At 44.6% G+C, this 70,256-nt stretch overlaps 7 protein-coding genes across 9 annotated transcripts in view; 4 read left to right on the top strand and 3 right to left on the bottom strand.

Annotated features, from left to right (window-relative positions):
* Positions 1-40,109: 40,109 nt before the first annotated feature.
* On the top strand, positions 40,110-40,481 carry LOC147986548 (uncharacterized). Its single transcript, XM_087542053.1, has one exon. The coding sequence runs from the start codon at positions 40,110-40,112 to the stop codon at positions 40,479-40,481; it is 372 nt and encodes a 123-aa protein (XP_087398179.1).
* A 2,441-nt stretch (positions 40,482-42,922) lies between these two features.
* LOC125539596 (ubiquinol oxidase 1b, mitochondrial) lies at positions 42,923-44,323 on the top strand. The gene has a single exon (XM_048703088.2). The coding sequence runs from the start codon at positions 43,076-43,078 to the stop codon at positions 44,066-44,068; it is 993 nt and encodes a 330-aa protein (XP_048559045.1). The 5' UTR covers positions 42,923-43,075; the 3' UTR covers positions 44,069-44,323.
* Positions 44,324-46,057: 1,734 nt separating this feature from the next.
* LOC125533983 (uncharacterized) lies at positions 46,058-50,476 on the top strand. 3 transcript variants are annotated; one of them, XM_087544813.1, is made up of 8 exons: positions 46,058-46,398; positions 47,427-47,492; positions 47,696-47,733; positions 47,810-48,350; positions 48,442-48,604; positions 49,237-49,432; positions 49,504-49,618; positions 50,156-50,476. In XM_087544813.1, the coding sequence occupies exons 2-7, from the start codon at positions 47,474-47,476 to the stop codon at positions 49,609-49,611; spliced, it is 1,065 nt and encodes a 354-aa protein (XP_087400939.1). In that variant the 5' UTR covers positions 46,058-46,398; positions 47,427-47,473; the 3' UTR covers positions 49,612-49,618; positions 50,156-50,476. The 3 variants fall into 3 exon arrangements, with proteins under 3 accessions (XP_087400939.1, XP_087400941.1, XP_048553257.1); XM_087544815.1 differs by lacking the exons at positions 49,504-49,618; positions 50,156-50,476 and adding an exon at positions 48,726-48,757 and having other exon boundaries at positions 49,237-49,363; XM_048697300.2 differs by lacking the exons at positions 49,237-49,432; positions 49,504-49,618; positions 50,156-50,476 and adding an exon at positions 48,726-49,066.
* A 612-nt stretch (positions 50,477-51,088) lies between these two features.
* Positions 51,089-52,913, top strand: LOC147986547 (uncharacterized). The gene is made up of 3 exons (XM_087540081.1): positions 51,089-51,172; positions 51,279-51,425; positions 52,233-52,913. The coding sequence occupies exons 1-3, from the start codon at positions 51,089-51,091 to the stop codon at positions 52,911-52,913; spliced, it is 912 nt and encodes a 303-aa protein (XP_087396207.1).
* A 490-nt stretch (positions 52,914-53,403) lies between these two features.
* Positions 53,404-54,224, bottom strand: LOC147986546 (uncharacterized). The gene is made up of 3 exons (XM_087542052.1): positions 53,945-54,224; positions 53,630-53,844; positions 53,404-53,541 (listed from the first exon to the last, which is right to left on the bottom strand). Exons 1-3 carry the CDS (start codon positions 54,222-54,224, stop codon positions 53,404-53,406), a joined length of 633 nt encoding a protein of 210 aa, XP_087398178.1.
* A 5,616-nt stretch (positions 54,225-59,840) lies between these two features.
* On the bottom strand, positions 59,841-63,487 carry LOC147986545 (uncharacterized). The gene is made up of 5 exons (XM_087542051.1): positions 62,006-63,487; positions 61,718-61,921; positions 60,782-61,498; positions 60,426-60,560; positions 59,841-60,353 (listed from the first exon to the last, which is right to left on the bottom strand). Exons 1-5 carry the CDS (start codon positions 63,485-63,487, stop codon positions 59,841-59,843), a joined length of 3,051 nt encoding a protein of 1,016 aa, XP_087398177.1.
* A 6,130-nt stretch (positions 63,488-69,617) lies between these two features.
* LOC125539597 (uncharacterized) overlaps positions 69,618-70,256 on the bottom strand; it is a 4,916-nt gene continuing 4,277 nt past the window's right edge. Inside the window, exon 12 of the mRNA XM_048703089.2 lies at positions 69,618-70,256. This exon is cut by the window's right edge and continues 408 nt beyond it. The gene's annotated coding sequence lies outside the window, so the exon portion shown is untranslated.

Below are 70,256 nucleotides of genomic sequence, written 5' to 3'. Positions count from 1 at the left end.
CATATTGTTGATCGGAAATAATGTAGAATTTTCTAGAAAGCATAAAGGAGTGTTTGAAAGGAGTTTTTCATAGAAAGACCTTGGTGAAGCTGCTTACATATTGAGCATCAAGATCTATAGAGATAGATCAAGACGCTTGATAAAAATTTTCAATGAGTACATACCTTGACAAGTTTTTGAAGAAGTTCAAAATGGAACAGTCAAAGAAGGAGTTCTTGCCTGTGTTGCAAGGTGTGAAGTTGAGTAAACACTCAAAACCCGACCACGGCAGAAAATAGAAAGAGAATGAAAAGTCATTCCCCATGCCTCAGTCATAGGTTCTATAAAGTATGCTATGTTGTGTACCAGACCTATTGTGTACCTCACCATGAGTATGGCAAGAGGGTACAATAGTGATCCAGGAGTGGATCACTTGACAGCGGTCAAAATTATCCTTAGCGAAATAAGGAAATGTTTCTCAGTTATGGAGGTGACAAAGAGTTCGTCGTAAAGAGTTACATCGATGCAAGCTTTGACACCAATCTGGATGACTCTAAGTATCAATCTAGATACATATTGAAAGTGGGAGCAATTAGCTAGAGTAGCTCCGTGCAGAGTATTATAGACATAGAAATTTGCAAAATACATATGGATCTGAATGTTGCAGACTCGTAGACTAAAATTCCCCTCACAGGCAAAACATGATCATACCTTATTACTCTTGGGCGTTAATCACATAGCGATGTGAACTAGATTATTGACTCTAGTAAACCTTTTTGAGTGTTGACCACATGGCGATGTGAACTATGGGTATGAATCACATAAAGATGTGAACTATTAGTGTTAAATCACATGGCGATGTGAACTAGATTATTGACTCTAGTACAAGTGGGAGACTGAAGTAATATGCCCTAGAGGTAATAATAAAGTTGTTATTTATATTTCCTTATGTCATGATAAATGTTTATTATTCATGCTAGAATTGTATTAACCGGAAACTTAGTACATGTGTGAATAGATAGACAAACAGAGTGTCCCTGGTATGCCTCTACTAGACTAGCTCGTTAATCAAAGATGGTTAAGTTTCCTGACCATAGACATGTATTGTCATTTGATGAACATGATCACATTATAAGAGAATGATGTGATGGACAAGACCCATCCGTTAGCTTAGCATAATGATCGTTTAGTTTTATTGCTATTGTCTTCATCATGACTTATACATGTTCCTCTGTCTATGAGATTATGCAACTCCCGAATACCGGAGGAACACCTTGTGTGCTATCAAACGTCACAACGTAACTGGGTGATTATAAAGATGCTATACAGGTGTCTCCGAAGGTGTTTGTTGGTTTGGCATAGATCGAGATTAGGATTTGTTACTCTGAGTATCGGAGAGGTATCTCTGGGCCCTCTCGGTAATGCACATTACTATAAGCCTCACAAGCAATGTGACTAATGAGTTAGTTATGGGATGATGCATTACGGAACGAGTAAAGAGACTTGTCGGTAACGAGAGTGAACTAGGTATGATGATACCGGCGATCGAATCTTGGGCAAGTAACATACCGATGACAAAGGGAACAATGTATGTTGTTATGCGGTTTGACCGATAAAGATCTTCGTAGAATATGTAGGAGCCAATATGAGCATCCAGGTTCCGCTATTGGTTATTGACCGGAGATGTGTCTCGGTCATGTCTACATAGCTCTCGAACCCGTAGGGTCCGCACGCTTAACGTTCGATGACGATTTGTATTATGAGTTATGTGATTTGATGTATCGAAGTTTGTTCGGAGTCCCGGATGAGATCACGGTCATGACGAGGAGTCTCGAAATGGTCGAGAGGTAAAGATTCATATATTGGAAAGTTGCATTCGGACATCGGAATGGTTCTGAGTGATTCGGGCATTTTTCCGGAGTACCGGGAGGTTACCGGAACCCCCCGTGGAAAGATATGGGCCTTATGGGCCATAGGAGGGAGGCTAACCAGCCCACAAGGGGCTGGTGCGGGCCCCACAAGGGAGGAGGCCGGATTGGACTTGGGAAGGGGGCGCCACCCCACTTTCCTTCTCCTACTCCCTCTCCTTCCCCTTTCCCCCCTCCGGTAGAAGGAAAAAAGGGTGGGGCCGTGATACGTCTCCAACATATCTATAATTTTTTATTTCTCCATGCTATATTATCTTCTGTTTTGGACATTATTGGGCTTTATTATTCACTTTTATATTGTTTTTGGGACTAACCTATTAACCGGAGGACCAGCCCAGAATTGCTATTTTTTTTTGCCTATTTCAGAGTTTCGCAGAAAAAGAATATCAAACGGAGTCCAAATGGAATGAAACCTTCGGGAACATGATTTTCGGAACGAACATGATCCAGGAGACTTGGACCCTATGTCAAGGAAGCTTCCAGGAAGCCACGAGGTAGGGGGGCGCGCCTCCCCCCCCAGGCACGCCCTCCACCCTCGTGGGCCCCATGTTGCTCCACCGACGTACTCCTTCCTCCTATATATACCTACGTACCCCAAAACGATTAGATACGGAGCCAAAAACCTAATTCCACCGCCGCAACCTTCTGTACCCACGAGATCCCATCTTGGGGCCTGTTCCGGAGCTCCGCCGGAAGGGGCATCGATCACGGAGGGCTTCTACATCAACACCATAGCCTCTCCGATGAAGTGCGAGTAGTTTACCTCAGACCTTCGGGTCCATAGTTAGTAGCTAGATGGCTTCTTCTCTCTTTTTGGATCTCAATACAACGTTCTCCCCTCTCTTGTGGAGATCTATTTGATGTAATCTTCTTTTGCGGTGTGTTTGTTGAGACCGATGAATTGTGGGTTTATGATCAAGTTTATCTATGAACAATATTTGAATCTTCTGAATTCTTTTATGTATGATTGGTTATCTTTGCAAGTCTCTTCGAATTATCAGTTTGGTTTGGCCTACTAGATTGATCTTTCTTGCAATGGGAGAAGTGCTTAGCTTTGGTTTCAATCTTGCGGTGTCCTTTCCCAGTGACAGTAGGGGCAGCAAGGCACGTATTGTATTGTTTCCATCGAGGATAACAAGATGGGGTTTTTATCATATTGCATGAATTTATCCCTCTACATCATGTCATCTTGCTTAAGGCGTTACTCTGTTCTTATGAACTTAATACTCTAGATGCATGCTGGATAGCGGTCGATGTGTGGAGTAATAGTAGTAGATGCAGGCAGGAGTCGATCTACTTGTCTCGGACGTGATGCCTATATACATGATCATACCTAGATATTCTCATAACTATGCTCAATTCTATCAATTGCTCAACAGTAATTTGTTCACCCACCGTAAAATACTTATGCTCTTGAGAGAAGCCACTAGTGAAACCTATGGCCCCCGGGTCTATCTTCCATCATATTAATCTTCCAACACTTAGTTATTTCTGTTGCTTTTATTTTACTTTGCATCTTTATCATAAAAATACCAAAAATATTATCTTGTCATATCTATCAGATCTCACTCTCGTAAGTGACTGTGTAGGGATTGACAACCCCTTATCGCGTTGGTTGCGAGGATTTATTTGTTTGTGTAGGTGCGAGGGACTCGCGCGTAGCCTCCTACTGGATTGATACCTTGGTTCTCAAAAACTGAGGGAATACTTACGCTACTTTGCTGCATCACCCTTTCCTCTTCAAGGGAAAACTAATGCAGTGCTCAAGAGGTAGTAAGAAGGATTTCTGGCGCCGTTGCTGGGGAGGCTTACGCAAGGTCAAGTCAAGATTTGGACTCTCAACAACGAGCCATTTCTGGCGCCATTGCCGGGGAGGTCTACGCGAAAGTCAACATACCAGGCACCCATCACAAACCCTTATCTCCCGCATTACATTATTTGCCATTTGCCTCTCGTTTTCCTCTCCCCCACTTCACCCTTGCCATTCTATTCGCCCTCTGTTTTCCATCTGCCTCCATCTTTCTTTTTGCTCCTCGCACTTTCTGCCGTTATGTCTGAAATTGGGGAAACTATTGTCAATATGGACAATAGTAATAACATGGAAAATTCTGATGCTCCTGCTGAAGAACCCGCTATCTTACATACAAAAAAATCCGAATTGGTAGTGGTAATATTATTGGAAAAGGGGTTATTCAAGATTTCTTTACTTGTGCCGGTGTTTTGCCTTCTATGGGCAGTTCCATTCTTCATAGAAATAGTAGTCTTGCGGACGCTATTGCCATGCTTATAGTTGAACTTGAAAGGCAATTTATGCACTTGCACCCTTGCATACAAAGGATTTTCTTAGAATTTTCTAATATAGAGCACTCTTCTGTTAAGCGTGCCGCTACTATCTTTTTGGCTCATGAGTCCAGATTTATAATAAAAGAGGCCAAAGAAATCTTTGCGCATTATAGGGTGGATGCTGGCCGTCCTCCCATAGAGGCTATCCTCTTTGATCAAGAAGAAATAATGCGTTTTCAATCTCTAGACTATGTTGCTTTCAATGAAAACCTTAGAAAAAAGGTCCCTACCAATGTTCTAGTTGATAGAATTTCTGAACTTAATGATGCTTTGGCTATTCAAAATAATGAGCTAGGATATCCCTCGAGTATAGGCTCACAAAGTTCTTTCAAAAGAATGCTTATAATGATGAATTGGTTGTGCAATACGAAGGGCCGAAAGAGGAACCTATGCCTCCTAAAATTGATCTTGGGGACTTTTGTCCCATTAAATTTAGCCCTTTTTATTACTTTTGCTTGCCTCAAAGGAAACTTGCTGCTGAACGTAGAGAATATGAAATGAGTTTTAATGATCTATCCTATTACTATGGCAATACCTAGATCTATCCTTGCTTTTATGCCTAGCTAGGGGCGTTAAACGATAGCGCTTGTTGGGAGGCAACCCAATTTTATTTTTAGTTTTTTGCTTTTTGCTTTTGATTAGGAATAAATATTTGTTCTAGCCTCTGGTTAGATGTGATTTTATGTTTTAATTAGTATTTGTGCCAAGTTAAACCTATAGGATCGTCTTGGATGATAGTTATTTGATCTTGCAGAAAATTCCAGAAACTTTCTGTTCATGAAAATAATTTTTAAAAATCACCAGAACATGATAAAATATTGATTCCAATTGCTGTTGATCAATAAACGAATTGTCTAGGTCATCCTATTTTGGCTGATTTTTTGGAGTTCCAGAAGTTTGCGCAAGTTCTGCGTCGGTAACTTCATCATCACCATCACCACGCCGTCGTGCTGACGAAACTCTCCCTCGGCCTCAGCTGGATCAAGATTATGAGGGACGTCACCGAGCTGAACGTGTGCAGATCATGGAGGTGCCATGAGTTCGGTACTTGATTGGTTGGATCGCGAAGATGTTCGACTACATCAACCGCGTTACTAAACGCTTCGGCTTTCGGTCTACGAGGGTACGTGGACACACTCTCCCCGCTTGTTGTTATGCTTCTCCTAGATAGATCTTGCATGATCGTAGGCAAATTTTTTGAAATACTACGTGCCCCAACATGCACCACATCCTTGTACTATCCGACGAGGGATGGTGCCATATTTAGGTATAGATGGAGCATTTAAATTCAAAATGTCAAAACAAATCATATTTGTTTTGGGGATATGTTTATTTTATGGGAGAGGTTACAGGTCAGTTGATACGTCTCCGTCGTATCTACTTTTCCAAACAGTTTTGCCCTTGTTTTGGACTCTAACTTGCATGATTTGAATGGAACTAACCCGGACTGACGCTATTTTTAGCAGAATTGCCATGGTGTTATCTTTGTGTAGAAACAAAAGTTCTCAGAATGACCTGCAACTTCACGGAGATTATTTTTGGAAATAATAAAAATACTGGCGAAAGAATCAAGGCCAGGGGGCCCACACCCTTTCCACGAGGGTGGGAGGCGCGCCCCCCTGCCTCGTGGGCCCCCTGGAGCTCCATCGACCTCAACTCCAACTCCATATATTCGTGTTTGGGGAGAAAAAAAATCAGAGAGAAAGATTCATCGCGTTTTACGATACGGAGCCGCCGCCAAGCCCTAAACTCTCTCGGGAGGGCTGATCTGGAGTCCGTTCATCAATCATCCTCCATCACCAATTTCATGATGCTCACCGCCGTGCGTGGGTAATTCCATCGTAGGCTTGCTGGACGGTGATGGGTTGGATGAGATTTATCATGTAATCGAGTTAGTTTTGTTAGGGTTTGATCCCTAGTATCCACTATGTTCTGAGATTGATGTTGTTATGACTTTGCTATGCTTAATGCTTGTCACTAGGGCCTGAGTGCCATATTTCAGATCTAAACCTATTATGTTTTCATGAATATATGTGAGTTCTTGATCCTATCTTGCAAGTCTATAGTCACCTACTATGTGTTATGATCCGGCAACCCCGAAGTGACAATAATCGGGACCACTCCCGGTGATGACCGTAGTTTGAGGAGTTCATGTATTCACTATGTGTTAATGCTTTGGTCTGGTACTCTATTAAAAGGAGGCCTTAATATCCCTTAGTTTCCGTTAGGACCCCTCTGCCACGAGAGGGTAGGACAAAAGATGTCATGCAAGTTCTTTTCCATAAGCACGTATGACTATATTCAGAATACATGCCTACAATACATTGATGAATTGGAGCTAGTTCTGTGTCACCCTATGTTATGACTGTTAGATGATGAACCGCATCTGGCATAATTCTCCATCACCGATCCAATGCCTACGAGCTTTTCACATATTGTTCTCCGCTTATTTACTTTTCCTTTGCTACTATTACAATCACTACAAAACCCAAAAATATTACTTTTGCTACCGTTACCATTACTATTATACTACTTTGCTACTAAATACTTTGCTGCAGATATTAAGTTATCCAGGTGTGGTTGAATTGACAACTCAACTGCTAATACTTGAGAATATTCTTTGGCTCCCCTTGTGTCGAATCAATAAATTTGGGTTGAATACTCTACCCTCGAAAATTGTTGCGATCCCCTATACTCTTGGGTTATCAAGACTATTTTTTGGCGCCATTGCCAGGGAGCATATGTCTATTCTGTGAGTCACTTGGGATTTATATCTTATGTTCACTATGAAGAACTTGAAAGACGTGAAAACAAAAATTTATCCCTCAACTACGAGGGGAGGTAAGGAATTTCCATCTAGCTCTGCACTTGATTCACCTTCTGTTTTGAGTAAGCTTGCGACACCTAAGCCTGCTTCTGCTATTAATTCTGATATGTCGCATGTTATTGATGATGCCACTTTTGCTATGCATGATACTTATGATGAAACTACTTCTATGCTTGATACTAATGTGCCACTTGGTGAATTTCTTGAGGAACAACTTGCTAGGGCTAGAGAGAATGAAATTATTGAAACTGATAATATTGATGAAAGTGATGATGAAGATTCTCCCCCTAGATATGAATTGCCTGTTGTGCCTGAGGGCTATGTTATGGATGAAGAAACTGCTAGAGACTTTCTTGCTTACAATGATAGAAGTGATCTTAAGAAATTATTAGCTAAGCTTAAACAAAAAACTCGGAATGCTAGAATGAAATATGATCCTGCTTATGCTACTTCACCTATCTTTGTTACTGATAAGGATTATGAATTCTCTGTTGATCCTGATATAATTACTTTGGTTGAATCTAATCCTTTCTATGGGTATGAATCTGAAACTGTTGTGGCACATCTTACTAAATTAAATGATATAGCCACCCTATTCACTAATGATGAGAAAACTCGCTAATATTATATCGTTAAAATATTTCCGTTCTAATTCAAGGGTGATGCTAAGATATGGTTTAATTCTCTTGATCCTGGTTGTGTGCGTAGTCCCCAGGATATGATTTATTACTTCTCTGCTAAATATTTCCCTGCTCATAAGAAACAAGCGGCTTTAAGGGAAATATATAATTTTGCAAATTGAAGAAGAGAGTCTCCCACAAGCTTGGGGGAGGCTTCTCCAATTACTTAATGCTTTGCCTGATCATCCTCTTAAGAAAAATGAAATACTTGATATCTTTCATAATGGACTAACCGATGCTTCCAAAGACCACGTGGATAGTTATGCTGGTTGTATTTTCAGGGAAAGAACACCAAATGGAGCTGAAATTTTATTAAATAATATATTGACCAATGAAAATAATTGGACACTTCCTGAACCAACTCCTAAGCCAACTCCGAAGAAAAGGGGTGTTCTATTCCTCAGTCCTGAAGATATGCAAGAGGCAAAGAAATCTATGAAAGAAAAAGGTATTAAAGCTAAAGATGTTAAGAATTTACCTCCTATTGAAGAAATACATGGTCTTAATTTACCGCCTGTTGAAGAAACACATGGTCTTGATAACCCGACATAGGTAGTAAAGGTAAATTCTCTCTATAGATATGTTAAAGGTGAAATCCCTCCTACTAAGTTTGCTAGCCAATGTTTGGATGAGTTTGATAATTTTATGGTTAAGCAAGAAAACTTCAATGCTTATTTTGGTAGAGAATTAAAACACAATGCTTATATGATTGAACACTTGAGTGATTATATGTCTAGAGTTAAAGGTGAACTTAAACTCATTAGTAAATATGCTTCTATGGTTACTACTCAAGTAGAACAAGTACTTAAAGCTCATAATGATTTGCTCAATGAATTAAATAGTAAGAATAATGATTTTTCTATTAGAGTGGCTACTAGAACTGGTAAAATGACTCCGGAACCTTTGTATCCTGAAGGCCATCCTAAGAGAATTGAGCAGGATTCTCAGAGAAATAATATTGATGCACCTAGTCCTTCTAAGAAGAGGAAAAAAATGATAGGACTTTGCATGCTTCTAGTGAACCTGTTGTTGACACACCTGAGAATCCCAATGATATTTCTATTTCTGATGCTGAAACACAATCTGGTGATGAACATGAACCTAGTGATAATGTTAATTACAATGTTCATGTTGATGCTCAACCTAGCAATGATAATGATGTAGAAATTGAACCTGCTGTTGATCTTGATAACCCACAATCAAAGATCAGCATTATGATAAGAGAGACTTTGTTGCTAGGAAACACGGTAAAGAAAGGGAGCCATGGGTTCAGAAACCCATGCCTTTTTGCGCTTTGCTAAAAAAAGGATGATACGGTAAAAAAAGGATGATGAGGATTTTGAGCGCTTTGCTAAAATAATTAGACCTATCTTTTTGCGTATGTGTTTGACTGATACGCTCAAAACGAATCCTTATGCTAAGTATATGAAAGAAATTGTTACTAACAAAAGGAAGATACCGGAAGCTGAAATTTCCACCATGCTTGCTAATTACACTTTCAAGGGTGGAATACCTAAGAAACTAGGAGATCCATGAGTACCAACTATACCATGCTCCATTAAAAGAAACTATGTTAAAACTGGTATATGTGATCTTGGAGCTGGTGTTAGTGTTATGCCTCTCTCTTTATATTGTAGACTTGATTTGAATAAGTTGACACCTACTGAAATATCTTTGCAAATGGCTGATAAATCAACTGCTATACCTGTAGGCATTTGTGAGGATGTGCCTGTTGTGGTTGCAAATGTTACTATTTTAACAAACTTTGTTATTCTTGATATTCCCGAGGATGATAGTATGTCTATTATTCTTGGAAGACCCTTCTTGAATACTGCAGGGGCTGTTATTGATTGCAACAAAGGCAATGTAACTTTTCATTTTAATGGCAATGAGCATACGGTACACTTTCCGAGGAAACAACCTCAAGTTCATAGTATCAACTCTATTGGAAAAATTCCATCGATTATTTTTTGGAGGTTTTGAATTTCCTCTACCTACTGTCAAGAAGAAATATGATATTCTTATTATTGGGGACGTGCATATCCCCATTGAGGTAACATAGTGTTATCCGAAATTTCTCTGGTTCCATGTTATTCGGAATGAGTTTGTTAACAAGACCTGATCAACCTTGTTAGTGGATTCCTTTTGATGAGCATGAGATGGATGAAGTTAGAAAGCACAACCATATGTACCCTCCTTTTACTTTCTGTTTTTTAGAATAAATAAAGCAAAAATAGTATTTTCTGCCAGTTTTCTGAATTATCCGTGCAATAAAAAATACCTCGAAAATTAAAGTTATCCAAATGCCCCGAAAATGAAATATGATTTTTTCAAGAATATTTGAGAATATCTAGAACTAAGAACACATCAGGGGGAGCAAGCACCTGGCCACGAGGGTCCAGGGCGCGCCCACCCCCTGGGCGTGCCCCCTACCTCGTGGGCCCATGGTGGCTCCCCTCCACTTATTCCTGCACCCACACACTCCTTCTTCCTCCCAAAAAATCACCAACCAGCTCAAGCACGAGTTCTAACTCATTTTGCTGCGATTTTTGATCTCCTTGCTCAAAGCACCTCTCACAAAACTGCTTTGGTGGATTGTTCCTTGGTATGTGACTCCTCCAATGGTCCAATTAGTTTTTGTTCTAGTGCTTTATTCATTGCAAATTTGTGCTGCCTAGGTGACCATGTTCTTGAGCTTGCATGTCAAATTTATATGGTTCCAAGTAGTTCTAATGCATGATATAGTCTCTAGGCACTTGTGGGAGTAGTTGCTATCAATTTTGTTGAGCTTGGTTCACTTTTATTTGAATACTAAAATTTTCAGAAATTTTTCAGAGGAAGAAATATGTTTAGGAAAATGTACCAAGGTGGCCCTTCAAGGAAGCAAGAACCCAGGCTCGCAATGCGCGATGCCGCGATGAACCACCAAGGGATGCTCAAGTGTGGGCTTGTGAATGGCCTTCAGAGGACTTCATGGATCGAGCAGGAATCAAGGAAGAATTTAACGCATATGTGCGTAACGCTGATCTTGTGAGCTTCGAGGCAGATAAGTGCCATCAGTACCACTATCTCACTGATTCCTTTGTGAGGAGGTTTGAATTTTCATCGTAACGCAATTCTCAAACTGTCCTGTTTGATCTTTATGAAAATTCCTATACTATGGGTTTAGAGGATTTTAATACTACTTGCAAACTTCCACAATGGGGTAGTCCTAGTGAACCCCGCAAATCTGAATTTAGAGATTTTCTTGCTAGTATAACTATGGGGGAATCTAGAGACATAGCACAAGCTACCATAGGGAGCATTCATTTTCCTGCTATACATTATTTTGCTCTCTTCATAGGTAGGTGCATAAATGATAAGGATGAAGCATGTCACATGTGTGTCCCCGACCTCAGTGTTCTCAGGAGTGCTGTATTAGGAGATAAACATTATAATTTGGGAGCCATTATTGCACGTAGGTTGCGTAATAATAGATATAATGGAGATTTCTTTGGTGGAATTTATGCAACCCGTTTAGCTAATTTTCTTAATATACCCATACGTGAGTATGATATTGAGTTGTCTCCTGTTCATTTAGATTATGAGTCTATGGTTCGTCATCGTTTTTTTGAGAGGAATGATCAGTTCCTCCAGTACCAACTAATCTTTGACAGATGACGCACCTATCACATCGCTCTCCCTACTCCTACTTTCTTTGACTTTTAGGCGAAGGGGAGATATTTCATAACCATGGAGGAGGCGAATGAGTACGAGAGGAGGGATGAGATAGCTCGCCTCCAAGCTGCAGCCCATGATGCAATAACTGCTGCATCTTAGTACGATCCCAACTATAACTTTGGATATCCGCCAGGCCAGCCGTGGCAATAGACCAACTTAGGCCAAAAGCCTAAGCTTGGGGGAGTACGTATCTCTCACCAACATTACATTCATGTTCACACACTCATTGCTAGTTGTCGGTGCTCATGCTTTTTCATTGTAATATCCATGCTAGTTTATTTCCCTTTTTATGCTTTCTTCTTGTGTGTTTGAAAAACCTTAAGAAAACCAAAAAAATTAGTAGTAGCTTTTAGTTAGTTAGTTTCCTTGTCTGTAGTAGTAATAATTAAAAGAAAACCCAAAAATATTTCCTGTTCTTCTTTTGCTCGTTGGGAGCTTTCCCGTGTATATAGTTTTATTTCTTTTCTTTTCTTTGGGGGTCGATAGGAGAAGACCATAATAAAAGTGTTGAAGTGGCTCTTATATGCATTATTGTTGATTTAACCAAGAGCCCATATTGCCTTGTCTTCTCCTGTTTATTGAATGCTCGCAGATTCCATCTTAGTTCAATGCACGTGCACTATTATTATTATTCACATCATTCGGTCGTGCAAGTGAAAGGCAATTATGACGATATATGTGTTGGAAATATGCCCTAGAGGCAATAATAAATTGGTTATTATTATATTTCCTTGTTCATGATAATCGTTTATTATCCATGCTAGAATTGTATTGATAGGAAACTCAGATACATGTGTGGATACATAGACAACACCATGTCCCTAGTAAGCCTCTAGTTAACTAGCTCGTTGATCAATAGATGGTTACGGTTTCCTGACCATGGACATTGGATGTCATTGATAACGGGATCACATCATTAGGAGAATGATGTGATGGACAAGACCCAATCCTAAGCCTAGCACAAGATCATGTAGTTCATATGCTAAAGCTTTTCTAATGTCAAGTATCATTTCCTTAGACCATGAGATTGTGCAACTCCCGGATACCGTAGGAGTGCTTTGGGTGTGCCAAACGTCACAACGTAGCTGGGTGGCTATAAAGGTACACTACAAGTATCTCCGAAAGTGTCTGTTGGGTTGGCACGAATCGAGACTGGGATTTGTCACTCCGTGTAAACGGAGAGGTATCTCTGGGCCCACTCGATAGGACATCATCATAATGTGCACAATGTGATCAAGGAGTTGATCACGGGATGATGTGTTACGAAACGAGTAAAGAGACTTGCCGGTTATGAGATTGAACAAGGTATCGGGATACCGACGATCGAATCTCGGGGAAGTATCGTACCGCTAGACAAAGGGAATTGTATACGGGATTGATTAAGTCCATGACATCGTGGTTCATCCGATGAGATCATCGTGGAACATGTGGGAGCCAACATGGGTATCCAGATCCCGCTGTTGGTTATTGACTGGAGAACGTCTCGGTCATGTCTGCATGGTTCCCGAACCCGTAGGGTCTACACACTTAAGGTTCGATGACGCTAGGGTTATAAAGGAAGTTTGTGTGTGGTTACCGAATGTTGTTCGGAGTCCCGGATGAGATCCCGGACGTCACGAGGAGTTCCGGAATGGTCCGGAGGTAAAGATTTATATATGGGAAGTCCTGTTTTGGTCGCCGGAAAAGTTTCGGGGTTTATCGGTAACGTACCGGGACCACCGGGAGGGTCCCGGGGGTCCACCAAGTGGGGCCACAAGCCCCGGAGGGCTACATGGGCCAAGTGTGGGAGGGGACCAGCCCCAGGTGGGCTGGTGCGCTTCCCCACAAGGGCCCAAGGCGCCTCCAAGAGGGAAAGGGGGCAAACCCTAGGGCAGATGGGCCCTAAGGCCCACCCCAGGTGCGCCTCCCCCTTCTCCCCTGTGGCCGCCACCCATAGATGGGTTTGGGGCTGCCGCACCCCTTGGGGTGGAAACCGTAAAGGGGGCGCACCCCCTCCCTCTCCCCTATATATACTTGAGGTCTAGAGGCTGCCCAACACACGATTTGATCTCTCCCTGTTGGTGCAGCCCTGCCTCTCTCTTCCTCCTCTCCCGCGGTGCTTGGCGAAGCCCTGCAGGATTGCCACGCTCCTCCACCACCACCACGCCGTTGTGCTGCTGCTGGATGGAGTCTTCCTCAACCTCTCCCTCTCTCCTTGCTGGATCAAGTCATGGGAGACGTCACCGGGCTGTACGTGTGTTGAATGCGGAGGTGCCGTCCGTTCGGCACTAGGATCATCGGTGATTTGGATCAGACGAGTATGACTCCATCAACCCCGTTCTCTTGAACACTTCCGCTTAGCGATCTACAAGGGTATGTAGATGCACTCTCCTTCCCCTCGTTGCTGGTTTCTCCATAGATAGATCTTGGTGACACGTAGGAAAATTTTGAATTTCTGCTACGTTCCCCAACAGTGGCATCATGAGCTAGGTCTATTGCGTAGATTCTATGCACGAGTAGAACACAAAGTAGTTGTGGGCGTTGATTTTGTTCAATATGCTTACCCTTACTAGTCCAATCTTGATTCAGCGGCATTGTGGGATGAAGCGGCCCGGACCAACCTTACACGTACGCTTATGTGAGACCGGTTCCACCGACTGACATGCACTAGTTGCATAAGGTGGCTGGCGGGTGTCTGTCTCTCCCACTTTAGTCGGATCGGATTCGATGAAAAGGGTCCTTATGAAGGGTAAATAGCAATTGGCATATCACGTTGTGGTTTTTGCGTAGGTAAGAAACGTTCTTGCTAGAAACCCATAGCAGCCGTGTAAAACATGCAAACAACAATTAGAGGACGTCTAACTTGTTTTTGCAGGGTATGCTATGTGATGTGATATGGCCAAGAAGAATGTGATGAATGATATGTGATGTTTGAGATTGATCATGTTCTTGTAATAGGAATCACGACTTGCATGTCGATGAGTATGACAACCGGCAGGAGCCATAGGAGTTGTCTTTATTTATTTATGACCTGCGTGTCAATATAAACATCATGTAATTACTTTACTTTATTGCTAACCGTTAGCTATAGTAGTAGAAGTAATAGTTGGCGAGACAACTTCATGAAGACATGATGATGGAGATCGTGATGATGGAGATCATGGTGTCATGCCGGTGACGATGATGATCATGGAGCCCCGAAGATGGAGATCAAAAGGAGCAAAGTGATGATGGCCATATCATGTCACCTTTTGATTGCATGTGATGTTTATCATGTTTTTGCATCTTATTTGCTTAGAACGACGGTAGTAAATAAGATGATCCCTCATTAAAATTTCAAGAAAGTGTTTCCCCTAACTGTGCACCGTTGCGAAAGTTCGTCGTTTCGAAGCACCACGTGATGATCGGGTGTGATAGATTCTTACGATTCAAATACAACGGGTGTTGACGAGCCTAGCATGTACAGACATGGCCTCGGAACACATGCAAAACACTTAGGTTGACTTGACGAGCCTAGCATGTACAGACATGGCCTCGGAACACAAGAGACCGAAAGGTCGAGCATGAGTCGTATGGTAGATACGATCAACATGAAGATGTTCACCGATGTTGACTAGTCTGTCTCACGTGATGATCGGACACGGCCTAGTTGACTCGGATCATGTAATCACTTAGATGACTAGAGGGATGTCTATCTGAGTGGGAGTTAAAAGGTCTTCGCAAATTATGTCGTAGCTCGCGCTTCAGTTCTATTGTTTAGATATGTTCCTAGAGAAAATTTAGTTGAAAGTTGATAGTAGCAATTATGCGGACTAGGTCCGTAAACTGAAGATTGTCCTCATTGCTTCATAGAAGGCTTATGTCTTTAATGCACCGCTCAGTGTGCTGAACCTCGAACGTTGTCTGTGGATGTTGCGAACATCTGACATACAAAATTTTGATAACTACGTGATAGTTCAGTTAAATGGTTTAGAGTTGAGGCACCGAAGACGTTTTAAAACATCGCGAAACATATGAGATGTTTCGAGGGCTGAAATTGGGATTTCAGGCTCGTGCCCACGTCAAGAGGTATAAGACCTCCGACGATTTTCTTAGCCTGCAAACTAAGGGAGAAAAGCTCAATTGTTGAGCTTGTGCTCAGATTGTCTGAGTACAACAATCATTTGAATCGAGTGGGAGTTGATCTTCCAGATGAGATAGTGATGTTTCTCCGAAGTCATTACCACCAAGCTGCTAGAGCTTTGTGATGAACTATAATATATCAGGGACATGTATGATGATCCTTGAGATATTCGTGATGTTTGACACCACAAAGTAGAAATCAAGAAGGAGCATCAATTGTTGATGGTTGGGAAACCACTAGTTTCAAGAAGGGCAAGGGCAAGAAGGGATACTTCATGAAACGGCAAATCAGCTGCTGCTCTAGTGAAGAAACCCAAGGTTGAACCCAAACCCGAGACTAAGTGCTTCTGTAATAAGGGGAACAGCCACTGGAGCAGAATTACCCTAGATACTTGGTAGATTAGAAGGCTGGCAAGGTTGATAGAAGTATATTGGATATACATTGTGTTGATGTGTACTTTACTAGTACTCCTAGTAGCACCAGGGTATTAGATACCGGTTCGGTTGCTAAGTGTTAGTAACTCGAAATAAAAGCTACGGAGTAAACGGAGACTAGCTAAAGGTGAGCTGGCAATATGTGTTGGAAGTTTTTTCAAGCTTGATGTGATCAAGCATCGCACGCTCCCTCTACCATCGAGATTGGTGTTTGCGTTGAGCATAGACATGATTGGATTATGTCTATCGCAATACGGTTATTCATTTAAGGAGAATAATGGTTACTCTATTTATTTGAATAATACCTTCAATGGTCTTGCACCTAAAATGAATGGTTTATTGAATCTCGATCGTAGTGATACACATGTTCATGCCAAAAGATATAAGATAGTAATGATAGTACCACCTACTTGTGGCACTACCGCGTAAGTCATATCGGTATAAAACGCATGAAGAAGCTCCATGTTGATGGATCTTTGGGCTCACTCATTTTTTGAAAAGTTTGAGACATGCGAACCATGTCTATTGGTGTATATGCATGAAGAAACTCCATGCAAATGGACCGTTTGGACTCACTTGATTTTGAATCACTTGAGACATGCAAATCATACCACATGGGCAAGATGACTGAAAGCCTCGTTTTCAGTAAAATGGAACCAGAAAGCAACTTGTTGGAAGTAATACATTTTGATGTGTGCAGTCCAATGAGTGCTGAGGCGTGTAGTGGATATCGTTATGTTCTTACTTCACAGATGATTTGAGTAGATGTTGAGTATATTTACTTGATGAATCACGAGTCTGAATTATTGAAAGGTTCAAGTAATTTCAGGGTGAAGTTGAAAGATCGTCGTGACAAGAGGATAAAAGATCTATGATATGATCATAGAGATGAATATCTTAATTACGAGTTTGGCACAGAATTAAGACATTGTGGAAATTGTTTCACAACTAAGACAGCCTGGAACACCATAGTGTGATGGTGTGTCCGAACATCATAACTGCACCCTATTGGATATAATGCATACCATGATGTCTCTTATCGAATTACCACGATAGTTTATGGGTTAGGCATTAGAGACAACCACATTCACTTTAAATAGGGCACCACGTAATTCCGATGAGATGACACCGTATGAACTATGGTTTAGAGAAACCTAAGCTGTCATTTCTTAAAAGTTTGGGGCTGTGACACTTATGTGAAAAGTTTCAGGCTGATAAGCTCGAACCCAAAGAGGATAAATGCATCTTCATAGGACACCCAAAACAGTTGGGTATACCTCCTGTCTCAGATTCGAAAGCAATAAGGGATTGTTTCTAGAATCGGGTCCTTTCTCGAGGAAAGGTTTCTCTCGAAAGAATTGAGTGGGAGGATGGTGGAGACTTGATGAGGTTATTGAACCGTCTCTTCAACTAGTGTGTGGCAGGGCACAGGGAGTTGTTCCTATGGCACCTACACCAATTGAAGTGGAAGCTTATGATAGTGATCATGAAACTTCAGATCAAGTCACTACGAAACCTCGTGGGATGACAAGGATGCGTACTACTTCAGAGTGGTACGTAATCCTGTCTTGGAAGTCATGTTGCTAGACAACAATGAACCTACGAGCTATGGAGAAGTGATGGTGGGCCCGGATTCCGATAAATGGCTCGAGGCCATAAAATCTGAGAGAGGATCCATGTATGATAACAAAGTGTAGACTTTGGCAGAACAGCTCGATGGTCGTAAGGATGTTGAGTACAGATGGATTTTAAAAGGAAGACAAACAATGATGGTAAATGTCACCATTAAGAAAGCTTGACTTGTCGTTAAGAAGTTTGCCGACAAGTTCAAGGAGTTGACTACGGTGAGATTTTCTCACTCGTAGCGATGCTAAGAGTCTGTTGGAATTATATTAGCGATTACTACATTATTTATGAAATCTTGCAGATAGGATGTCAAAACATTGTTTCCTCGACGATTTTCTTGAGGAAAGGTTGTATGTGATACAACCGGAAGGTTTTGTCAATCCTGAAAGATGCTAATAAGTATGCAAAGCTCCAGCAATCCTTCTAAGGACTGGAGTGAGCATCTCGGAGTTGGAATGTATGCTTTGATGATGATCAATGAATTTTGGGTTTATACAAAGTTTATGAGAAACTTGTATTTCCAAAGAAGTGAGTGGGAGCACTATAGAATTTCTGATGAATATATGTTGTTGACATATTGTTGATCAGAAATGACATAGAATTTCTGGAAAGTATATAGGGTTATTTGGAAAGTGTTTTTCAATGGAAAGCCTATATTAAGCTGCTTGAACATTGAGCATCAAGATCTATAAGGATAGATCAAAACGCTTAATGGTACTTTCAAATGAGCACATACCTTGACATGATCTTGAAGGTGTTCAAGATGGATCAGTCAAAGAAGGAGTTCTTGCCTGAGTTGTAAGGTATGAAGTTAAGACTTAAAGCTCAACCACGGCAGAATAGAGAGAAAGGACGAAGGTCGTCCCCTATGCTTAAGACATAGGCTCTATAGTATGCTATGCTGTGTGCCGCACCTGAAGTGTGCCTTGCCATGAGTCAGTCAAGGGGTACAAGAGTGATCCAAGAATGGATCACAGGACAGCGAACTAGTGGACTAAGGAAATTTCTCGATTATGGAGGTGGTAAAAGAGTTCGTCGTAAAGGGTTACGCTGATGCAAACTTTGACACTAATCCAGATTATTCTGAGTGGTAAACTGGATTCGTATAGTAGAACAATTATTTGGAATAGCTCCAAATAGAACGTGGTAGCTGCATCTAGGAGATGACATAGAGATTTGTAAATCACACACGGATCTAAAATATTCAGCCCGTTGACTATAACCTCTCTCACAAGCATAACATAATCAAACCCAGAACTCTTTGGGTGTTAGTCACATGGGGATGTGACCATGAGTGTTTATCACATATCGATGTGAACTGGATTATTGACTCTAGTGCAAGTGGGAGACTGTTGGAAATATGCCCTAGAGGCAATAATAAATTGGTTATTATTATATTTCCTTTTTCATGATAATCGTTTATTATCCATGCTAGAATTGTATTGATAGGAAACTCAGATACATGTGTGGATACATAGACAACACCATGTCCCTAGTAAGCCTCTAGTTGACTAGCTCGTTGATCAATAGATGGTTACGGTTTCCTGACCATGGACATTGGATGTCATTGATAACGGGATCACATCATTAGGAGAATGATGTGATGGACAAGACCCAATCCTAAGCCTAGCACAAGATCATGTAGTTCGTATGCTAAAGCTTTTCTAATGTCAAGTATCATTTCCTTAGACCATGAGATTGTGCAACTCCCAGATACCGTAGGAGTGCTTTGGGTGTGCCAAACGTCACAACGTAACTGGGTGGCTATAAAGGTACACTACAAGTATCTCCGAAAGTGTCTGTTGGGTTGGCACGAATCGAGACTGGGATTTGTCACTCCGTGTAAACGGAGAGGTATCTCTGGGCCCACTCGGTAGGACATCATCATAATGTGCACAATGTGATCAAGGAGTTGATCACGGGATGATGTGTTACGGAACGAGTAAAGAGACTTGCCGGTTATGAGATTGAACAAGGTATCGGGATACCGACGATCGAATCTCGGGGAAGTATCGTACCGCTAGACAATGGGAATTGTATACGGGATTGATTAAGTCCATGACATCGTGGTTCATCCGATGAGATCATCGTGGAACATGTGGGAGCCAACATGGGTATCCAGATCCCGCTGTTGGTTATTGACTGGAGAACGTCTCGGTCATGTCTGCATGGTTCCCGAACCCGTAGGGTCTACACACTTAAGGTTCGATGACGCTAGGGTTATAAAGGAAGTTTGTGTGTGGTTACCAAATGTTGTTCGGAGTCCCGGATAAGATCCCGGACGTCATGAGGAGTTCCGGAATGGTCCGGAGGTAAAGATTTATATATGGGAAGTCCTGTTTTGGTCGCCGAAAAAGTTTCGGGGTTTATCGGTAATGTACCGGGAACACCGGGAGGGTCCCGGGGGTCCACCAAGTGGGGCCACAAGCCCCGGAGGGCTACATGGGCCAAGTGTGGAAGGGGACCAGCCCCAGGTGGGCTGGTGCGCTTCCCCACAAGGGCCCAAGGCGCCTCCAAGAGGGAAAGGGGGCAAACCCTAGGGCAGATGGGCCCTAAGGCCCACCCCAGGTGCGCCTCCCCCTTCTCCCCTGTGGCCGCCACCCATAGATGGGTTTGGGGCTGCCGCACCCCTTGGGGTGGAAACCCTAAAGGGGGCGCACCCCCTCCCTCTCCCCTATATATACTTGAGGCCTAGAGGCTGCCCAACACACGATTTGATCTCTCCCTGTTTGTGCAGCCCTGCCTCTCTCTTCCTCCTCTCCCGCGGTGCTTGGCGAAGCCCTGCAGGATTGCCACGCTCCTCCACCACCACCACGCCGTTGTGCTGCTGCTGGATGGAGTCTTCCTCAACCTCTCCCTCTCTCCTTGCTGGATCAAGTCATGGGAGACGTCACCGGGCTGTACGTGTGTTGAACGCGGAGGTGCCGTCCGTTCGGCACTAGGATCATCGGTGATTTGGATCAGACGAGTACGACTCCATCAACCCCGTTCTCTTGAACGCTTCCGCTTAGCGATCTACAAGGGTATGTAGATGCACTCTCCTTCCCCTCGTTGCTGGTTTCTCCATAGATAGATCTTGGTGACACGTAGGAAAATTTTGAATTTCTGCTACGTTCCCCAACAATATGATGGACTGATTGAGATGAGAGAAGCTGGTATGAACTTGACCTCTCTTGTTTTTGTAAATATGATTAGTTCATCGTTCTTGATTCAGCCTATTATGAATAAACATGTTTACAATGACAATTAGAGATTATAGTTGCTTATGCCATGCTTAATTAGCTAGGAGTTTATAATGGTTTACCTTGCGTGCCAACATGCTATTAAAATGGTTGTGATGTGGAATGATGGGGTGGTATCCTCCTTTGAATGATTCGAGTGACTTGACTTGGCACGTGTTCACACATGTAGTTGAAACAAATCAACATAGCCTTCACGATATTTATGTTCATGGTGGATTATATCCTACTCATGCTTGCACTCAATGTTCATTAATTTTCATGCATGTTCATGACTGTTGTCGCTCTCTAGTTGGTCGCTTCCCAGTCTTTTGCTAGCCTTCACTTGTACTAAGCGGGAATACTGCTTGTGCTTCCAATCCCTTAAACCCCAAAGTTATTCCACATGAGTCCATTATACCTTCCTATATGCGGTATCTACCTGTCGTCCCAAGTAAATTTGTATGTGCCAAACTCCAAACCTTCAAATGAAATTCTGTTTTGTATGCTCGAATAGCTCATGTATCAACTAGGGCTGTCCGTATCTTCCATGTTAGGCGGGTTATTCTCAAGAGGACTGGACTCCTCTCCTCACTCACGAGAAAATGGCTGGTCACCGGGATGCCCAGTCCCATGCTTTATGCAAATCAAATCAAAATAATTGCAAACAAAACTCCCCCGGGACTCTTGTTAGTTGGAGGCACTCGTTGTTTCGAGCAAGCCATGGATTGATGCTTGTTGGTGGAGGGGGAGTAAAAACTTTACCATTCTATTTGGGAACCGCCTATAATGTGTGTAGCATGGAAGATATCGCCATCTCTTGGTTGTTATGTTGACAATGAAAGTATACCGCTCAAAATATTATTTATCTCTTCTTTAAAACCGAGCTCAGGCACCTCTACAAATCCCTGCTTCCCTCTGCGAAGGGCCTATCTATTTACTTTTAAGTTGAGTCATCACCCTCTTATTAAAAAGCACCAGCTAGAGAGCACTGCTGTCATTTGCATCCATTACTGTTAATTTATATTGGGTATGACTATGACTGGATCTCTTTTACCATGAATTATAACGTCTAATCAGTCCTTGATCTTTAAAGTTGCTCTGCATTTATGTTTTGCGGTCTCAGAAAGGGCTAGCGAGATACCATCTTGTTATATCATATCATGATTGTCTTGAGAAAGTGTTGTCATCTGAGATTTATTATTATTGCTCGCTAGTTGATTATGCCATTGATATGAGTAAACATGAGACCTAAGAGTTATTGTGAATTTGGTTAGTTCATAATCTTTGCTGAAAACTTGAATGCTGGCTTTACATATTTACAACAATAAGAGCAAACAGAGTTTGTAAAAGTTTTTCTTTATCACTTTCAGTTTGTCAACTGAATTTCTTGAGGACAAGCAAAGGTTTAAGCTTGGGGGAGTTGATATGTCTCCGTCGTATCTACTTTTCCAAACACTTTTGCCCTTGTTTTGGACTCTAACTTGCATGATTTGAATGGAACTAACCCAGACTGACGCTGTTTTCAGCAGAACTACCACGGTGTTATCTTTGTGCAGAAACAAAAGTTCTCAGAATGACCTAAAACTTCATGGAGATTATTTTTGGAAATAATAAAAAATACTGGCGAAAGAATCAAGGCCAGGGGCCCACACCCTTTCCACGAGGGTGGGGGGCGCGCCCCCTGCCTCATGGGCCCCCTGGAGCTCCACCGACCTCAAATCCAACTCCATATATTCGTGTTTAGGGAGAAAAAAATCAGAGAGAAAGGTTCATCAGGTTTTACGATACGGAGCCGCCGCCAAGCACTAAACTCTCTCGGGAGGGCTGATCTGGAGTCCGTTCGCGGCTCCGGAGAGGGGAATCCGTCGCCATCGTCATCATCAACCATCCTCCATCACCAATTTCATGATGCTCACCGCCGTGTGTGAGTAATTCCATCGTAGGCTTGCTGGACGGTGATGGGTTGGATGAGATTTATCATGTAATCGAGTTAGTTTTGTTAGGGTTTGATCCCTAGTATCCACTATGTTCTGAGATTGATCTTGCTATAACTTTGCAATGCTTAATGCTTGTCACTAGGGCCCGAGTGCCATGATTTCAGATCTGAACCTATTATGTTTTCATGAATATATGTGAGTTCTTGATCCTATCTTGCAAGTCTATAGTCACCTGATATGTCTCCAACGTATCTATAATTTTTGATTGCTCCATGCTATATTATCTATTGTTTTGGACATTATTGGGCTTTATTATTCACTTTTATATTATTTTTGGGGCTAACCTATTAACCGGAGGCCCAGCCCAGAATTACTGTTTTTTTGCCTATTTCAGAGTTTCGTAGAAAAAGAATATCAAACGGAGTCCAAACGGAATGAAACCTTTGGGAACGTGATTTTTTGAACGAACGTGATCCAGGAGACTTGGACCCTACGTCAAGCAACCAACAGGGAAGCCACGAGGTAGGGGGCGCGCCCTCCACCCTCGTGGGCCCCCTGTTGCTCCACCGACGTACTTCTTCCTCCTATATATACCTACGTACACTATCAGATATGGAGCCAAAAAACCTAATTCCACCGCCGCAACCTTCTGTACCCACGAGATCCCATCTTGGGGCCTGTTCCGGAGCTCTGCCGAAAGGGGCAGCAATCACGAAGGGCTTCTACATCAACACCATATCCTCTCCGATGAAGTGTGAGTAGTTTACCTCAGACCTTCGGGTCCATAGTTATTAGCTAGATGGCTTCTTCTCTCTTTTTGGATCTCAATACAATGTTCTCCCCCTCTCTCGTGGAGATCTATTCGATGTAATCTTCTTTTGTGGTGTGTTTGTTGAGACCGATGAATTGTGGGTTTATGATCAAGATTATCTATGAACAATATTTGAATCTTCTCTGAATTATTTTATGTATGATTGGTTATCTTTGCAAGTCTCTTCGAATTATCAGTTTGGTTTGGCCTACTAGATTGATCTTTCTTGCAATGGGAGAAGTGCTTAGCTTTGGGTTCAATCTTGCGGTGTCCTTTCCCAATGACAGTAGGGGCAACAAGGCACGTATTGTATTGTTGCCATCGAGGATAACAAGATGGGGTTTTTATCATATTGCATGAATTTATCCCTCTACATCATGTCATCTTGCTTAAGGCGTTACTCTGTTCTTATGAACTTAATACTCTAGATGCATGCTGGATAGCGGTCGATGTGTGGAGTAATAGTAGTAGATGCAGGCAGGAGTCAGTCTACTTGTCTCGGACGTGATGCCTATATACATGATCATACCTAGATATTCTCATAACAATGCTCAATTCTGTCAATTGCTCAACAATAATTTGTTCACCCACCGTAAAATACTTATGCTCTTGAGAGAAGCCACTAGTGAAACCTATGGCCCGGGGTCTATCTTCATCATATTAATCTTCCAACACTTAGTTATTTCCATTTTTTTACTTTGCTTTTATTTTACTTTGCATCTTTATCATAAAAATACCAAAAATATTATCCTATCATATCTATCAGATCTCACTCTCGTAAGTGACCGTGTAGGGATTGACAACCCCTTATCGCGTTGGTTGCGTGGATTTATTTGTTTTGTGTAGGTGCGAGGGACTCGCGCGTAGCCTCCTACTGGATTGATACCTTGGTTCTCAAAAACTGAGGGAAATACTTACGCTACTTTGCTGCATCACCCTTTCCTCTTTAAGGGAAAACCAACACAGTGCTCAAGAGGTAGCATCATGTACTATGTGTTATGATCCGGCTGAAGGAAATATGCCCTATAGGCAATAATAAAGTTATTATTTATTTCCTTATATCATGATAAATGTTTATTATTCATGCTAGAATTGTATTAACCGGAAAAATAATACATGTGTGAATACATAGACAAACAGAGTGTCACTAGTATGCCTCTACTTGACTATCTCGTTAATCGAAGATGGTTATGTTTCCTAACCATAGACATGAGTTGTCATTTGATTAACGGGATCACATCATTAGGAGAATGATGTGATTGACTTGACCCATTCCGTTAGCTTAGCACTCAATCGTTTAGTATGTTGCTATTTCTTTCTTCATGACTTACATGTTCCTATGACTATGAGATTATGCAACTCCCGTTTACCGGAGGAACACTTTGTGTGCTACCAAACGTCACAACTTAACTGGGTGATTATAAAGGTGCTCTGTAGGTGTCTCTGAAGGTACTTGTTGGGTTGGCGTATTTCGAGATTAGGATTTGTCACTCCGATTGTCGGAGAGGTATCTCTGGGCCCACTCGGTAATGCACATCATTTAAGCCTTGCAAGCATTGCAACTAATGAGTTAGTTGTGAGATGATGTATTACAGAACGAGTAAAGAGACTTGCCGATAACGAGATTGAACTAGGTATTGAGATACCGACGATCGAATCTCGGGCAAGTAACATACCGATGACAAAGGGAACAACGTATGTTGTTATGCGGTTTGACCGATAAAGATCTTCATAGAATATGTGGGAGCCAATATGAGCATCCAGGTTCCGCTATTGGTTATTGACCGGAGACGTGTCTCGGTCATGTCTACATAGTTCTCGAACCCGTAGGGTCCGCATGCTTAAAGTTTCGATGACGGTTATATTATGAGTTTATGAGTTTTGATGTACCGAAGGTAGTTCGGAGTCCCAGATGAGATCGGGGACATGACAAGGAGTCTCGAAATGGTCGAGACGTAAAGATCGATATATTGGACGACTATATTCGGACATCGGAAAGGTTTCGAGTGATTCGGGTATTTTTCGGAGTACCGGGGAGTTACGGGAATAAGGGAAAGAAGTATTGGGCCTAAATGGGTCTTAGTGGGAAGGAGAGGCAGCAGCCAGGAGGTGGCGCGCGCCCCTCCCAAGCCCAGTCCGAATTGGACAAAGGGCTTGGGGCGCGCCCCCTCTCTCCCTTTCTTCTCCTCTTCCCCCTTTCCCCCCTTTTCCTAGTTGGACTAGGAAAGGAGGAAACCTACTCCAACTAGGAGTAGGAATCCTACCCCCTTGGCGCGCCCTCCTTGGCCAGCTGCCTCTCCCCTTATATACGGGGGCAGGGGGCACCCTAGAGACATATCAATTGATCTGTTTGATCTTTTAGCCGTGTGCGGTGCCCCCCTCCACCATAGTCCACCTCGATAATACTGTAGCAGTGCTTAGGCGAAGCCCTGCGTCGGTAGAACATCAACATCGTCACCACGCCGTCGTGCTGATGAAACTCTCCCTCAACACTCGGCTGGATCAGAGTTCGAGGGACGTCATTGAGCTGAACGTGTGCTGAACTCGGAGGTGTCGTGCGTTCGGTACTTGATCAGTCGGATCGTGAAGACGTACGACTACATCAACCGCGTTGTGCTAACGCTTACGCTTTTGGTCTACGAGGGTATGTGGACAACACTCTCCCCTCTCGTTACTATGCATCACCATGATCTTGCGTGTGCGTAGGAAAATTTTAAAATTACTACGTTCCCCAACAGTGGCATCCGAGCCTGGTTTTATGCGTTGATGTTATATGCACGAGTAGAACACAAGTGAGTTGTGGGCGATATAAGTCATATTGCTTACCAACATGTCATACTTTGGTTCGGCGGTATTGTTGGATGAAGCGGCCCGAACCGACATTACGCGTACGCTTACGCGAGACTGGTTCTACCGACGTGCTTTGCACATATGTGGCTGGCGGGTGTCAGTTTCTCCAACTTTAGTTGAACCGAGTGTGGCTATGCTCGGTCCTTGCGAAGGTTAGAACAGCACCAACTTGAGAAACTATCATTGTGGTTTTGATGCGTAGGTAAGAACGGTTCTTGCTAAGCCCGTAGCAGCCACGTAAAACTTGCAACAACAAAGTAGAGGACGTCTAACTTGTTTTTGTAGGGCATGTTGTGATGTGATATGGTCAAGACATGATGCTAAATTTTATTGTATGAGATGATCATGTTTTGTAACCAAGTTATCGGCAACTGGCAGGAGCCATATGGTTGTCGCTTTATTGTTTGCAATGCAATCGCCCTGTAATGCTTTACTTTATCACTAAGCGGTAGCGATAGTCATAGAAGCATAAGATTGGCGAGACGACAATGATGCTACAATGGAGATCAAGGTGTCGCGCCGGTGACGATGGTGATCATGACGGTGCTTCGGAGATGGAGATCACAAGCACAAGATGATGATGGCCATATCATATCACTTATATTGATTGCATGTGATGTTTATCTTTTATGCATCTTATCTTGCTTTGATTGACGGTAGCATTATAAGATGATCTCTCACTAAATTTCAAGATGAAAGTGTTCTCCCTGAGTATGCACCGTTGCCAAAGTTCGTCGTGCCCAGACACCACGTGATGACCGGGTGTGATAAGCTCTACGTCCATCTACAATGGGTGCAAGCCAGTTTTGCACACGCGGAATACTCAGGTTAAAATTGACGAGCCTAGCATATGCAGATATGGCCTCGGAACACTGAGACCGAAAGGTCGAGTGTGAATCATATAGTAGATATGATCAACATAGAGATGTTCACCATTGAAAACTACTCCATTTCACGTGATGATCGGTTATGGTTTAGTTGATTTGGATCACGTGATCACTTAGAAGATTAGAGGGATGTCTTTCTAAGTGGGAGTTCTTAAGTAATATGATTAATTGAACTTAAATTTATCATGAACTTAGTCCTGGTAGTATTAGCATATCTATGTTGTAGATCAATAGCTCGCGTTTAGCTCCCCTGTTTTATTTTTGATATGTTCCTAGAGAAAAACTGTATTGAAAGATGTTAGTAGCAATGATACGGATTGGATCCGTGATCTGAGGATTATCCTCATTGCTGCACAGAAGAATTATGTCCTTGATGCACCGCTAGGTGACAGACCTATTGCAGGAGCATATGCAAACATTATGAATGTTTGACAAAAGCTCGGTATGATAAGTACTTGATAGTTAAGTGCACCATGCTTTACGGCTTAGAATCAGGACTTCAAAGATGTTTTGAACGTCATGGACCATATGAGATGTTCCAGGAGTTGAAGTTAATATTTCAAGAAAATACCCGAGTTGAGAGATATGAAGTCTCCAACAAGTTCTATAGCTAAAAGATGGTGGAGAATAGCTCAAGCAGTGAGCATGAGCTCAGACTGACTGGGTACTACGATCGCTTGAATCAAGTGGGAGTTAATATTCCAGATAAAATAGTGATTGACAGAATTCTCTAGTCACCATCACCAAGTTAGTAGAACTTCGTGATGAACTATAATATGCAAGGGATGACGAAAACAATTCCCAAGCTCTTCGCGATGTTAAAATCGGCGAAGGTAGAAATCAAGAAAAACATCAAGTGTTGATGGTTGACAAGACCACTAGTTTCAAGAGAAAGGGCAAAGGGAAGAAGGGGAACTTCAAGAAGAACGGCAAGCAAGTTGCTGCTCAAGTGAAGAAGCCCAAGTCTGGACCTAAGCCTGAGACTAAGTGCTTCTACTGCAAAAGGACTGGTCACTAGAAGCGGAACCACCCCAAGTATTTGGCGGATAAGAAGGATGGCAAAGTGAACAAGCTATATTTGATATACATGTTATTGATGTGTACCTTACTAGTGTGTATAGTAGCCCCTAGGTATTTGATACTTGTTCAGTTGCTATATAACTCAAAACAGGAGTTACGGAATAAACAGAGACTAGTTGAGGGTGAGGTGATGATGTGTGTTGGAAGTAGTTCCAAGATTGATATGATCATCATCGCACACTCCCTATACTTTTGGGATTAGTGTTGAAGCTAAATAAGTGTTATTTGGTGTTTGCGTTGAGCATGAATATGATTTGATCATGTTTATTGCAATACGGTTATTCATGTAAGTTAGAGAATAATTGTTGTTCTGTTTACATGAATAAAACCTTGTATGGTCATACACCCAATGAAAATGGTTTGTTGGATCTCGATCGTGTGATACACATATTCATAATATTGATGCCAAAAGATGCAAAGTTAATAATGATAGTGCAACATATTTGTGGCACTGCCGTTTAGGTCATATTGGTGTAAAGCGCATGAAGAAACTCCATACTGATGGACTTTTGGAACCACTTGATTATGAATCACTTGGTACTTGCGGACCGTGCCTTATGGGCAAGATGACTAAAACACCGTTCTCCGGAACAATGGAGCGAGCAACTGACTTATTGAAATAATACATACTAATGTATGCGGTCCGATGAGTGTTTAGGCTCGCGGAAAGTATCATTATTTTCTGACCTTCACAGGTGATTTGAGCAGATATGGGTATATCTACGTGATGAAACACAAGTCTGAAACATTTGAAAAGTTCAAAGAATTTCAAAGTGAAGTGGAGAATTATCGTAACAAGAAAATAAAAGTTTCTACGATATGATCGCAGAGGTAAAATATTTGAGTTAGCGAGTTTGGCCTTCAGTAAAAACAATGTGAAATAGTTTCACGCCACCTGGAACACCACAGTGTAATGGTGTGTCCGAACGTCGTAACCGTACTTTATTAGATATGGTGTGATCTATGATGTCTCTTACCGATCTACCACTATCATTTTGGGGTTATGCATTAGAGACAGCTACATTCACGTTAAATAGGGCACCATCAAAATCCGTTGAAACAACGCCTTATGAACTGTGGTTTGGCAAGAAACCAAAGTTGTCGTTTCTTAAAGTTTGGACCTACGATGCTTATGTGAAAAAGTGTCATCCTGATAAGCTCAAACCCAAATCGGAGAAATGTGTCTTCATAGGATACCCAAAGGAGACAGTTGGGTACACCTTCTATCACAGATCCGAAAGGCAAGACATTCGTTGCTAAGAATGGATCCTTTCTGGAGATGGAGTTTCTCTCGAAAGAAGTGAGTGGGAGGAAAGTATAACTTGATGAGGTAACCGTACCTGCTCCCTTATTGGAAAGTAGTTCATCACAGAAACCGGTTCATGTGACATCTATACCAATTAGTGAGGAAGTTAATGATGATGATCATGAAACTTCAGATCAAGTTGTTACTGAACCTCGTAGGTCAACCAGAGTAAGATCCGCACCAGGGTAGTACGGTAGTCCTGTTCTGGAAGTCATGTTACTAGACCATGACGAACCTGCGAACTATGAGGAAGCGATGATGAGCCCAGATTCCACAAAATGGCTTGAGGCCATGAAATCTGAGATGGGATCCATGTATGAGAACAAAGTGTGGACTTTGGTTGACTTGCCCGATGATCGGCAAGCCATAGAAAATAAATGGATTTTCAAGAGGAAGACGAACGCTGTTAGTAGTGTTACTATCTACAAAGCTAGACTTGTCGAAAAAGGTTTTTGACAAAGTTCAAGGTGTTGACTGACGATGAGATTTTCTCACTCGTAGCGATGCTTTGAAGTCTGTCTGAATCATGTTAGCAAATTGCCACATTTTATGAAATTTGGCAAATGGATGTAAAGACTGCATTCCTGAATGGATTTCTGGAATAAGAATTGTATATGATGCAACCTGAAGGTTTTATCGATCCAAAGGATGCTAACAAAGTGTGCAAGCTCCAGCGATCCATCTATGGACTGGTGCAAGCATCTCGGAGTTGGAATATACGATTTGATGAGTTGATCAAAGCATATGTTTTATACAGACTTGCGGTGAAGCCTGTATTTACAAGAAAGTGAGTGGGAGCACTACAACATTTCTGATAAGTATATGTGAATGACATATTGTTGATCAGAAATAATGTAGAATTATTCTGCAAAGCATAAAGGAGTGTTTGAAAGGAGTTTTTCAAAGAAAGACCTCGGTGAAGCTGCTTACATATTGAGCATCAAGATCTATAGAGATAGATCAAAATGCTTGATAAGTTTTTTCAATGAGTACATACCTTGACAAGATTTTGAAGTAGTTCAAAATGGAACAGTCAAAGAAAGAGTTCTTGCCTGTGTTACAAGGTGTGAAATTGAGTAAGACTCAAAGCCCGACCACGGCAGAAGATAGAAAGAGAATGAAAGTCATTCCCTATGCCTCAGCCATATGTTCTATAAAGTATGGCATGCTATGTACTAGATCTATTGTATACCCAACACTGATTTTGGCAAGGGAGTACAATAGTGATCTAGGAGTAGATCACTGGACAGCTGTCAAAATTATCCTTAGTGGAATAAGGATATGTTTCTCGATTATGGAGGTGACAAAAGGTTCGCCGTAAAAGAGTTACGTCGATGCAAGTTTTGACACTAATCTAGATGACTCTAAGTCTCGGTCTAGGTACATATTGAAAGTGGGAGCAATTAGCTAGAGTAGCTCCATGTAGAGCATTGTAGACATAGAAATTTGCAAAATACTTACGTATCTGAATGTGACAGACCCGTTGACTAAAATTATCTCACAATCACACCTTAGTACTCTTTGGGTGTTAATCACATAGCGATGTGAACTAGATTACTGACTCTAGTAAACCCTTTGGGTGTTGGTCACATGCCGATGTGAACTATGGGTGTTAACCACATAAAGATGTGAACTATTGATGTTAAATCACATGGCAATGTGAACTAGATTATTGACTCTAGTGCAAGTGGGAGACTGAAGGAAATATGCCCTAGAGGCAATAATAAAGTTATTATTTATTTTCTTATATCATGATAAATGTTTATTATTCATGCTAGAATATTATTAACCGGAAACATAATACATGTGTGAATACATAGACAAACAGAGTGTCACTAGTATGCCTCTACTTGACTAGCTCGTTAATCGAAGATGGTTATGTTTCCTAACCATAGACATGAGTTGTCATTTGATTAACGGGATCACATCATTAGGAGAATGATGTGATTGACTTGACCCATTCCGTTAGCTTAACACTCGATAGTTTAGTATGTTGCTATTGCTTTCTTCATGACTTATACATGTTCCTGTGACTATGAGATTATGCAACTCCCGTTTATCGGAGGAACACTTTGTGTGCTACCAAACGTCACAACTTAACTGGGTGATTATAAAGGTGCTCTACAGGTGTCTCTGAAGATACTTGTTGGGTTGGCGTATTTCGAGATTAGGATTTGTCACTCCGATTGTCGGAGAGGTATCTCTGGGCCCACTCGGTAATGCACATCATTTAAGCCTTGCAAGCATTGCAACTAATGAGTTAGTTGCGAGATGATGTATTATGGAACGAGTAAAGAGACTTGCCGGTAACGAGATTGAACTAGGTATTGAGATACCGACGATCGAATCTCGGGCAAGTAACATACCGATGACAAAGGGAACAACGTATGTTGTTATGCGGTTTGACCGATAAAGATCTTCATAGAATATGTGGGAGCCAATATGAGCATCCAGGTTCCTCTATTGGTTATTGACCGGAGACGTGTCTCGGTCATGTCTACATAGTTCTCGAACCCGTAGGGTCCGCACGCTTAAAGTTTCGATGACGGTTATATTATGAGTTTATGAGTTTTGATGTACCGAAGGTAGTTCGGAGTCCCATATGATATCGGGGACATGACGAGGAGTCTCAAAATGGTCGAGACGTAAAGATCGATATATTGGACGATTATATTCGGACATCAGAAAGGTTCCGAGTGATTCGGGTATTTTTCGGAGTACCGGGGAGTTACGGGAATACAGGAAAGAAGTATTGGGCCTTAATGGGCCTTAGTTGGAAGGAGAGGCAGCAGCCAGGAGGTGGCGCGCGCCCCTCCCAAGCCCAGTCCGAATTGGACAAAAGGTTTGGGGCGCGGCCCCTCTCTCCCTTCCTTCTCCTCTTCCCCCTTCCCCCCTTCTCCTAGTTGGACTAGGAAAGGAGGAAACCTACTCCAACTAGGAGTAGGAATCCTACCCCCTTGGCGCGCCCTCCTTGGCCGGCCGCCTCTCCCCCCTTGCTCCTTTATATACGGGGGTAGGGGCACCCTAGAGACACATCAATTGATCTGTTTGATCTTTTAGCCGTGTGCGGTGCCCCCCTCCACCATAGTCCACCTCGATAATACTGTAGCAGTGCTTAGGCGAAGCCCTGCGTCAGTAGAACATCAACATCGTCACCACACCGTCGTGTTGACGAAACTCTCCCTCAACACTCGGCTGGATCGGAGTTCGAGGGACGTCATTGGGCTGAACGTGTGCTGAACTCGGAGGTGTCGTGCGTTCAGTACTTGATCGGTCAGATCGTGAAGACGTACGACTACATCAACCGCGTTGTGCTAACGCTTCCGCTTTCGGTCTATGAGGGTACGTGGACAACACTCTCCCCTCTCGTTACTATGCATCACCATGATCTTGCGTGTGCATAGGAAAATTTTGAAATTACTATGTTCCCCAACACCGGCAGCCCCAAAGTGACAATAATCGGGACCACTCCCGGTGATGACTGTAGTTTGACGAGTTCATGTATTCACTATGTGTTATTGCTTTGGTCCGGTACTCTATTAAAAGGAGGCCTTAATATCCCTTAGTTTCCGTTAGGACCCCGCTGCCACAGGAGGGTAGGACAACAGATGTCATGCAAGTTTTTTTCCATAAGCATGTATGACTATATTCGGAATACATGCCTACATTACATTGATGAATTGGAGCTAGTTCTGTGTCACCCTATGTTATGACTGTTATATGATGAACCGCATCCTGCATAATTCTCCATCACCTATCCAATACCTACGAGCTTTTCACATATTGTTCTTTGCTTATTTACTTTTCTGTTGCTACTGTTACAATCACTACAAAACCCAAAAATATTACTTTTGCTACCGTTACCGTTACTATCATACTACTTTGCTACTAAATACTTTGCTGCAGATATTAAGTTATCCATGTGTGGTTGAATTGACAACTCAACTGCTAATACTTGAGAATATTCTTTGGCTCCCCTTGTGTCGAATCAATAAATTTGGGTTGAATATTCTACCCTCGAAAACTGTTGCGATCCCCTATACTTGTGGGTTATCATCAGTCGACTGAACCCCATAGTCATTTCAGTCGAGCAGCGAGGAGTGGAATGCACCGTTTACATTTCTCCAATGATTGACGTGTTTGACGAAACACAAGCCCAGCCAGCTTGCTCGGCTCTTACCTATACATCCCGGTCAGCTATGCCACATGCAACCTAACCACAAGCATCATAGCATGCAATGCACAGTGATGGGCAGTGGAAGGAAACCAACAACACATGCACACTCCTTGTGAATTAGTAAAGAATACTTCAATAGAAAACCGCTATACAGATGGTAACATACATAGTTCCAAGACTGCAAATTAATCAGAGTGATGAAGCTTAATCAGATGGTGATTTCCCGAGCTGCATGGATTTAGTTATAGTGAGTTGTGAACCTGATAACCAAAATGAGAAAAAGGTCGTTTTCCGGAAACACTAATACTCGTGGTGGTGCCACCTTAAAAAATACATGAACAAAAATAAAAAGAAAAAAGAAATTCTCCATTAAATAGGAATGTATTAGTGAAAATACCAATGAATTAGGAGTTCTCGAAGAATGGACGAATGGATTAGCAACAGTCGTATTACCCTTAAAAGAAAGAAAATATAAAAAACAAATCAAATAATAACATTTTGCACACAATTTCATGGAAATTGTGCTTTTTAAAATATGTAAGAATAAGCATATAATGGTGAAAGTTTTACAAAAAAAATCTAAAAAGGAATGAATTAGCGACATTGTTATTATATACCCTTAAAGAAGAAAGAAAATGTGTGTTCAAAAAATTGAAATGAAAGTTACAAAAAAAATCAAAATAATGAACTTCTACAAGGAATAATGAATTATTGACATTGTTATTACCCTTTAGAAGAAATAAAATGAAACAAAACTAAGAAAAAATCAAAATAATGAAATTTTGCACGGAATAATGAATTAATAGCATTGTTGTTACCCTTAAAGAAGAAAAAAGATGAAATAAACGCTAAAACAAAATCAAAATAATGAAATTTTACAAGGAGTAATGAATTAGTGACATTGGTAATAACACAAAATCAAAATAATTAAGTATTATAAGGAGGAATAAATTAGTGACATTGGTATTACCCTTTAAGAAGAAACAAAATGAAATAGAAACTAAAAAATGAAAATAATTAAGTTTTCTAAGAAAAAAATGAGTTAATGGTAATACCAAATTATTAGTTTCTGAGAAGGAATGAATTAGTTGTGTTGATATTACACTTAAAAATAAATAAAATATAAAAAATAAATCAAATAATTACACAATTTACACAAAATTGTGATTTAGAAAAATACAAGAGTAAGTCTACAATTGTGAAAGTTTCGCAAAACACATGTTTCTAAGATGAAACTAATTAGTGGCATTGTTATTACCCTTAAAGAAGAAAGAAAACGGGAAAAAGTTAAAAAATCAAACTAATGAAGTTTACAAGGAGGTGAATTAGTGGCATTGGTATTATAAAAGAAGGATGAATTAGTGGCATTGGCATTACGCTGAAAGTAGAAAGAAAAATGAAAAAGAAACTAAAACAAAATCAAAAGAATGAAGTTTTATAAGGAAAAATAAATAAGTGCATTGGTATTACCCTTTAAGAAGAAAGAAAATGAAATAAAAACTACAACAAATCAAATTAATGAAGTTTTCTAAGAAGGAATGAATTATTGACATTTGTATTACCCTTTAAGATGAAGCAAATTTTTTTAAAAAGAAATGAAACAGATAATGGCAAAAAAATGGCAGAAAATTTACACATTATTTTTGCTTTTTCATTATGTGCAAGAATAAACATATAATAGTGGAACTTTCGCAAAACATAAGTTTTCTAAGAAAGAATGAATTAGTGGCAATGGTATTACCCTTTAATAATAAAAGGAGTAAAAAAATGACAAAAATTGCACATTCTCGTAATATGCAACAATGAGCATATAATAGTGTAATTTTCGCAAATAAGAAGTTTCGTAAGAAGGAACAAGTTAGCGGCATCGGTATTTTTCCCTTAAAGAAGTAATAAATTAAAATAGAAAATAAAATTTTAAAATAATAAAGTTTCTAAGGAAGAATAAACTAGTGGTATTGGTACTACTCTTTAAGAAGAAAATCAAAATAGCTTGCACTCAACTTTGCACTAAAATTGCACCTTTTAAATATGCAATGAATAAACGTAGAATAGAGTATTTTTCACACTCTAGTGTGATTTACACACATGCTCTATGGTATTTGCGTGTATATATTTTCACTCATCCAATATGTAAAAAGTACCCATGCAAAAAAAGACATGCTAAAAAATAAAAAATAAAAGCAAAAGCAAAAAATGCTTTAAAAAAATAACGGGCTTCACACAAAGAAAATTGATTTACCCCAAACAGGAGCAAGTCAAAAAATTCAGCATAAGAAAAAAATCGACTTACCGCAAATAGGGGCAAGTAAAAAAATTCAGCCTATGAAAAAATATTGACTTACCCAAAACAGCAAGTAAAAAATCAGTCTGAACACACATACGAGAAACCTTTTTTTTAGGAGTCAAGGCGGTACGCGGGTCCACCACGTCTTTCTCTAAGGGGCGATCGAGAGGCGATTGCTAAGGCGATCGGAAGGCGGCGCCTAGGGTTAGGGTTTTGCACGTGGGTGGCGGTGATCTTCAGGGTGGCTGGGGCGTAGCGACGGCGCTGCATCCCTGGCTTGGTCCTGCGTTTGGCTACCCTACTGGATGAGGTGCTCATGGCATCTTCTCCGAGTAGGGGGGAGGACTCCTCCGCCGGCGGCGACTCTGAGGAACCAAACTCCGGTGAAGGCGGGGGAGACAGGGGATACGACAAACAGAAGAGCCTCAGAGTCCCCGGCAGATGGCAAGACCTTGGAGGAAGCAGCGTCCCTGTCGGCGAAGATGGGGGGGGCTGGCATTGACGGAGAAGGAAGCATCTGGTTTTGTGTTTGAGGATCCAGATCCAAGGACGAAGATTGACATGAAGTGGGCTGTCATTGGGAAATCTTTCTCTCCACGCCCACTCGTCAAGCATGCGTTTGAGAGAGCGATGCAGCGGGCATGGGGTTTGCACAGAGAGGCCCAGTTCAAGATGCTTGGCAGAAACATGTTTATGATCAGGTTTGGCAGTGAAGGGGACAGGAAGCACGTGCTGAACAACGGCCCATGGCAGTTTGATTTTAATGTTGTAGCTCTGAAGGATTATGATGGAGTAACCAGGCCGTCTGAGACGATTTTTGACTCGATTGAGACATGGATTAGGGTTGATGATTTGCCTCTGGATAAAAGATCAAAAGCTTTTGGAGAGGCGCTTGGAAATTGGCTCGGAACAGTAGTTAAAGTAGACGGGGGAGAGGATGGTTTTGCCAGAGGAACCCAGCTTAGAGTGCGGGCGAGGATTGCTCTGTATGAGCCACTTGTTCGTGGTTTCTATTTAAAGAAGAAGCCTGATGATAAAGAACAAACGTGGTTCGATTTCACGTATGAGAAAATCCCTCACTTCTGCTTTGACTGCGGCAGACTTGTGCACGTGGATGGGGTTTGTGACCCACCTGTGGATCCACTTTCACAGTGGGGTGAATGGTTGCGTGCTTCACCTGGAAGAGCAGTGTCGAGCCATCAGGAGAAGAAACAATGGAGAGGGACTTCCAGTAAAAATGATAGTAGGGATAGTTCTATGTCAAGTGGTGGGGAAAACGCAACGAGAGGATATGCGCATGTTCGTGACCTCCCAACCCGTAGATCCCTCTACAGAGAATACACATACTCGGCTGACTCCCACACTGGTGGGACAACGCAGAAGGAGAAGGAGCAGCAAGAGGTTCAAAGCCCGCAGAAGAAGCACACTGGTGCAGCGGGGGCAAAGGAGAAGGACCTACGGCAAGGTTTGGAGGAGAAGAGGGAAAAGGAGCTTAGGAAAGAATTGCATCAGAAGGTGAGGGAGGGAGTAATATCCCCGAGGAAGAAGTAGGATTATGGAGAGGGACAATTCAGAAGGGCAGAAAAGGCACCGAGGGAGTACTATAGAAAGCCTGGATACTACGTCAGAAAGCCAAGACGTGATGTGGGGTCGTTCCGACAGCGGGAGGACCACCACGGCTATGAAGCTAGAGAGAAGAAGAGGCCATCTAGGCAGATGTGGGTGCCGATAGGAGACGGTTCTCGGAAGGAAGGTGTTGATGCTCTTGTTGGCGAAAAGCGACAGAAAGTGTCGTCTGTCTTTGAGCGCATTGGTGATCATGGAGCTAGATCGGCGGACCCCGATATGGGGGGCCGCCGGGAGCAATGAATTTTCTCGTCTGAAACTGTCGGGGCTTGGGGTTGGACCCGACAGTAGGAGAACTAAGGGATCTGATTAGATCATACAACCCAGCGGTGGTGTTCTTGAGCGAGACTAAGAAGAAGGCGCGAGCGATGGAGAAGATCAAGTGGAGTTTGGGGTTTCGGCAGGGTGTTGCTGTGGACTGTGAGGGCAGGAGTGGCGGTTTGGCTTTACTTTGGAGGGATCACATTTCCGTCACAGTCAGACCATGGTGCCAGTACTACATCGATGCGGAGATCTCCTCCGAGGGAAGAACCGTTAGATTCACTGGAATCTACGGTGAACCAAGAACGGAACTTAGATGGAAAACTTGGGATGCATTGCGATATTTGAAGAGACAGGACAATTTCCTTGGCTTTGTGCGGGAGATTTCAACGAGATCCTCTTCCGAACAGAGCAGAGGGGGGGGGGGAAACCCTAGAAACTTCAACCAAATGGAGGACTTCCGGGAGTGTCTTGGTGACTGTGGGCTAGCTGATTTGGGGTTCACTGGATACCCTTTTACGTGGGATAATAAGCAAGATGGAGGAGCAAACATTCAGGTCCGGCTGGATAGAACCACATGCAACGATGATTTTTTGAGCATATTTCCGGATACGGTGGTTGAGCATATACTTACGGAGGAATCTAACCATGCGGCGCTGGTCATTCGGGCAGTGGCATCACTGGATGCTGCGAGGCCAAAGAAGCTTTTGGGGTTTAAGTTCGAAGAAGCTTGGACCAGGCATGAGGATTACGAGCAGATGATTTTGAGAGCCTGGGATCAGGCCAAAAGGCTGCATGGCGAGTCGGCGGGGCTGTGTACCAAACTGGGCACGTTGTCCAAGGCCATGCAGACGTGGAGCCGTGATGTGTTCGGCTCTCTACGTAGGCAAATTAGCAAGCTAAAAACGCAGCTACATGACGCGAAGGTGAGGTCGCTGGCGACGGGTTTTTTTCAGGAGGTCAAGGACATAGAGAGCCAACTTCATGATCTGTACGAGAAAGAAGAGATCTACTACAAACAGCGCTCGCGCATTGATTGGCTACAGTCGGGCGACCAAAATACAAAGTACTTCCAGAATCGGGCTTCTCACCGGGGGAGGAAAAACACGATAAAAGCGCTACGGAGGGAGGACGGTACAGTTTGCACATCGGATGATGACATGCGAGAGCTGGCGGCAAACTTCTACGCCTCTTTGTCTCGCTCGGAGGGTTCGAGAGCTGCAGCCAATGTTCTCCAACATATTGAGACTGTTGTCACGGAGGAGATGAATGAGAAGCTTACGGTGGGGGTCTCCGATGCGGAAATAGAGACGGCTCTGTTTCAAATGGGACCTACGAAAGCCCCGGGGCCGGACGGCTTCCCGGCGCTATTCTATCAACGACACTGGTCGTTAGTAAAAGAAGACGTTTGCAGGTCAGTGAAGGAGTTTTTGAATGGCAATGCAACGCCAGATGGGTTCAATGACACGATAATTGTGATGATACCAAAAATCAATTCACCGGAGTTGATGTCTTAGTTCAGACCGATCAGTTTGTGTAATGTTCTTTACAAAATCGCTACAAAGGTTCTTGCAAATAGGCTCAAAGGAATCCTTCCTATTTTGATCTCAGAGGAGCAAAGTGCCTTTGTATCGGGCCGGCTGATCACGGATAATGTTCTGATAGCATATGAGTGTGTGCATGCTATTAGAATGAGGAGAAGGAGGAAGCCGTTATGCGTGGTCAAGTTAGACATGATGAAGGCCTATGATAGAGTGGAGTGGATTTTTCTGCAGCAGGTGTTGGAGAAGTTTGGGTTTCATGATACATGGACTCAAATGGTGATGAAATGTGTGACGTCGGCAAGGTTCGCGGTGAAGCTCAATGGTGGGATTTCTGATTCTTTTCTGCCGACTAGGGGACTAAGGCAAGGTGATCCTCTATCGCCGTATTTATTCTTGTTCTGTGTAGAGGGTTTCTCGGCTCTGCTTTAGAATGCACAAAGTTCCGGCGAGTTGAAGGGGGTGTCTTTTGGGAGCACTGGCCCCATGGTCACCCATCTCCTCTTTGCAGATGATAGCATTGTGTTTCTTGAAGGCTCTGACAGTAATCTTCTTGCCCTCAAGACAATCCTAGGGGAATATGAGATGGCATCGGGACAGAAGGTAAACTTGCAGAAATCGTCCATCTTCTTTGGCAGGGGATGCACAGAAGAGTCGAAAGTTCATCTGAAAGCAGTAATTGGGATTTCGTCCGAGGCCCTAAGCGAGAAATATTTGGGACTGCCCACGGCCATAGGAAAATCCAAGGAGGGAACTTTTAAATATGCGCGGGAAAGTGCTAAAGGCAAGGTCACGGGGTGGAAGGGGCAAGGATTATCGAAGAAGGCGTGGGAGGTTTTGGTCAAATCGGGGCTCTAGTCTACCCCAACGTTCACTATGAGTTGCTTCCAACTCACCAAAAAATTGTGCGGGAACCTGACATCTATCTCTTCTAACTTTTGGTGGGGTGAAGCTAATGGTGAAAAAAAGGTTCATTGGATTGCCTGGAAGAAAATGTGTGTCAGTAAGCAAGAGGGGGGTATGGGGTTTCGTGACATGGAAGCTTTCAACCAGGCTTTACTGGCCAAGCAGGCTTAGAGACTACTTCAGGCCCCAGGTTCACTTTGTGCTCGAGTTCTCAAAGCGCGTTACTATGACCATGGCTCCATCCTTAATGCGACATGCCCCGCTGGTGCGTCATATACTTTCAAGAGCATCCTGCATGGCAGAAACTTGCTGTTGGATGGTCTGATCTGGCGGGTGGGGGATGGGTCCTCAATCCGGATTCATCATGATAATTGGATCCCTCGGAGGGGCAGCCTAAGGCCACTGGGCCAGGTGTTTGTACCCGGGATGACGAGGGTGAGTGACTTGCTAAATGATGATGCCTCAGGATGGGATCGACACAAGCTCGACGCTATGTTTACAGAGGGAGATGTTCATGATATTATGCAGATTTGCGTGGGAGGAATAGGTACTGATGACATGCTAGCTTGGAATTTTACGAAGAACGGTGTTTTTTCAGTTAAGTCAGCTTATCACTTATGCATGGAGAAGAAGAGGACGATTACTGGACAGCCAAGTTCGTCATCTAATGCAGTGAACCACCAGAGTTGGCTGGCGTTATGGGGTACAAACGCACCGGGGAAGGTGTTAATTCATGTCTGGCGGCTGATCAAGAACGGCTTGGCGGTGGGCTCTGAACTGCTGCGAAGAAAGATCAAGCCTGGTGTTTTTTGCCCTGCTTGTGGACGTGAAGAAACGGTGTATCACAGATTCTGGGAATGCTATCATTCCATGCTGTTTTGGAAGGAACTGAGCTCGGTATTGGGTGCGAGGGTGGCGATCCCACCTCGTTCGATGAGCACCCAGAGCTTAGTTGCATCATGGTTGCTTAACTGGCTATCAGACGCCTCGGAGGATGATAGGGCAGCAATGGTGCAGGGATTATATGCCATATGGTTGGCGAGGAATGAAACGAGGGAAGGGAAGCGAATTGAGGAGGCCAACTTGGTGGCTAGGAGAGTTGCTGCACTCATGGAGGAGTGGAAGAACGCGAAGGGGAGGCCACAGCGATCGAGCCCATCTACGCAACGGGCAACCTGGGAACCACCGGCGGCGGGCTGGTTAAAGGCCAACGTGGATGGTGCAATGGCTCGGTCAAGTCAGGGAGGAAGGTGTGGCGTGGTGTTCAGAGATGAGGTGGGAGCTTTCCGAAGAGCTGATGCGGTGTTTCTTCCTGGGGTCACATCTGCCGAAGCAGCTGAGTTGCAAGCGTGCAAGCGAGCGGTGGTTTTAGCTATGCAACGGGCTGTGCCTAAGCTCCATCTGGAGACCGACTGCCAGAACGTGGCTAGAATGTTGAATGAGCAAGAGCGCAACCTGTCATCGGTGGGAATCATGGTGAAAGAAATCAAGGGGATGGCCAAAAGCTTGGGGGAGTTTAAAGCTACCTAGGTGAAGAGGGAGGCAAATAAAGCGGCCCATGAGATTGCCCGATTCGGTTTTTGTAATAGAATTTCTGTTTCGTGGGAGGTTTCTCCTCCAGACTGTATTCTTAGTATAGTCTCAGATGAACTTCCTGGTTTAGTTTAATAAAGTGGGGGAGCAAATTTCAAAAAAAAAAGAAACCTTTTTTTTAGCGACTTACATATAGCTAAAGTGCTATTTTATGAGGGAGGAGCCAGAAACGTTTTTTCCTTTGAAATTTTCAGCCGGGCCATGGTCAGCGTCTAGAGATAGTCGAGCTGATGGAATCTTTCATGGAATATATCCTCGTGAAGAAGACGGCGAACGGTCAACCCGCCTTATCGGTTGACCTCCAAAGGAGAAGACTAGTACTGAGTAGTATGCATGCACAGCAGTCCCGTGGCATCTACGCACAGGCACGGCAAGTCAAACTCGCCGGGCGTTCGTGTCCGGATCGCACAGCGCAACCTGATGGCAACATACACTGCGCCGGTCAACCGAGACGTCTTGCGAACTCCCCCGGAAGCCGGCGACGACGTCCCCGTCACGAGCGTTCATGTTGGTCCGTTTACAAAAACTTATCTAGCTAGCTAGACAACCAGACAGACACTTGCACGGCAAGGAATTAGTTGGATTATTCGGCACCAGCGCGCCGCCGCGCCACGGCTGTGCTGCACTGTCCAAGAAGCAAGAATAAACGGAAAAAATTTGGAACGTCGCAGTCGCGGCTGTAGCTGGTGGACGAGTGCGCACATGTCTTCTTTTTCTAGGGAGAGTGTCCACATGTTGTCTGGTGACATTCCCGGAAGCACCGTGCCGGCCGAGCCCCCTCCCTATAAAACCATCTCCGGCGAGACGTCGTCAAGCCATCGGTCAGTTACCAGATCAACACCAACAGTAAACAGAAATCATTTCCTAGCCCGCCAACAAAAACAGACTTCCCATTCGATCCGCTCACAAGCTTTTCGATCGCTTTAGTTGTTCAACAATCAACAGCCAACACCATGAGCTCCCGGATGGCCGGAGCCACGCTTCTGCGCCACCTGGGCCCCCGCCTCTTCGCCGCCGCCGAGCCAGCCTCCGGGCTCGCCGCGAGCGCGAGGGGCATCATGCCCGCCGCCGCGAGGATCTTCCCCGCGCGGATGGCCAGCACCGAGGCCGCCGCCCCGCATGCCAAACAAGAAGATGATGCCGCGAGCCCCCAGGCGGCCGCGACTCCAGAGCAGCAGAACAAGAAGCCCGTGGTGAGCTACTGGGGCATCGAGCCTCGGAAGCTCGTCAAGGATGACGGCACGGAGTGGCCATGGTTCTGCTTCAGGCCGTGGGACACGTACCGGCCGGACACGTCCATCGACGTGGCCAAGCACCACGAGCCCAAGGCCCTGGCGGACAAGGTGGCCTACTTCGTGGTTCGGTCGCTGCGCGTGCCCCGGGACCTCTTCTTCCAGCGCCGGCACGCCAGCCATGCTCTGCTACTGGAAACGGTGGCGGCGGTGCCTCCCATGGTGGGCGGCGTGCTGCTGCACCTGCGCTCGCTCCGCCGCTTCGAGCACAGCGGCGGCTGGATCCGGGCGCTCATGGAGGAGGCCGAGAACGAGCGCATGCACCTCATGACCTTCATGGAGGTGACGCAGCCGCGGTGGTGGGAGCGCGCGCTCGTGCTCGCCGCGCAGGGCGTCTTCTTCAACGCCTACTTCGTCGGGTACCTCATTTCCCCCAAGTTCGCGCACCGCTTCGTCGGGTACCTCGAGGAGGAGGCCGTGGAGTCTTATACTGAGTATCTCAAGGACCTTGAGGCCGGATTGATCGAGAACACGCCCGCGCCGGCCATCGCCATCGACTACTGGCGCCTCCCCGCCGACGCCAGGCTCAAGGACGTCGTCACCGCCGTGCGCGCCGACGAGGCGCATCACCGCGACGCCAACCACTACGCATCGGACGTCCATTACCAGGGAATGACGCTGAATCAATCGCCTGCGCCGCTCGGGTACCACTGATCAGCTCAATGGACCATAGATCGATGCCTGCTCAGTCCATACCGTTGGTGCGTACTACACTACTACTACCACTGTCGCCGATGTTAATTTGGGATGGATTGTTGCGCGCGTAGTATGTTTGGTGTAAACGACTTTCGGAGATGCTCATAGAGGGTAGGGTGTGCGTGTGTGCGTTTATAGAGATGAGTGTATGCGCGTGTATATGAGTGCTTGTGTCTGTACTGATGTTCAAAAAGATATGTTTATTTGTATCCATAGATATGTTTATGGGGCGTGGCTATATGACCGTCATCTGATTTTCTTTTTGTGGCTAGTCGATTTGGTTTAGGCCGTTAGATGCAAAATGGATGGCCAAATCACCTTCTTCAACCTCCAGCCCCTCCTCTCTTCCTTCGAACCGCCGCGCCGCCGCCGACTTTCGTCACCCGAAGCCTCGGAAACATGAAATCGACTTAGCTAGTTTAATTATGCTCCAAGTGTTGATGATGCGGTATGGGCTTGCGGAGGGGCGAGGTCCCAGCCTGCAAGCCTGTCTCGATGTGGCGGGGTGAGGAGCTTGGCTTGACAAAGTAACGACATAGCATGTGAAGCCCCAATCCAGCTGGCGTGACAAAGCGTGTGTGTGTGTGGGGGGGGGGGGGGGGGGGGGGCGGGTGTGACGCCGGAACCCCAGGAGAAGTCTGCTCAGATGCGTCCGCCACGCCAGTCCTACTCCAAATCCCTCCAAATTGACCGAGTTCACAAAATCTACCGCCTCCGAGCCGTCACCATCCTCCACCCTTGCTTCGCTTCCATGCCGCCGTCCTTGCCCACCGTCCTAGATGCTTGACGCCCACTACCCATCTTCCACGGCCATGGACGAGGGATCGGCGGAGTCCGTGGAGGTCAGGATTGCCGTGAGCAAGGGGGAGACCATTGCTAGAAGGAAGTGGCGCCCCCGCGAAGCTACGGAGAAGGAGGTCGTCGTCACGGATTTAGCCACATCCGCTCCGTCTGCCCCGCTTGCAAGAAGCTACCCGCCTTCGGCCGCGTCCGACGCCGTTCGTCCCGGATGGCTTTGTGGAAGAAGATGGGTTTGCATTATTGCATATGATCTACCGATCATACTTATGTTTGGTTTATTTTCTCAAGAACGTGGTATGTGGTTCACCTACCAATTGTACTTATGTTTGGTTTATTTTTCAGTGAATGTAATTTTACATGTTCACGTCCAAAGGGAGGGAGGGGAGGCAACGTGGAGCATAATTGGACATTTCCGTGCTTGAAATTCAAAGTGGGTGAGGATGAGGGTGGAAGGGGGATTGTAAGTTGGATACTCCATCGACAGATGTGACGAGCTTCGATTGGGATATGTAGATAGCGACTGGGGGAAGAATATGTACGTGCCAGATATGATTTGTGTTAAACCACCAAAATATATATGCCCCCATAACAACGCATAGGTAATTAACTAGTTTATTAATAATACATTCATATCGTTATTCAAAAAATGTTTATCATGTATTGAAAATGTCAATCATGCATTTAAAAAATGCTCATAGAGTTAAAATAATTTCCCGCAAAAAAAATTCTGTATTCTTTAAGAATTGTACATGCATTTTTAAATAGTGTTCCCATAATATATATTTTTTAAAATCATGTCATATTCAAAAAATAGAAACCCCAAAATAGAACATAGAAAAGAAGAAAAACACAAAAAAATTGAAAGACAAAGACAATATGACAATAGACCAGATAAAAAAATCCAACGAAGACCCGGACTAGAAAAACGAAACAGAAAACCAGGATAACCCAGGAACCCGGCCAATTAGGAGCGCATGTAAAAAACCCGGTCTACTTCAAGCCGAATGGAGGCGCTTAATGGGCTGCGGCCCACGAACTGACGTGCGTAGGCGATCGCTAGTACCTCTCAAAGTCGCGCAATAGGCGAGGTATTGATTTTGGACTCGAAAAAAAGGCGAGGTATTGGCCTTACGATCCGAACCCCCCAAAATTCCCCGCAAACCCTCCTTTCCCCGTCCGCGACACGAGACGCGAGGGAGCGACCATTCTCTCTTCTCCGACGGCGACGGTGCCTGCCTCCTCCTCACTCCGCCCACCGCCCCCGCCCCAGCAGCCGCGCCGTCCGCCGCTGGTTCTTCCTCGCCGCCTGGACCTGTTCGTCGAAGCCGTACCAGCCGAGCCGGTCACTCCTCCTCCGACCCCGACGCCGGCTCATCCCCTGCCGCCGCCGTCGACGCCGCCTCATCCCCTGCCGCCGCCGTAGACGCCGCCTCAGCTCCTGGTGCCTCTGACCCACAGGCCCTCCCGGCAACCTGCCCTTATTTACGGTAAGAATCGCTTCCACCCCTCCCCTCCCCTCCCCTCCTGGGGTTTCGCTAGTCTTACCTTTTCGGCTAGACGAGCTGTTATGTGATCTACGCTTGTTGCTGTGTACACTGCCTGCTACGGGTGGTAGTTGTTTCTTGATGCTCAGTTATTCATGTTCCCAAACTACTGTCTACTAATACTTTGATATAGTGGGATACTACTTGATGATTAGTTTATACAAATGATGAGGGATAAAGTGGGTTAGCAGTTGAGTGGGATAACTTGGTCATAGACGCGTTGTCTATTTTGTTTTGGACATAAGGACATGCATGCTCGTTGCTATTTCTGGTTACCTATCGGAGCTAAAACATGTTTACATTTTGGTTAGTATTACCAATCTTTGCATTTCTGTCGCTCCTCTTGTTTGCTTGGGAGTACACGGAACAGTCTAGTATCTTCCCTTTTGTAGCCAATCATTGGTTAGACTATTGGAATCGGATCACAGATTCTTTCAACCTGAAAAATTCAGTGTTGCAATTTCCCAAGGCTGATGTCTTCACAGTGCTGCATATGATTGTCAGTGCTCAGTGATATATGCATCACTTTTGATCAGCATGTGTTGCTGAGTGCCATTTCTTGATAATGGCTGGGAGCTTCATTGCACTTTCTATCTCTGATGTTGCTATTAGTTTTGGTTTAGATCATTACCCTTGTGTGGTTTGGATTAGAGCCTAAGCAAACAAGAGCCTAAAAATATCATTACCCTAGATTATAGCCTAAATAAATCTTGACACTGGGGTAATCATACTGTTGCTTCTACATTGTTGTTATTTTTCCATGTTAAAAATGCTCATAGCAGCTTGTATGCTTGACGGGCAAAGTGGAGAATTCAGTGATAATAAAACTTGATAAAGTAACAGGTGGCTGGTGATGCATTTTTTTGCATTGGGATAAAATAATGGCTTGTTTAATAATCCGTACAGGATCGTTGTTTTGAAAACAAGATTTCAGGGCACTTTATAATCAAGAATGCATCTCTTTTTTGCAGTTTCTTGTCAGAAAGACAGCGGGTAAAAATCCGTGATATACGTTGTGATGGCACCAAATCCATCAGGTATTATCTTCGTTTTGTGTACTGCATTATTTTTTTGGACATGTCCTTTGTGTACTTTAGCATCTTATCCAGTAACAATCAGTGACAAGCTGAGGCTCTTCTTGTGTCACATAGAATGCGTCAAAGAGAGTTCAGTAAAATGTCTGCCTCTATAAGTTTGTGTTATATTAACACCTGCAATCGTTCTTCTAATTTTACTCCAGGTCAGTCCCAAGAAAAGAAGAAAACAAAAGAGAAACAGGTAGAGAGTACGTTTTTAAAATCTGTAGCATCTTTTCACTGGATATTTTTCTCAAATAGACTTTATGAATTTGCAGCCTATGAAGATACACTATGACCTGTTAAACCTAAGGATGAACCAGGCTGAACAGAAAGTGACTTGTGAGCTTATGATGCCAGCAAAGTTACCAGATTTCTACAACCCTCCCCTTGGTGCTGATCCGGTTGTCCTCCATGTGAAACATCCAACCCAAGACAAGCATTCTGTTACTTTAATGAGGGATTGCTTACATAAGAACCTTCTGCATGCAAAACTTGTCAGTGACAAAGATCCATATCTGCTAGTCTTTACTGACCGATACACAGGAATGTTAACAGCATACTTCAAGTCCACCGAACCATTTGTAGCTAAGTATGCCGAACCGGGCCGGATACCATTCCCGTCCGCTAAGCTTCAAAGTGTTGTGAGTCAAATGCTTGATGGTTTGAAGGGACTGTGGCTCTATGACAAGTACCATGGAAACTTGAGATTGGACAACACATACTACTATAAGACAAAAGATGGTGATGTCGTTGTGAAGTTGGCAAGTTTTAAATGTCAAGGTACTAAACTTAAAGACCCTGCAAAAAAGGGAAAAGGTACTAAATTTAAACATTCAGTTGGTTGAAAACTATTTTAATCTTTCTGGACATAATGCAATAAATGCATACTTTGTTAATATAATTTCAGATAAAACAGAGACTGTTGCACATTACCAGGCGAAAGATTTACAAGCAATGGGCACTGCGCTGGAAGAAATATCTCAAATGGCTAGTGATTTGAGTGAGAAAGGCTATCTGTTGAATTGCAGACAGATTGACCACCTTGCCGAAAGACTAAAAGAAGTGTCCAAGTAAGTTAACAACAGTATGCTGATCCATGTCATTATGGATTAACACAAAGTTTGTTTCCTAGTGTAAATACCACCTTGCCGAAAGATGTTGTTTTGGACTAATACAAAGCTTGTTTTGTAGGGGAGAGATGGGAAGTGCATAGATGAACCCGGGTACATATGAACTCACTTTAAAAAACACATTTCTAAATGCCAAAAAAATCTAAAAAAGTTTGCACGGATACATCTTCATGTTCTATGTGCATGCATAAAGTTTTACGAAAAAATAACTTTCTTTGAGCCCTGTGCAAAAAAGACAAAAAATTGTGTCGTGAAACGCTATTTAGAAGCACTGAAATTTGTCTTTTTACGAAGGCAAACCAGAAAGACATTTTTTCACAAAACTTTATGCCGTGTGCACACACATTTGCGAACATGTATGCATACAATTTTCTGTTATTTTTTTAACATTTCAAAACATGCTTAAAATACAGTTTTTTAAAAGTGGGTGCAGATGCCCATGCGTTCAGATAGTGCCCACTCGGGGAGAGATGCATTATATCATGGATGAGATTAGAACTTGTCCCTTTTTTTGGACTCGAGTTGAGCGAAAAGATTTTTTTTGTTTCTGAAGTCCCCTTGGCTATGCTCAGCCACTCCAACAGAGCAAAAATTGATGCAGAACAGGACGTGTGTACTTTGCCTTGGAACAATGATGACTACGATGGTTTCCTTGACCTGATGATTAAGTACCAAGAGAGGAATAACCTCGGTGCATATGATTTTAACAGCAGGGTCTGTTATGTGCAGTTTATTAGTGGTATTTATACTCATGAGGTGGAGTTGAAGGTACTAATTGTATCCGTTTATTCGATGTTTGCAATATGCAACAAGGGCAAATCTGACATTTATTATTACAGAATCCAACTGCTTCAGTGGATGTGACTGTCATTTCAAGGAATCATGGTGTTTTTCTGGTACTATACTCTTTACTGCCACGACCTCCAAGACCCGTTAACCAGGGGTGATGTTAAGGTAAACTTTCTGTTCAGAAAAATTGTTTTCTTAATGTTCTGGTTAAGCTTATTTTCAATTCCGGTGCTCTAATTTTTTTTAAATTATGTACTAGCATATTTAATAATGCTAGGGTATACTCGGTGTTAGTAACATGCTGAATTTCTATAGTGATGATATGCAAAAATGGCAGCTGAGCCTGGGCTCAGAAGTGGATTACCGAATTATTATCAACTATAGTTATTTCTCTCGAATTCCCAGTAAAAGTTTTATGTCTCAGCAACCTGGCTCCCAGTGCCTGTATGCATAATAGTGTATTTAAATCCAACTGATCAAAAGAGAATTTTAATAAAGCCTTCTGTTTGAGTGAGAGGGAATTTTTATAAATCCAATGGTTACAACTCAAAAGATGACCTGCTGCTGCATTTGGACTTAGTTATAGAATGTAGATTGCCCCGTTCTTAGCCATTTTGGTTGCTGTTGCATGCATTTGAAAAGAACATTTGCTATATGCTTTTGTTTTCTCGGCAAACCTTAAGGTGCGGCAATATGTTTCAGATGGTAAAGCATGCAAGACCAGAGATGCCAGTGACAGTTAGCAGTTCGAGGACCGTGGCTGCCGTAACAAGGCTTAAAGTAACTGCAGTATGATGAGTCGTTTTGCTAGTTTCGACTCCTCCAGGACTTACTGATGAGTGATGGCTCTATTGATTCCTCCAGGACAGCTTCTTCTGCTAGTTTATGTGAATCTAAAGATTACATGTTGCCACAGAATCATTGGTGAAATTGTTACCATCTGTAGGTGTTGTTATGTGGCACCGTTGAGACGTGTTGTTGTTCATGGTCATCTATTTTGAGATGCTGGCATGGTGGTAAATACCAGACTTTTGATGTACCAGTGCACGACATTGCATTGGTTTGCCTTGGCATACTGCCAGTAAACTCTAGTTGGCATCTTGGGGGGGTCTTTTTCTTTTGGGCTGCTCATGAAACATGGAAATTCGGCTGTTTAAGCAGGGCGCTAGCTGTTGATGCTTATTGGGGGAAAGACAGCCGCCTGGATATGGATATTGGTGCTTCTTGCAGTCATCGCCGGGTGCGCCCCGGACGAAAGCGGCAAGCCACGCGCTAGACTGCAGCCTGTTGAGTTAATTACACGATAGTACCACATTTAGGGCGGTGGTGACGAATTGATATCACTTCTGAAAATTTTTACGTGTCAGTACCACGTTTGAGTCGAACCGTTGCGAATCGGGCTAAACCTCGTATTTCTATGTATTGACGCTGGAACTGACCGCCCGGGCCCGCGCGTCAGTTGCCACGCTGGCGAACCGGTACCCGCCCGCTCGCTCGATAGGTGCGGTCTGGCTCGAACCGGACCGGCCCGTGCTCTGTCTCTCTTCCTCCTCGCTCGTGCCTCTCTGCTCGCTCCTCTCTCGCCGCCCTCGTCGGCGCCCGCAGTGTTGCCGGATCGGACCGCCGCCGCCCGCCATGGTTTTCGAAGACGAAAGCAGTGACGACACTTCCAGCCTGCCGTACATGCACTCGACCTCATCCATGGACGGGCTGAGCCAGGTGATTTTCCTTGAGCTAAGTTTAGGGTTACAGATTTGGGGTTTTTTGATTTGATTGATTTCGCTGGGTTTTGATTTGGGCATTTTGTTTGTACGAGCTTTGGCAGGTCCCTTTCAGCGTTGAAGATCCAGATTACCACGGGCTTGAGCTGGAAACGATGTCGGTATGTGAGAAGCACGGGAAGGCATCTGAGAGGCTTGTCGCATTTGAAGGAACAAACACAGCGAGAAGGTTCTTAGCATGTGCAGAGCCGGTATGAACTGTAGGCTGATAGTGGGATATTATATGTCATATTATTCCTCATGCGCACATCCCTCATGTTCCAAGCTAACATGCATAACCTTATCACTTTTACATGAGTTTACAAGAAAAAGTGATAAAGGGAGACTTACATGTCACAAGGATAACTGATCTGCTATATAGTATGTTCACATTAGTAAAAGGGCTGATTATTAGGGCATATTTAACTTGGCAGTGGAATCTTTACTGTCATTTTGTTAGGGCTGATTATTCACTTTTGCAACAGCAGTAGCTTGTGTAGTTTAATGACAGTGGTACTGTTATTTTGCAGTGGGATTGTTTTTGCCCACATGTGAAATATTCAGTTTGAGACTTCTACAGGTTTTAAGTTGTTATTGTGGCATTTTTATGTAGTTGAATGACAGTGGTACTGTTAATTATGTTGCTGTTACTTTTGCTCCTGTTTGTAACTAAATATTGATTGAACTGTTAGTTTTATGTTGGGATGCACCTGCTGTTATGTATGTAAATGCTACAAATATTCAGTTGAATGGATAGTATGTACTGCAAATGCTTTGGCAGTTCACCAAGTTTGCAGTTTGAGATTGCTTTTGTAGGTGATTAGCAAAAACTAGTTTAAATCTGTAGCTGACTAGTGTTGTAATTTGTCATGTTGTTATTTAGTGGGTAGGTACATCTCAATTACCAGCGTAGCTTAGTGTTGTTATTATTACCAATGTAGAAAGGACAAAACAGTGTTATTTCTTTGCACTAGTTATGCACTAACTTGTTTATTTTTTATCTTTTTTTCTTTTTGCAGGAAGGGCAGAATTGTGGGTTTGTTGAATGGGTTGATCACCAGTGGCCCCCAACAATGCAAAATGCATTGTTGAAGCTGTGCGCAATGGTTGAAGATAGCAAGAGTGCTAGGGTGAATGATAATCTTGAAAGTTCTTTCACTATCCACCATCTGACAGAAGAGAAGAACAACCTGAAGGCCAACTATGACAAGCTAGTCCAAGATGTGCATCAGCTTATGAGCTTCCAGGAGGATAGGGTGGTGGATTTCAGACATCTGCAGTCTGCCATTACATATCAGCATGAATGCAGAAGTGAGCTGGTGGCTGATATGAATGCACAGATGGCAAAGAGAGATGCAGAGTTTGAGAAGTTTAAGCAGAATTATGATGTGCTACTGAACCTGACAAGAGCTCAAGCTACAGTCATCCAGAACCTGAAGTTGAAGCATATTACTGATAAGCAATTGCTTACTGAAGCTAAGATGAACTTGGAGTTGAAGAATGCAGAGCTCACAAAGTCTGAGGAGAAGCTCACCCAAGATAAGCTAGAGTTGAAGTTTCAGGTTACTGATTTGCTCAAGAGAAAGGAAAAGCATGGTGAAGAGAAGGGGCAGCTAGAGCTTCAGATTGCTGAGCTGATTAAGGCAGAGGAGAAGCTGAAGGAGAAGATCAAGGGGATCCAGGCCATCTTAGAGAAGTGAAGAAAATGAATATGAGAGTAGTGGGCAATGCTGACCTTTTGGGCATGATGGTTGTGTAGTGCATGGCTCTACTAAATGTGAACTTCTCTAAGATGAACTATGGCTGTGTATGTATGTAGTAGATATGATTTTCATCCTTTTGTAAGAAAAGGATGAACTATGCATCTAAACTCCACTATGTATTGTGAACAATGGTTGTGTACTTTATAATATGTTGAACTGTAGTAAGTATTGTGTGTTATGATTGCTGGATCAGATATTCTGTGTTATGTTTGCTAGACTTCAGATTATGATTTCTCATGCACTAGGTTTTGATGATTATGTTAGCATTGGAAGACTATTTGATGGTTATGTTAGCACTGGATTATTAGATGGTTATGTTATATCATGCATGGAAGCCTATGTTTAGGTGGCTTCGTCGACCCCGAGTCACCATAAACCCTAATGGTTAGGTTTAGGTGGCTCCGTCGACCCCGAGTCACCGTAAACCCTAATGGTTAGGTTTATCCATGCACTTCTTAAGGTCTTCCCCCCTAAAGCCAGCATTTTGGAAGTTTGCATATATGTGTCTTAAGCAGAATCTTTGATTACTGTTACGAAAAACTTTACTCACTGCATACAGTAGCCCCTGGTGCACACAATTTAAACAGCTAAGCTACTGTGTAATACACATGTCAACACATATTTAGCAGGCAATGCAAGGTGGATAGACATACCTTCTGTCTGTCTGACATTATAGTATATGGACCATACTGTCCAACTTCTCCTCCAAGACAAATCTTCAGTTGGTGTAGAAACCAGCACCAGTTTGCTTTGTCCTCTTGTCCAACAATGCCAAATGCCAGTGGGTATATGTTGTTATTGCCATCTCTACCAGTGGCAGCAAGGATTTGTGCACCAGTGGTCAGCTTGATAAAACATCCATCAACACCTAAAACAGGATGTAAACATAACATGTTAAATGCATTTATATGTGCAAGCTATTGAAACTAAAAAAAATCAAAGTAGTGCACAAGCTAAAATGAACTAACCAATGAATGGTCTACACCCCTGTAGAAATCCCTCCCTTGCTCCATTGATGCAGTAAAACATTGCATGGAATCTGGATCCTGGATGTGGGATTTTTTGAGTGGGTGCTGGAGTTACAGTGGTGACTAAAACCCTACTCCCAGGGTTTGTATCCATGACAGTCTGAGCATAGTCTCTCAGCCTTGGGTATTGCTTCCTATGATCTCCCAACACAGCCTCAACAGCTAGGTTTTTTGTCCTATATGCCATTGCCTTGGGCACATCCACACCATACTTTTCCATGCAGGCATCAATAAGTGTATGTATGCTAGTACTGACATCAGATCTGAATAGTGGCTCATATTGCTTTGCAAGCCACTTGGCACTTACCCTGCTTGTTTCAGTAGAACTAGGGCAAGTGTGTTGTAATCTCATCTTCTTAATTGCAAAAGTGTTTCCCCTTTTATAACAGCTGCCACAATGCAGAACTTGCATTGTGAATTCTTGCAATGCACAATGATCCTCTGATCTGAGTTCCTGTGATACTTGAAGTCTCTGCACTGAGTGATGTGCAGGCTCAACAATGCATCTCTGAATTGATGTTGATCTCTGAAACACATTTGCAGTTGTAGTTGTTGGTGTGGTTGCTCCAAATCCTCATTGTACCATACTCTAGGTGGCCTCTTCTTTACCCTGCTCTTCCTTTTTTCAGGTAGCACAAATGCTAGTGGCTGAAACCCATCATCTTCATTGTCCTTAAGTAAACTATTATCTTCTTCATCTGATGATGGTTTCCAATCAGGTTGCACTTCTTCTAAAACACTAGAATGTGACCTTGTTGTTGGTCCCCTCCTTACTTGCATCTTCTGCTTCTTCTTTGCCGGCACAGATATTTTTTCTTCCTCTTCTTGAACAATAGGCTCATCATCCTCCAACTCAAATAATTCCTCTACCTCTGTGTCACCCTCATAATGCACTGGTTCTTCCTCCTCTGTTTCTTCTTCTGATTCTTCTTCCTCTGTTTCTTCCTCATGTTGTTCTTGTACTTCTTCCTCTTCCTCTTCTGGTTCTCTCTGTCTATTTCCCTCTTCCATCTCCATGTCTTCAGCATCATTCATTTCCTCATTATAGTTAGGCCTTAAATCCCCCATATAATAAGGGTTAGTGTCACTGTCATATTGCCCTTCGGATGAAGATGCATAACTGGCATCATAGCCATCTTGTTCTTCTTCCACAACTTCTTTTAACTTTGGATTTACAACACTCCTGCTCTCTTGTGTTAAAACAGCAGGGCCTACAGGTGCAATAGAGCAGCTACTCTGACGTTCATAAGCAACACCTTGCTGATCAACAGCATAAACAGGAGGATCAGCCAGATCATAAACCACAGGCTCAGAATAAACAATAGGATCTAAATTTTGCTTCTCTGCAAAACCCTTCTGTGCTACACTAACAGCTGGTGGACAAGCCCTAAATAACAAATTAAGCACCAAACTCTCCTCATTCTGCCTCTTGATCAACTGTAGTTTAACATTACTATCAACCAATTCCAAACCCTGCTCTCCTAGGGTCTCCATGTAAAACAGCAGTGAATCATCAATACTAAAGCCTTGTGTTTCCATCAAAGCAACCATATTCAGATATGTCACATCTGAACAGCTTAACTTCCTCTCTAACAGATCATTATTGTCAAAATGGATCCTAACATTCCATATGTCCTCATATAAACTACAATTCACATGCATTTTGCCTAATCAGTACACTATAACCCTAATTGCAAATTAAATGAGAAGAAAAAAAGAGAGAAAACTTACAGGACGCCGCCGAAGCCGTGGGTCAGCTCGTGGCTACAGCTAGGGTTCGCCACCCATTGCTGTGCCAGCCGTACCCGCTGCTCCATGGACAGTGCGGGCTCCATGAACTCGTCGTCGTCGCTGGAATACAAGTCAGAGCTCGAGTAGCCGTCGCCGCCCTCGATTGGAGATCTCCCGTCGATTCCTCCTGCCGCGCAGCTGCCGAAGAGGGGATTGTTTGCGCCGCCGCCATCGCCGTTGCCGCCACCGCCGCTGCCGCCACCACCGCCCGGGGTTGCCGCCGCCATCGCCGTACAGACGTGCGGTGGAGCTAGGGTTCGTCGACGAAAAGAGGAAGAGAGGAAAGGAGAGAGAGACAGAGCACGGGCCGGTCCGGTTCGAGCCGGACCGCGCCTATCGAGCGAGCGGGCGAGTATCGATTCGCCAGCATGGCAGCTGACGTGCGGGCCCGGGCGGTCAGTTCCAGCGTCAATACGTAGAAATACGAGGTTTAGCCCGATTCGCAACGGTTTGACTCAAACGTGGTACTGACACGTAAATTTTTTCAAAAGTGGTATCAATTCGCCACCATCGTTTCAAATATGGTACTATCGTGTAATTAACTCCGGCCTGTTTGATGCCTCCTTCCGGCGCGGCGCGGCGCGGCGCGGGTGTAGTTTAGCAAGTTTACATAATATTAGTGTAGAAGATGGTTGGGTTTTCTGCATGGTGGAAGTTTGTTCGGTACCTCGCGCGACTTGCACGCCCAACTAGCGGACGACCGGCGGATCATCGCCGCGTATGATGCTTATGTCCAACCGGCAGGAACGACATGCCAATGGTTCTTCTGCTGCACGTCTCGGCCATGACTTGGTCTCCAGTTCGTGCAGTACTGTAGACGACAAGACACCACGTCACTACGAAGCACTGGTATCACTTTCGTGGCTTCTGTTCCGAAAAAAGAAAACACTACTGCCACATTACATTTTCGGACATCATTTTTACATTTTCGGACATCATTTTTAGGTTAATTCGTCTCAAATTGCTACCTCTTCACATTACTTGCCCGTTTGGCCAGTTTAAACACGTTTATGGATGGACGGGCCCACGTGTAAGCCTCGACCGTTAAGCTTCGTTGACCGTTAAGTTTGACGTGGGATTCATCTCGAAAAAATCCTATGAGACCGTGTCTCATATACTATCACGAAAGACCCATTTCGATGAACGACATGAGCGGCCGTGCTCCACGGTTCATAGCGGCCGCACCAAGATCCCATTCCGAGACCCATCACGGGCGGCCGGACCAGCTCCTTCGATAGTTTGCTCTTGTTCGCGCTCTCAGTACATGATGGCCAAGTCAAAGGACCTCGTCGCCGACGGCCAAGACCGTACATGGCTTCTCGTCCGTGGCCCATGCAGCTGCTCGTCATCAACATGATCCTTTCCTACTGCAAGTGCGCCGGGCAGCTGATTGCTTAATTGGCAAAAAGAAAAAGGAAAATCACAGTAAACTGCCCTGGCTTCACCAAACTAGCTAGAAAGATTGGTGTACTCACTTCTCTTGAATCAAACCAGAGAAGAGAGAGAGAGAGAGAGAGGGGTGTTTGCATCAACATCTCATCAGCAAGTTTACCAGCATTTAAACATACGCAAAGTGTATTGTTCCATTGTAGCTTGTAATCGCGCATTCTAAACTACTATGAATATTTTCATTCACTGCTTCCCTCGTGTATGAAATCATTGTGTTCACTGCTGTTCTGTGCTTAGTGTTCTGTGCTTAGTGCAACAAGCTCTCACTTCAATTATTTGGTGCAAGAAACCCACTACAAAGATTCAGGCTGAAAAGATACTGCTCCATGTACATTCGCTTGCTCTCCTCTACAGCGTGACTATGCACATGTATACTCTGATAATTATGTATACATGCATATTCAACTCATCCAGATCGGATGAATCCTAGACGGACTCACGGACATACCACGTCGAGTGTCATGGAGTTCGCCGGCACAGACGTGAGCGAGTGCAGCTATCGAGGGAGGAGTCTAGCGCCGCCGCCTGATTGGCGGCCGCGGCGGCGAGGAGCAGCTGCTGCACCTGGTTGCGCGCCTCGTCCCGCTCCTTGGCCACCTGGTGCAAGCACGGCGAGCTCCGCTATGCCCTGGCGCCCATCCTCCGGCGCCGCCGGCGCCACCAGGCACAGCTTCCCCACCGCGCCCGTCGCCGCCATCTCCTGCACCACCTCAGCCGTCGCCGCGTGCAGGCGCGGTCGTCGTTACCGCAGCTGCTTTCTTTCGCACAGTAGTAACAGTGCCAGATGAAGCCGTACGTCGCGATCATCGACGTGGCGCGAGGCGGCAGCGGCGACACGGCGCCTCGCGGGCGAGCGTGTCGGTCCTCGGACAGCACGAACGTGGCGTGGCGAGGAGCTTGTTCACGACGGGGTCAGGCGACCTGAGGAGCTTCCCGTGGCGGTCCCTGTGATGGGCAATAAGCCACGGCGAGACGCGTCGGGTGCGTGTGCGTGCGCGCGTTCGGGCTGCGTCGGGCTCATGGCAGGTGTGTGTGGGTGCGTGCGTGTGTATGCACGTGTGTGTAGGAGCATTCTGCTGGCGAGTTTAAGGGGTGCGTTGAGTTGGTCCGATGCGGGCTCGCCACGACCCGGACGTGTGCGTGCATGTCGCGGGCGTGGCTAGAGCGGGCCGGACCGAGCGCTTGGCGTGGGCTGGGACGTGGGGTGTGTGCCCTGGCGTTGTAACTGGTGTGGGTGAGTTTGTGCTCAAGAAAAATGCCGTCAGAGCGGCGGGGGAGAAAATTACATCTACAGTAACTGAACTTGACTCTAGGGTTCACTTTGGTCACTGTATTCACGAAATCGCAAGTTACGGTCACTGGGCTCGCTGAACCGGGTCACTATACGGTAACCCATACCGTTTCGGCTCGTATCGGCCCGATTTGACCAGAAACCCGCTTTGACTCGCCAGCTGGACATGACACGTCGAGGGTTTCTTCATCCTCTCCCCTCCCCTGTCGATTCCCCTCTCGTTCCCCTCATCCGACTGCTAAATCCCTAGCGCAATCTCTCATCCCCTCCACTGTCGCTTGGATCCAACAGTTGCATGAGATCTCCAGTTGCATCCTCTGCTCCCATGTCCGGCGCGGGTAGCTCATCGGGGGCCGGTGCGGGTTGGCTTCCTTTGATCCAATGCCCTGATTGCAAGATTCGCCAGATTAGGCGGTTTGAGTCCACCACTGAAAAGCATCCTGGATGGATCTTGTACAAGTGTATGAATCATAAGGTTAGCACAAGAACATTGACTGGATGTTGTTCTTCTTAATTTGATTTTCAGATTTGTTCTTGATTTGATTTTGAGATTTGTTCTTGATTTTGTCAAATAGGCAGGGAAGAAACCTTGCAACTTTTAGCACTGGGAAGCTAGTTACATTGATTATTTGAAGGTAAATGGACATCTGATAGGTGAATCTGTGGATAGTAAAGTAGTAGAGATGAAGAAAAAGAAGAACACGACAGAAGTGGATCCTGAAGATATGATGAAGATGCTGCTGCTGCTGCTAAAATCACTTCCAGGAGATGTTACAGACTTGGTTGTTGTAATGAAGATAGCAGTTGTACTGCTATTTGCAATTCTCTTTGTGTTAGTGTTAGTTCTAGTTAGGATGTGATTGTTGTCAATGTTGGCAATTGCTAAGTAAGAAGGAGACTTTTGTGTTGTTTGATGTCAGTGGTAATAGAAACCTTTGTGTGGAGACAACTTTGCTGTTGGAAATTGGAGAAGTGGAAAATGTTTCTTCCTTTACTGAACATGCATTTAATAACATGTTGAACACTGACAAGAAGGAATAAGACTGAAATTTAAAAGTTTGCAGTTGATAACACAGAACAGTACTGAACTGAACATGCATTTTACTGTTGAACAAATGAAGAACATGAATTTGATAACACCATTTCTTTAGCATAACAGAAACTGGTCATTCATAGCTCCTTGATAACACACATAAGTATTTGAAAAGCATATAGTACTAAAGAGAAAATTACATCTACAGTAACTGAACTTGTCTTAACATCTAGAAATTGCAAAATACTTCATCCATTACATTAAATGGTCATTCAGGACCTGAATTCATCAAACATGTTAACTTTCTTGTGCTTATTTGCTGCAGCAGCTGCTTTCTTTTGCAGTGCAATAATTTTCTTTGCTTCCACTGCTGCTTTCTTCTCTTCTGCAGCCCTCTTCTTTGCCTCCATTAGTTCTTGTTTTTTAGCTGCTGCTGCAAGCTTCTTGGCCTCAAGTTCTTGCTCTCTCTTTTTTCTTGCCTCTGCTTTCAAAGCTTCTTTTTCTTGAGCTTTTTTGGCCTTTTCAGCTTGTTTCTTGGCAAGGGATTCACCTGCTTTTTGCAAAACAGCAGCTTCCCTTTGTGCTAGGATTTCAGCACACCTCTTTTCATGCAATATTTCATTGGCTTGCTGCTTGGCCTCCCTCATCACTTCAACTCTAGCTGCAAGATTTCCTAATCTTGTTGCAGTGCTGCTACCTACAAATGGCATTGCAGCTCTAGCTTCTTCGAGGAAAGAGCTTTCAGGCAATGGTGTTGACACCTTTCTTTTCCTTGGTTTAGGAGCCTGTAACAGTAGTGAAACATGAGATGTATTTCACATCAAGATCATATTTTTAACAAGGTTCAATGGATATACCTCATTTCTCATGATTTCCATCATTGAATGTGGATGAAGAGCTCCAATTGGAGGCATGTCATGTTCCTGTGTGACAACAGGCTCCTCACTTGCCTGTGTCATTGATGGTCCAGGTGCTTGCTCTTGTGTTGTAGCCTACACATTTGCAACAAGGTTAAATGGATGTATCGAGCACTGAAATATTTGCCAGAAGCTAAAATGGATGTATCGAGCACTGAAATATTAGCCACAAGCTAAAATGGATATATCGAGCACTGAAATATTTGCCAGAAGCTAAAATGGATGTATCGAGCACTGAAATATTAGCCACAAGCTAAAATGGATAGATCGAGCACTGAAATTTTTGCAAATGTTACCTGTGACAGAGTAGGTTCTTGTTCTTCTTCTTCAAATGTGGCTCTTGGCCTCTTCCTCATTTGCTTCTGCATAGGTTTTGCTGCAGGTAGGCCTTGCTTGAAGGCAGAGCACCCTTTCTTATTATGTCCAGGATTGTTGCAATGGCTGCAATGAATAATTGTGCCATGTCTTGTAATCTTTTTCCCTCCTTTCTTTGCTATTACCTCCTCTGGTTGCATTCTCCTATTCTTGGCCTTTCTCCCTAGTTTCTTCTCATACAAAGGAGGCTTAATTACACAACCACCCATTTTCTGCCACTCCCTCCTATCTTTGCAAGGCATAATAATGTAAGCATATGCTTTGGAGAAATTGCAAAGATCATAACACTTGTGCACCATTTCCTCAGGATCAATTAGTTCATCTCTATAGCAAGCTATGGAGTGGGGGCAGGGAATGCCAGTTAATTGCCACCTTCTGCATGTGCATGCCTTGAACTGCAACTCCACAATGTACTCCCTACCATGTGAAGAAACTTGGAAGATTCCCTCTCCAGCATTAGTAGGGTAACAACTATTAGACCATTCTATGTGCTTCAGAAGCCTTTTCTTGATCTTTGGGCAGATTCGACCATTAAATTTCTTAGCCTCTTGCTGCTTGTTATAATGTCTGCTTGAAAGTTGTGACTTGATTCTATCAATCATGCTGATGATTGGCAAGTCTCTAGCCTCCAAAATATATCTACAAGTATTTGAAGAGATAACACATACTTAATTCATTATGAAGAGAGAACACATAGCAAGTACATGAACAATTGAAGAACACATAGCAAGTACATGAACACATAAATGTACCACTTACTTATTGAAAACCTCACAATTGTTGTTTAGTAAAATATCACATTTGGGCAAATCAGTCTGGAATGCCCTAACCCAAGTGTTAGGCCTCTTCTCTGCAAGCCAAGCATGAGCCTCACTATCAAGAAGTCTCATCTCTTCCATATATTCTTCATACTGATCAGTTGTGGTGCACCTAGCTATCTTCCAGAGCTGGTTTTTCAGAACATCTCCTCTATATTTCTCTTTGAAATTCTGCCAAAGGTGCCTGACACAGAATCTGTGTTCTGAGTCATGAAAATGCTGCTCTACAGCATTTGTTAGGCCCTGCAAGTTTTGTAAGTTAGTCAGTAAGTAAGTGAATATCAGACATGTGAGTATGTATGTAAGTAACTATGTACATATCTTTACCTTTTGCTTATCAGACATGACAGTCCATGCTGAGGTGTTCTGAATCCCAAGATCGTGTTTCAATGTTCTCATAAACCAGCTCCAAGTGTTAGTATCTTCAACATCTACAATGCAGTGTGCCACAGGATAGATACAATCATTAGGATCCATGCCAACTGCAGACAGAAGCACACCTCCATACTTAGTTTTCAAATGACATCCATCAAAACAAATTATGGGCCTACACCCTGCAAGGAATCCTCTTTTACATGCATCAAAACTGAAGTAGCATCTGTTGAACCTTGATTCATTGTCCAATTGAATGAAAAATGTGCTGCTAGGGTTGGATCTTCTAACTTCATTTGCATAATCCCAAAGCATGTTGTACTGTGCCTCCTCATCTCCATGGATTATCTTCAATGCATATCTCCTTTCTCTGCTTAGTTTACTACAAGAAGCTGCCATATTCCACTCCTTTTGAACTAACCTCCCAAAATTTCTCAAATTCATTCCTTGATCTGCCCTGAAGTGCTCCAAGTACTTTTCTGCAAGATATCTAGCAGTAAATGCCTTTACTTTCCACTTCTTAGAACATTTGTGTTCATCATTGTAACTCTTGATGACCATGCAGTTTGTTCTGCTATCATAACTACACCAAATGTTCCAGGGGCAGTGGGACTGACATTTTGCTGAAATTCTTTTCCTGTCATTTACTGGCAATTTGATGTCAAATCTATTTTTGCAAGCATATTCTCTCACTGCTTTTCTAAACAATTCTGGTGAATGGAAAACTTGTCCAATTTTGAATTGTGGATCATGCAAATCTTCCTTCCTAAAGCTTTTAAATTTGTACTTTGCACCTGCTTCATCATCAGAATCTGGGAGCTCAAGGTCTTCTTCATCTGATCCTTGTACAGGGTCTGACTTTGCTCTAATATGAACATCAGTAGGCTCCTCCACTGTCTCCTCTTTAAGATCATCATCTAAATCACTGACATTATAATCACTATCTACAATCTCATCAGCATAGTCTGGTCCTTGTTCACTCCCATTTACTTCAGCATCAGAAACTGACCCTTCACTGTCATATGCAACAGAGCCATCCTCTTCACCCTGCTCCACATCTTCCTCCTCATTTGCAACTGCTTCTTCTGCTGCTTGCTCTGCAACTGCTTCTTCTGCAGAATTTGTTCCTTCTGGTTCTTGCTCTGCAAGTGCTTCTTCTGCAGCTTGTTCTGCAGCTTCTTCTTCTGCTAGGTCTGCATCATCTGCAATGGTGACATGAGTGACAAACGTACACTGCATTTTTTCCACTGCTTCCTCCTTAATTTTCCTATCCAATAAATCCTGCTGAATCTTCTTCTTATGCTTCTCTAGTGCTTCCTCCTTAATGGTCTGAATTGGTTTGATAGGACTAACAACAGTAGGCAGGTCTGCTACAGGAAAATCTATCACATCATCCCAGTCAAACTGCCTGAAACTCTCATCATGATCAAGATACATTTGCAAAAACTTGTGCCCAAATGTTACATGTGCCCTCATGTTAAGACAGTTGTCATTGCAAGTTATCTTCACAAGACCACCTTCAGTCATTGGTTTACCAGGCATGCAGTAATACATTTGCAATCTCCCCTTCACTTCATAGCCCAATTCTTCTACCAGATCTTCTAACTTCTCGACAGTAAGTGTATCCCCCTCCACATAATCATACCACATGTTTTCTCCATTGACATATGCACGATTTTTACCAACTCCAAGGAAATAACCACCAAAATTGATGCAAAGACTGAAGTTTGATAAGTAGTCAATTTCATCTACAGATTTACATAAAACCCTAGATTAACTGCCTAAAATCCATAGCAGAACGGAAACCCTAGCAGTAACATCAAAATCTGAAGGCAAATAAGAGCGTGCAACCACCTAATCGACCTCAAATCGATTAGATTCAGAGAGAAAAGGGGGGTTTTACAGAGGTTCAGGGAGAAAACAGGGGTTTACCATACACAGGTGGTGGGTCTCCTTCTGCTCGGCGACGAGGCGCCATGGTTCAAGTCGTCGACGAACCCTCTGGCTGCCGTCGCTCCGTCGGTGGATGCCTCCGCCGGCGGCGATGAAACCCTAGCCGATCAGCACCGCGATCGCTTCCCCTTTCCTTTCTCTTCTCCTATGCCTCGGAGGCGTCGATGAAAAGGTGAAGCGTCTCGACCGAACAGGGGGGGAAATGCAAAATAGCTCGGTCGCTGCTCGCTTCTTTAAGTTTTGTCGACGTGTCATGTCCAGCTGGCGAGTCAAAGCGGGTTTCTGGTCAAATCGGGCCGATACGAGCCGAAACGGTATGGGTTACCGTATAGTGACCCGGTTCAGCGAGCCCGGTGACCGTAACTTGCGATTTCGTGAATACAGTGACCAAAGTGAACCCTAGAGTCAAGTTCAGTTACTGTAGATGTAATTTTCTCGCGGCGGGGCATTCGTGCGCCGGCAACGTCTTGTCCACCGTGTCTCCTTCTTCCTTTTCTTCCTCGGTGTGCGCCAGAGAGAGAAGTACAGAGAGGGAGAGAGCTCCGGCGAGCTAGGGCGCGGCCTTGGTTCCAACACCCTGTACGGCCTGAGGGCGGCGAAGGCATCGTGGAGGTCCTCGCAGTCGCGGATGAAGGTGCGGCCGACGACGGGAGGCGCGTGTGGAGCACGCGCCATCGCAGGCGGCATGGTGGACGGTCACGCAAAAGCACAAATGGCGAGGCCGCCACGGCGCAGCAGGCTGGCCTGCAGAGCGAGCACCACGCCGCGTCGCCGCCTTCCAGCAGTCGTTGCACGAGCAGGGGAGTCCTGGCAAGCTCCGTCGGCTCGTCTATGCCGATAAGAGCGTAGTCGGCCACGGTGAAGCTGACGCCGTCGCCGGGCTGGTAGTGGAGCTCGTGCCAGTTGGGCGCCATGGTGCGTAGGACGCGAGCCATCATCGGCTGGCTAGTTGCCTGGTCTCTCGCGACACGACAGGAGCAGCGAAGATGTCCCGATGAACTCACAGGTACGTGACCCGGAACTCGTCGCGGCCGAGCTCCCTGTCCAGCGCGTACTTGCGGTCGATCCCGTCGATCACGTCCCAGCCCTCGTCACCCAGTGCAGCCAGCCGCTTCCATCCGCCGCCGCCAGGGGCGGAGGGACGGCGCCACTGCCGAGGACAACAGGTTACACGTGCGCAAGGTCGCCACTCGCCAGGAACAGTGATCGCGAAGCCGCCCCTGCTACCTCATCCAACCGCGGGCGCGCACTAGGACATCGTTAGCCTCGCCAAGCTAATTAGTGTGGAAAAGAGAGAAACGGGAAAAGTTAAGTGGGACTGAAATTCAATTCGCTTTCGGTCATACTTCATCCGTTTTCAAATTACTCGTCGTGGTTTTAGTTCAAAAACCATGATGAGTAATTTGAAACGAAGGGAGTATTTTTGGGCCATCCAGAGTTTGACAACGGTCACCTGTCTCTGCTTTCTGTCCTCCAATTGTAGCTGTTGTTGTCCCATCTTCCCTCTCTTCCTTTTAAACGGGCCCGCAAGAAATAAAAAAGCAGACCCAAAAACAAAGTAAAAGGGTCCCCGGGTTTACAACCCAAAAAGAACTCCTACCTCCTGTGACTGCGAGCAACAACTCCCTCTCCCTACTTTCTCAGCATCTGCATGTAAACATGGGGGGAACTAGCTGAACCTTTGGAACAAACATAGGGGGAACTGGTTGAAACTTGGGGGAACTGAAATTTACTGTAAGCAGTGATCAGGATTAGCAATTACAATGAGTTTTTACAGTGCATTTGCAGTAGATTTAGACTGGAAAATTAGAAGAAAAAAAAGTAATTACAATAAAGACAGTAGAATTACTCAATTTACAATGTAAATTACATAGAATAAATTCTAAGACTGGAATTTCGACTGTAATTATACCGGAATTTACCTATTACCATGTATATTTTTGGTTTTGATTGATCTAGGTTATTACCACGTATATTTTTGGTTTTTGTTGATCTATGATTTTCTCATTGATTATGAAAAGAGACGCCGTGTCCTAATTACTCTCTCTCTCTCACACACACACAAAAGCGACAACGCATACATAATAGGCCAATGCAGTAGAACCGTCCAGCGGTGCATCTCCCTGACATCTCGTGGCGACACGCATTCACCAAGCGGCCATGGCAGCCTGTTGTGACTTGCAAGCTGCACCTTCCTGGACCACGAACATCAGGTGGCATTGGACGAACTAATACCCCTGGTACGTCCCGGTCTTTCTCCTCTGCATTCTACCATGTCGCCCTCGGTTTCCCCTCGAATAAATCTTCACCCAAACGAACTTCAAAATAAACTGTTGGCCGAGAGTTGCAACTCACCGCGTCACCCTCAGTTGGTGGGCATCATTTATGTCGATGCTGCTCTTCACGCTACTCAACTTGATATTTGGGTGGGGGCCACGGCATTGGCGTTCGTGAATGAATGAACGCCATGGCCGAGGTTGTTGGAGCATGGCATCGAAGCCTATGAAAGGAAGCAACGCACCGTAGTGTGTTATTCGGCTAGGTATGTAATTTATTCTTTGAGATACCGGTGCCGTTCTTCTCATTCGTTTTGTATGCTTCCGGTACGTAGAGACCAAACACGAGTTCCTTTGTGCCCATGGGATCAGGCTGTTCCAGTTCGTAATAGACAGCTAGAAGGTGCAAAAATTGGATGGGAAGCTCCAGCCGTTGGCCCCCCAGGAGGCAGGGCGAGCCGCCGGACGAGGAGGAAGACCCCCCGATCTTCATGCGCCTCGGGGTCCAGGAGCTTCCCCGGCGGCGTGAGAAGGAAGGGGGAGCGGGGTACTCGAGGCGCGGCGTGTTGTCGCCCTCGATGTACTCGAGGACGGCCTCCAACGTGCGCCCGGGCACGCCCCACCACCGACGCCGGCCGGCGGAGTTGAGCCTGCCGGAGGGCTCTACACCGTTGGTAGCCTCGAGCTGCTGGGCGTGACGGCGGCGGAAGTAAGGCTCCCAGAGCGGGCTGTCGAGGACGTACCGCGGCCCCTTTCTCGCCGCCCGCGGCAGGTTCGAGCGGATGCGTGCGATCTCCGCACGCCGCGCCGCGCCGGTGGGCACCGGGGGCACCGGCACGCCGCCGACGCTGATCCTCCACGCGCCGGGCACCCGCATGTCCGGCGGGACCGGGTACTCGGCCTCGTAGAGGAGGCGAGCCTCGTCCTCGTGAAGATGGTGGCGGCCGTTCGCCGCCGCGCCGTCGCCTGGGTAGCGCTCGGCCATGGGTGATGAACTGGAGACGGCGAGAGAGAGGAGAGGAGGAACGACGACGGCGAGAGAGTGTGATCGCCGAGCACGCTGGTGTGCGTCTTATATAGACCGAGGCGCCGCCCGTACGCGTGTCCGCCGTGTGCACGCGTGGCGGGCGAGGGAGGCCGAGGGACGCGCGTCATCCGGCCTTCACTGCGCCGCCCGTGAGGCATCAATGGCGCAGGCTGACCGGCGCAGCAGCGCGGCAGCTTTGGCATTGATTCGCCGCGGGAAACGAGGCGATGAGGACGACGAAGGGCCGAGAAGAGAGCCGTGTCGCTGACGCGGCGGGCCCGCGGCTTTTTCGGGCCAAAAAAGTTCGCCCGGCGCCCCCGGGCGCCCCCAGCGCGCCGGGTTCGGCCTGAGTCCGCCGGCGCTGTTTTCGGCCCAAGCCGGCGAAAATCGGGCTCCTGGGAGCGCGACTGGGCCGATTTTTCGGCGCCGGCGCAAAAAAAAGGTCTGGGGAGGCTTTCCTGGAGGCGCGGCTGGAGATGCCCTTATGATATGGACATCCTTGGCTAAATTTACTCAAAGCTATTTACATATGTCTAATTATTGAAGTCTATTTTCTTCACCCGATATTCATTAATCCACGGTTTTACTTGCTTCTATAGCTTCATACTATATATGAGATTCGTATTATTTATCCATTCTTGGTTTTTTTGGAGGTTCTACTTTCTCTTAAGAAAAGTTCATTGTTGATGTAGGTGTGGCCTCACTGCCCACCCCAGTTTTATGCTCGGTGATGTTTTACCTCTCCTTTCCCTCTGTCTCATGTCCTTAGATTGTTTGTACATGGGGCTAAATGGCAGTTTGATTGTGTAAAAAGGTATGTGAGTTCCTTAGAAAAAGCATTGGCGCTTGGAATATATATGTGAAACTATTATCTTATTTGGCTATAAGACATTTCAGATCGACTATGGCCGGATGTGCGGCGAGCGGGCGTGGGGAGGCGTGCGCGGCATGGTTACGGCAGGGAGGCCGCGGATCTGGCGGCTCCGCGCGTTTTTGAGAGGTGCGGCGGCTGCTGCACCACGACGAGGAGCCGGTGGACGTCGACCGGAGATTGTGTGCTGCGCAGTGCTTCGGATCTGCTCGGATTCGGAGGTGTGGAGGAGCTCCGGGCGAAAGTCCAGCACTGACTTTGGGTCGATGCCGGCAACAGCGGCGCCATGGCCATGGTGCCGTTCTCCTTCTTGAAGGTGTAGCCGTGGAGCTCCATTACACGACTCTCCGGGAGAAATCTTTAGCTTCGGATGGTCGAAGCGGGCGATGCCGACGGCTACGTTGTTCCCTTCTTTGAGGCATCGCCTTGGAGAGCCAACATATTGCGGTTTGCACGGATCTCTTCGTCGGCGGGGACAGTGGACGTCGGGGCGGCGGCTCCGAGTGGTTTTTGTTTGTGCGCCGAGATGGCGATCTCGGGAACAATGCGAGTGGCGGCTCTATGAGGTGGGGCTCGCTCTCGACATTGGTTGGGTGGCATCCTTGTCCCGCTTGGGCGGTGGGGGTGTCGGCTCGGTCGATGCGCCCCAGAGGGGGCGGTCTGACTCTACGTCGGGGCGGCGGCCTCGGATGTGGTACAACGTTCGTGGTCTGCGAGAAGTTGCCCTAAGCATCGTGGGCTGCGGGCAGCTGGGCTGTGCGGCGTTGCTGCTCGAGGAGAGCGGTGGTATGTCGAGGCGGCGGCCCCGGAAGGCGGTGCTGGTGGAGTGCGCTGGGCGCGACGGAGCGGTGGATGTCGGGGCGGCGGCCCCGAGAGGATCTCTGTGGCGACCAGGCTTCTGTGGCAACGATGATGGTGAGAGCGATACCAGGCTTCTCCGGCGTGTCCGCGGTTTTGCTTCGGTTTGTTTGTTGTTGTGGAGTCGAAGCTGCGGCGGCGGGGCCCTGTGGTATACGATGACTGGCTGCAAATGGCCCGTTCGGCGATTTTCTGTGGCACCAGCTTCCGCATGATTTTGTTCTTCTGAGTTCTCCGTCAGAGTCAGAGTTGTGTTGTCTGGCTCTTCTGAGTTCTCCGTCAGAGTCGGAGTTGCGTTGTCTGGCCGTAGGTCGACATGTTATCAATTAGGGTAGGCTTTGCCCTGAGTGCTTTTGTCTCTGGGGTGGGCTTGACCCTTGTTGTTCTGGTTTTTGCTCAGTTTTTCGTAATTAACTGGGCAATTCTTTTCTGCTTAATTAATAGATGAGGCAATCTTTGCCTCCGTTTCAAAAGAAAAAAGATTAAACACGTAGATTGGCAGTAAAGTTTCTCCAAGATCTCTTGCTAACGAAACTCTTCCCTTGCATGTACGAATGTACATGGTCGTGTTATGTGCATAAACAGATATCAGTGGCCAAGAACAATTATCAAACTGGTGATTGACCGGAAATGACAAATCTATCTATAAATATAGATACACCAGTGGCCAAGATCTAAAACACACACACCTCTAACACTATTTCACTTCGCACACTACCAGACTTTCAATGGCACAACCAACCATCTTTCTGTCCCAACTCCTCCCCGTTGGTGTTGGTGGTAGTTTGTCCGGATCCTTGGCATAGTTAGCGATGTTGTCACAACTCCTCCACTCTCTTTCACGTGGAAAGAAACTTCCTTGCATGTTGCTATAACCTCCCTATAGCTTCTACAAATAAGAAAGTACAAGGACCTGCATGAACTTGCTAAATATACAGATACTTTCACGCCATCAGCTCGCTTTCAAAGCGCATTGTTCCCGTTTCCCTCATTACAAAAGCAACACAGACGCACACAAACAGGCTTTGATGGGCGCGGCGGCCTTTGCGCGCTAGTATGTAAAACTTGTGTTAAGTTACTGGGAACGAAACTGATGTGACTTAATGGATAGGGCTAGTAGAATACTCCTAGTGGCCAAGTGGCACATAAACAGAAAACCACAGAGGTGGCTGATAAAATCAAATGACGCAGGCGGTTGCAGGCACATACTCAAATCATCCA

This window comes from Triticum urartu, chromosome 2A (genome assembly GCF_056163025.1).
Source record: "Triticum urartu cultivar PI428250 chromosome 2A, HENAU_Tu73, whole genome shotgun sequence".
NCBI lineage: Eukaryota > Viridiplantae > Streptophyta > Magnoliopsida > Poales > Poaceae > Triticum > Triticum urartu.
This window is presented reverse-complemented; position numbering and strand designations above follow the sequence as displayed.

Bases quoted from the DNA above. Each gene is read 5' to 3' on its own strand.
- LOC125539596 (XM_048703088.2), top strand. From the start codon at position 43,076: ATGAGCTCCCGGATGGCCGGAGCCACGCTTCTGCGCCACCTGGGCCCC.
- LOC147986547 (XM_087540081.1), top strand. From the start codon at position 51,089: ATGGTTTTCGAAGACGAAAGCAGTGACGACACTTCCAGCCTGCCGTAC. The intron at 51,173-51,278 runs GTGATTTTCCTT...GAGCTTTGGCAG, and splicing joins CCATGGACGGGCTGAGCCAG to GTCCCTTTCAGCGTTGAAGA. The intron at 51,426-52,232 runs GTATGAACTGTA...TTCTTTTTGCAG, and splicing joins TCTTAGCATGTGCAGAGCCG to GAAGGGCAGAATTGTGGGTT.
- LOC125533983 (XM_087544813.1), top strand. The intron at 47,734-47,809 runs GTAGAGAGTACG...ATGAATTTGCAG, and splicing joins AGAAAACAAAAGAGAAACAG to CCTATGAAGATACACTATGA. The intron at 48,605-49,236 runs GTAAGTTAACAA...GGCTATGCTCAG, and splicing joins AGACTAAAAGAAGTGTCCAA to CCACTCCAACAGAGCAAAAA.
- LOC147986548 (XM_087542053.1), top strand. From the start codon at position 40,110: ATGGTCACCCATCTCCTCTTTGCAGATGATAGCATTGTGTTTCTTGAA.
- LOC147986545 (XM_087542051.1), bottom strand. From the start codon at position 63,487: ATGTATCTTGATCATGATGAGAGTTTCAGGCAGTTTGACTGGGATGAT. The intron at 61,922-62,005 runs GTAAAGATATGT...CAAAACTTGCAG, and splicing joins TCATGTCTGATAAGCAAAAG to GGCCTAACAAATGCTGTAGA. The intron at 61,499-61,717 runs CTTGCAGAGAAG...AATACTTGTAGA, and splicing joins ATAGTGAGGCTCATGCTTGG to TATATTTTGGAGGCTAGAGA.
- LOC147986546 (XM_087542052.1), bottom strand. From the start codon at position 54,224: ATGGAAAAGTATGGTGTGGATGTGCCCAAGGCAATGGCATATAGGACA. The intron at 53,845-53,944 runs GTTAGTTCATTT...ATCCTGTTTTAG, and splicing joins GGGGTGTAGACCATTCATTG to GTGTTGATGGATGTTTTATC. The intron at 53,542-53,629 runs GTATGTCTATCC...TGTGTGCACCAG, and splicing joins TAATGTCAGACAGACAGAAG to GGGCTACTGTATGCAGTGAG.